At 46.5% G+C, this 72089-nt stretch overlaps 1 pseudogene; it reads right to left on the bottom strand.

The window, feature by feature from the left end:
- Positions 1 to 22567: 22567 nt before the first annotated feature.
- LOC115524733 lies at positions 22568 to 51449 on the bottom strand (annotated as a pseudogene).
- Positions 51450 to 72089: the final 20640 nt, after the last annotated feature.

The following is a 72089-nucleotide window of genomic DNA, read 5'->3' as shown; positions in this document are numbered from 1 at the left end:
TTTTGGTCAATAACGTGACATGATTACTTGAGATTATCAGAATACAGAATTAACTGGAGTGGGCCTAGCCTGGGAGACAGAAACTAAATAAGACGAAAAGGCAATCTTAAGCAAGAGGTAATTAGGACGGTGCCTGGTTCATGACATAAGCTCAAGAAATAGTTGTTGGTCACGGGAATTAGCGGTAGAAAAGGTGAGACAGATCCTAGGGAGACAGTGAATTTGGGGGACCCCCCAAAATAATGCGGCTAGAGCTATTTTGACTTGGGGAGTGGTCAGTCTTTCCAGGCTCCACATCCATCCTGTAGGACCTGGTATTGACAGTGATGTGATGGGTCTTTCATCAAGTAGCCATAGAAAAACTCTTCCAGAATCATTTTCTCTTCCTCAGCCTAAGCTCCAGCCCTCTATTACTGGTGTCACTTAGGAGCGTTTGTTTTCCCTCGGGTTCCCAGAGCCCATTTACAACGCTGTCTAAAAATGTCACCTCATACAAAGGCAGGCAAAAGTTTTTGCCCAAAGCATAACCTGGACATATTCTGGAAGCAGCTGGAATGTAATTACAGTTGAGGAAGCAGAAACCTAATCTGTGGTATAGTGTTCTCTCCTGATAAACCACGTGGGCAGGAGAAAGTATTGTGCAGGCCTCTCACATCATGAGTGTGTCCAGCACCCCTGGTCAAAGCCCACCAGGTTGCTGGTAGGCCCCTCGGTAGTGATGGAAATAAAAACCACCCTATTCCTTTCCAAACACCTCCTACGAGGGCAATAAGTCTCCTATTTGGAGCCAGAAGCACACAAAAGCTAGGACAAAGATCCAGAAGGTAGCTGGGTTGTCCACAGCTTTCCAAGGAAAAGACTCAAAATCCAAGGGAGACATGTTATTGCCACTGGGGAAGTGAGAAATTGGGTGATGCATCATGATTCGTCAAGTCTGTGGTGTGCAGATTTCTAAAATGACCCAGCAATGGCTCACACACGCCCTGTAGAACCCCCTCCTCTTGAGTTGGGAGGGCCCTGTAACTATGGTGGGGCAGTGGCCAAGTGATGAGGTGTGGAAATGGCACCACTAACCTAATCAAGTGAGGCCATTAACATGGATACGGTTCTTCCTAGAGAAGGATGTTCAAAGTTGAAAGGGATTTGATGCAAGAGAAATTCTTCTCTGCTGACTTTGAAGACGGAGAGGTCAAGTACAAAGGAACATGAGCACTGCTTCTGAGTGGATAATCCCCAGCTAACAGCCTGCAAGAGAATGGAGACCTCAGTCCCACAACCACAAAGAACTGGATTCTGCCATCAGTCTGGATGGGCTTGGAAGCAAGTCCCTGCCCACGTGTTGGCATGTGTCGGCGGCTCTTTTTTCCATGAGGACCCAGCTGAGTTTGGGCTTCAGACCTACAGAGCTAGGACATAATATAAATGGGTGTTGTTCTCAAATACTAAGTTTGGTTTGTCATGCAGCAATAGAAAACTAAAACAAAGGTCTTGATGAAATAGTCTTCAAGAGAATTCACCTCATTTTGCTATAATAATAATAAATAATTACTAAAATACTGTTAAATATTAATAATTATTATTAATTTATGATTATGATTATGCTGCTCAACTATGTCAGTCTGGGTCCCCACAAGCAACAGCATGTCAACAAGTACTTGAAGAAAGCTTGGTAGGGAGGCATTTGCAGAGATGTGGGCAGAGGTAAGAAAACCCAACAGGGGAAGACCCGACACCCTGAGCCTGGGAGCACCAGGAGACCCTAACAACTAGACCCAAAGGCAAAGGGCTGGGGTGCTTCCAAAACCCAGAGAGAAGTTAACTGAGGATGCTGAGTGAGACCTCCTAGGTGGGAACCAAAAGACCATCTGCCAGCGCCAGCGGCCAAATCCAGTGGAAAGACGGAGGAGAGCTGGTCTATGTGGGTCCGTCTTCTCCAGCACGCGGCAGGTGGAGAAGGGTGGAGAGAGGAGACAGAAAACCAAGTAACAGCTGCCAGGATAGCAGAGACGCTGATGCCAAAAAGGGGCCTGAACTGAAGTAGTCAGAGCTCGGGAGATGTGTGGCATCTAAAGAGACAGGTGACCCGCTGTAAATGAAGAAACCAGCAGCGCGTGTGATGCACGTCATTCCTCTAGAGCTTGCACAACCTTGGACGAGGGCAGAGTTGAAGGCCAGGCCCTGGCAACCCCAAGGCCAAGGGAATGCAGAGCTGCGGGGTCAGAGTAGACACGTCACGGCAGGACTCCCCTTTTCTGCCTCCAGGGGAGACCGGCAAAATGACTGAGAGTGGAGACAAAGAAGCAAGTCATAGGAAAGAAGGGATACTGGCAAAAAACTGTGAGTTTGCAAGACACAGGAGGAGGGAAAGATAGTCCAGACAGAGGGGACAGTGTGTGCCTCTTCGGGCATCGCGGGGCCCAGTGTGATCGGAGCAGACAGCGCGTGCGTGGCTCTGTGCCGTGTGGACGCCTGGTGGACGGGATGCTGGCGTTAGACCAGGGGGAGGTCAGGATTAACATCCCAAGATTCAATTCCCTTTCGCTCCTAAGTTAAAATCCAGAGAAATGAAAATAAAAAGTTTCTAAGCCAGAGGAATTAAAATCCAAAACCTAACCTCCAAGGAAAATTGTAAAAGCTGAAGAAATACTTTAAAGAAACACTTAAGTTTAAAGAAATTAGAATGGGGGAAAAAATACTCTAGTTTGCTCCATTCTCTCTCAAATGCCAGCAACATCAGGCTCTTTCCAGAAGCTGGGCCTGAATCATTTGCCTTAAAAGTTGTCATGGGTCCTTCAAGACCTCAGAGACTGGGTCCGTTCAACCCCAATGTGCTCACAATCTTCACTCTTTAAAGAATCTGAAGAAGGGTGCGTGGGTGGGTCAGTCGGTTGAGCGTCCGACTTCGGCTCAGGTCATGCTCTCACTGTCTGTGGGTGCGAGCCCCGCGTAGGGCTCTGTGCTGACAGCTCAGAGCCTGGAGCCTGCTTCCGATTCTGTCTCCTTCCTTCTCTGCCCCTCCCCTGCTTGTGCTGTGTTTCTCTCTCTCAAAAATAAATAAACATTTAAAAAAAATTTTTTAAGAATCTAAAGAGTTAATCAAAGCCATACGACCGTCTCAGCACTGGTGGCACACCAGAAAATTCAGAAAAGTCAGAAAACTCTCCCCACCCATGGAGAGTCCATGAGAATTCTGGCCTCGTGGGCTCAGCCAACATTACACATGATGAAGGTGGCTGGGAACGGTGTGCTCGCCGCACAGATTTTCTCCGTTCATATGCATGCTTCACTGTCCCATCAGATTTCACTTACAAAGCCAACCTTCAAATATGAAATGATTAGTAATTCCAAACCGGTGACCACACAGAGCATCAGAACAAGTGTAGGCCCCTTCCGAGCACAGGGCACGTGCAGCCAGCCCTGAATGCCGAGTCTACAGCCTGTGACCTGAGCCCGCATGAGTACAGTCCTCTATCATGCTTGCTTTGGACACCGCATTTACCAAACTTAGGGGGGGACATGTGTCCTGTCTCTTCATCTCAGACAGTCATATTTCAGACACATGCCCCTTCTGCAAAGATTAGAAATTGGCAGCGGTGGGGAACCCATCTCTGGGTCTCATTTGAGAGGCCCCTTCCCTTCCTGCACATACAAATGCTTTCAATCTCCATTTTCCTCCTGACGTCCCTCTCCTTCCCGTCCCTCCTTCCCAGGGTCCCAGCGATGATGGGCTCTGTCTCGTACGTAATGGTTTGTCTTATGAGTTCGGCTGGGTCACAATGATGGCCATCGTCCCTTCCTGCCGTGGAATTGGAAGACTGTGAAACACTCCCCACTGGACATCTTCCCCTCGTCCCCAGCTGTGCTCCTGCTGAAGAACCACCCCCAGTGGACTCATGAACCAGTTATCAGTGCCTCTGGAGTCTGCCCCCTCTAAGCCTAGAGACGCCATGTGCTCTTAGAGACACGTCCTCCGCTCCCCGGTGGCTCTGTTTAGCATGTCTCCATGACATTGGTTCTATTCCTGAAATTGGGGGGGGGGTAGGCCTCTTGTGTTTTATTTCCCTCTTCTTGGGGCGCCTGGGTGGCGCAGTCGGTTAGCGTCCGACTTCAGCCAGGTCACGATCTCGCGGTCCGTGAGTTCGAGCCCCGCGTCGGGCTCTGGGCTGATGGCTCGGAGCCTGGAGCCTGTTTCTGATTCTGTGTCTCCCTCTCTCTGCCCCTCCCCCGTTCATGCCCTGTCTCTCTCTGTCCCAAAAATAAATAAACGTTGAAAAAAAAAAAATTTATTTCCCTCTTCTCTTTGCCACTATTTTCAGGAAAGTTCAGCTGAGTTTCTAACACTTCAACTTGCTTCCTCGGTTATTTTTTGCCTTCCCCATGAAATGGAAAATTAGCACCGTTTTCCAGAAATCCATGTCTTCCTTCCTTTCATCTTCTCTTAGCATTCCACACTCCAACATTTGTTTTTCAAGCACATCCCACTAGATTTTGTCTGGTGAAGTATCCCACCGCGGAAGAGCTGAAATCAGGAAGTTAGGCATCTGCCGCTCACAGTAACAATGCCTACGTGTCCCCGAGTTAGATAATCCTACCCGGGACGGTCCCCGTCAGAGCCAATCCAATCCCTTCCTAATGTCATGTTACACATTCTGGTGCACCTTGAATGGCTCATCTTTATTGTGCCTCCTCTTGAGGTCCTAATTCCTGCCTTGGATAGGCCATCGCGGAGCAAAGACCTCAGAAGAACTGGATCCCGCCGAGACTTTCTCAGACAAACTGTGCATATTATGCAGACCTCCCCAGTCTTGCCCTCTTAAATCCTCACCTTCTGGTTGCCCAGACTGACCCAGTCCTCAGTGACCATCACCCCCAGTGACTCTGCCCAGACCTCCCAGCGGTGGCTCTGAGCCTTGGCCCCAGACCCCGGGCTGTTTTCCCGAGGCCCCCCCTCTCCTGTCCCCTGTTAGATTCCTCTGTCACCCTTCCTGCTTTGACAAAACCAAGGAATCTTATTTTAAATATTCTCCTTAGGAGAAGTTAGATTGAGGGCATCTCCTGCATAGCATGGCTCTGCTTCTGTCCCCTGCTGCTCCCCTCGTGACTCCCAGTCACAGGGACAGGCCCAGCGTCCCTGCGGGTTCTCGTTGGTCCCCGAGACAATGGACTACGGGCATGGCAGCTGTTTCTTAGCCTTTGGTGTTGCCATCACTTAATTCCATTTTTTGTCCCATCTTAACCACATTCTCTTTATTATCAGGACCTTGTAGTTTTATTTGTAGGTGAGTGAAGTTGACCACCTTGTGTGGCTAAAGCAATCGTTTGGGGGCTGGGGTTTCTGAAGGCACAAAAGTCAAGCTCTCCATCTGTACCTTCTCCCACAACGACCCCTTCCAGGCCCAAGGCCTGGAACCCCACCCTCAGACTGGCAAGTCTCAATATTTCACCCGAGCACTACACCCAGGGCTGCCTTCTCAACCCGCCTGCCAGGACTCGTAATCAGCATCACAAATCAACATGCCCAGGACCACAGGCTTAATCCCCTCACTGCAGACTTGCCCCTCCCATGCCTGCCCCCCAGTGAGCTGTCCTCAGTTCCCAGTTGCTCAAGCCGAAAACTTAGATTTCATCCTTGATGTTTTTCCTCCCACGTCATCAGCAAATGCTGCCATCATGTCTCCGGCGTGCCCTCTGCCCATCTCTGTCCCCTGTTCAAATCCCTCCCCTTCTTTCACCTGACTTGTCTCCCTGGGCCCACTGCTGCCTTCCTACAACCCCGGGGCCACAGAGGCTAGAGAGAATTTTTTTTTTTAATTTTTTTTTAACGTTTATTTATTTTTGAGACAGAGAGAGACAGAGCATGAACGGGGAAGGGGCAGAGAGACAGGGAGACACGGAATCGGAAGCAGGCTCCAGGCTCCGAGCCATCAGCCCAGAGCCCGACGCGGGGCTCGAACTCACGGACCGCGAGATCGTGACCTGAGCTGAAGTTGGACGCTTAACCGAATGAGCCACCCAGGCGCCCCTAGAGAGAATTTTTAAAAGCATAGATCAGATCAGGTTATTCCTCGAGGAAGTCTTCGATGGCTTTCTCCTCCCCCTAAAATATAACTCGTCATCCTCCTACGGCCAACCAGTCCACCCGCAATGTCTCCCATCTGATCTCACCTGCTGTCTCCCACCCAGACCACCATTTTTCAGCCACGTGGATTTTCTCTCTGTTCCTATAATGTGCACCCAGTCTCACCTTCTTCTTGGGGGCTGCACACGAGCCAGTCCCTTGTCTGAAATGTTCTTTCCTTGGATAGTTATATGGCTGGCTCTTCCCTGCAGATCTTGGCTCAAATGCCCCTCTTTAACGGGACTTGCAGTGACCTCTCAGTCAAGGTTACCCCTCTCCCATCCTCAGTCCCTTTCCTTCAGATTACTTCACTGTGTGCCCGGCATCACGCTTATTCCACTAGCTAGAATGCTCTGGGCTGTTCATTGGTTCACTTGTTTATTACGTGTCCTAGAATTGCCAGCTTCAGGAGAGCGGTTAGCTGGCCATGACAGTTGCCTCCCGTTGCCTATAACGGTGCCTGGCAGGGCAAGAAAGAAGGTCATCCTTGCAAATCTCAGACACAAAGGGCTACGTGAGCCGTGAGTATCCCAGTTGCAAGAAGTGAGGCAATTCAGGGAAGTTGTGCTAAGAAAGGAGAAGATCCAGAGAACCGAGGAGACAACACAGAAAGAGCCCAGAAGAAGAGCACCGAAAACAGGTGTGGTGACACTGCCACTGGAGGCCGAAAGAGCAAAGCCAAACCCCTTCCCGTGTTTCCTGTCCCAGGAACCAACCACGCGTCCACCCATCATCACAGAAACCTGCTCGTCACATACAGCCACTTCCTCCCCTCCTCCCAGCACCCCCGGGTCCTCCTCCCTTGATGCCGCTGACTTGGCCTCAGCTTCTTCATCTCCAGCCCGATCAGTGCCACAGTCGCACCTTTCCACACCCGTCCATCCTCTGCATAGGGGATCTTTCCAACAGGGATCTTGTCACGTCAGGGGATTTCAGTCATGCCACTCACTGCTTAGAAAGCAAAGTTAGCGAGGGGCAAAGGAAGCACAACGCGACATGAGTCTGGAGCACTTTGTGGTGCCATGAGGTAAGACAGTGCTCAAAAATGAAAGAAGGAAGGAAAGGAAAGGAGAGGGGAGGGGCTGGGAGGGGAGGGGAGAGGAGGGCAGGGCAGGGGAGGGGAGGGGAGGGGAGGGGAGGGGAGGGGAGGGGAGGGAAAGCGATTTTATGAAATACCTGACCAATAGTCTCCAAACACGTCAGGGAGATGAACGAGGTATGAAGGACGGGGGAGCACGAGGACGAAAAGGTCATGAGCCCCTCACGGGATCCCGCTACAGAAAAGGACATACGTGTGAACCTGATGAAATCCGACTCATCTGTAGCTGAGCTAATAATATCAGACCGCGGTTAATGTCTTTGTTGTGTGTGCCAGCCTCACACAGATGTGGACATTAGACGGAGTCAGAGGAGGGGTGTGCGGGAACCGAGTGCTATCTTTGCAACTCTCTCGGAAGTCCAAAATTACGTCACGTGAAAAGCTTTTTACAAAGTTGAAAGGCCATCAACTAGCTTGCCAGGGTCACTAGAATAGAATCTGAATTGTTTGCTGTGGCACTGAATCACCCCCCCCCCCGTGATCCCGCCTCCTGTTGCTGTCTGTCTGCTCCCCACCCGTCGTGATCCCCGATGAAGGGCCCCCCACACACACACACATACGCAAATGCTACCACTGTCCAACCACACTAAGCTATTGACAGGCCCCCTGAAGGCAGCACCTGCTTCACGCCCATGGTCCAGAGCCATCATCGCTCCTTCGTCTTGGGGCCTGGTGTTTCTCAACTCCTTTCTCATAATTCGACCCAAAAGTCACTTCCGGGTAACTTTTCTGAGCCTCCGCTTCCACCAAAGGCAGAACTGACGACTCCCCCCCCACAGCCCCCAACGCTCAGAGCCTGTGCTGACTTGCGCCGTGGGCCCTACTGCCTCAACTGCACAATCTCCCTCCACCGACTAGACCCATGGTGCCTGACGACGGGACTGATGTGTATTTATCTCTCAGTCAGTGCTAACTGTGTACATGGGGCTAGTTGGGCAGGAGGGTCTTCCTGGAGCTGGAAACTTGTCTAGCTAATCAGCATGTGAGACGGCACCTCTGGGGGTTCTGGCAGTGGGTCCTGGGAGCTGGTGCTCATCCATCACCGTCCTCGCCATCCAGAGCATGGGACTGCCAGCGGCCATCTGCAAAGGGCCGGCACAAAAGGTCACTTCCTGGGGACCTGTGAAAAAGCAGTGTCTAAGCTAAAATGTGTAAATTATGAAGAAAAGCTTGCGACTCAAGACAGTCAATTGTTCTCAGACGTATCTGAACAGGCCATTAATGTAAACAGGGTTACCGAAATATGAACACGAATTAGAATTATTCCTCGTTAAGTCAAGCACTTTCTCTGGCCAGCTGGGGCTAATCCATATATTTAAAAGTAGGAAGCCTGAGTTCTTCTATAAAAATCTGAGGTTCACTTTCTTGTCCAAATTTTTACTAGACCTGCTCCTTCATGCTCCCATGAGCCCCAGTGACTGCGGATTCTGGACAAACACCGCTCACGCACAGCACAGGACTCGGAGGTTCAGAAAGGAGGGTGTGGGTCTTGTGGTTCAGATTTGATCGCGGCATTGCCCCCAGTCCACGCGCCAACTGTGGGAACACTTTAAGCCTGGCGTTTTCAGGGGAGTGAAGAGATCTTTTAACGTTGTTCCCGGCGTATATACTTTTCCGTATTGATTTCTCACAATTCCAAAATAGAGTTCACGTAGCAGCGGGGCGATGGGTCTGGGATTTCAAAGCCCGCTCTTGATTCGAGGCACAGAACGTTTCATTTGCAGCTTCAACCTTGGCATCAGTTTCCCCAAGTGCACCTTCAATATTTGATCACAGGCATGAGAACAACTATATCTATTACCCCAGCCTGCAGCGCGAGGCTCACCCTTAATTCTGTTTCCTGTTAGTGCAGGATAAAAAGAGAAAGAAAGAAAACAAAGGAAATAGCGTCTATTTCTCCAAAGAGAGGCCTGCTGCGTTTTGAAAGTGAAGCTTTTATTATTGAGTTTCTTTGTCCCACAAAGCATTGCAGCGTCCGAGACCTATGAACAACTCTGCTGCTGGTTCCTTGTGTCTCCTGCTCAGTCTCAGCAACACCCGACTCGTCCTGCCTGGTTCTCTGTCAAGGAGAAGGGAGACGAGAGAAGCCTGGCATCTACCTGCTCGCAAAATATCTCCCAGTGACCTGTTTCGATGGGCCCTTTCTCCACCCCCCTGAGGTCACCTTGTGAAATCACTGATGTGATCACGGCCATGCTTCTGTTTTAGCTGCAGCTGCCCGCTTGATATTCCCGTCATTGTGGAAGTATCTACCAATTCATCAGATATGTTCAGGGCATACTTAACCAACGATCGGTCCGCCCAAACAGCCTCAAGTCCTTTCTCCTACTTTGCCTACACCCCAATCACCCTCCTCCCACCCCACTGATCACCAAGTCCTGTGGCTGCCCCTCAGAAACACCTCTGTGCTGTGTGTCCCCTTTTCCCGTTTTTAATACACTAATGCAAGATCAGCTTTGCTTTTTCTACCCTGGAACTACAATTAAGAATGGCTTTTATATCCCTTTCCGGAAGGCTACAAGGGAAGGGACGAGGGAGGGGAAACAGATGGGTACCAGCCCCAGAAGTAAAAGGAAGCTCGCGGAGGATTAAAGGCCGGGATGAGTGGGAACAAAACAAACGCAGCTGCTCTCAGTTCCGTCACTCCTAAGATCCAGAGTAAGAGGGAGCCCAAATTCGGCGTAGCTGTGCAACTTTCTCCTTTGCTGAAAACCAAAAACTTTGCTTGGACCTAACAGAAACATTGAGGTGGGGGAAAAATTGATTGGACCATCCCCAAATCTGGAGAGACGGTCACAACCGGAGAGATGGGCAACCAAGATCTGTTTGCCTGGAGGAGGAGCCCTTGGAGCCGTCAGCCGGAAGACACGTTACACGGCGATTTGAACTGCCGGAGGCTAAGTGTGGACTCCCAGAAGAGTAAGAAATCCCTGGAACCCACACTTTGGGGGGTGGGGGGAGCACACTCTCATGGGCTTTACTACCCGGAGCCACGCCAGGTTTTTACGGTGAGGCCCTGAGAAGGATCCCTCGCCAGGGCAGGGAGAAGGGAAGAATAATCATCACGAAATATGCCCAGACCTTCTCCCTGGCAAAGGTGTACTCCCCAGGGGACAACGCATCCCCAAAACTTTATCCCAGATGGGTCGGGAGCTTCTATCCTGCTCCAGACCCCTGAGAGCCTTTCTGCTTCACGAGGGGGAAAAGCAGCCAACAGGGCCAGACTTCCAGAAAACAAAATGAGGGAATCGAGGAAGAACCGGGGGGGTGGGGAAAGGATGCGTCCACGGAGACACAGTGGTGAAAGTCACAGCCCCTAGACCCAGGCCGAGTCACTGAGACCCAAGCAGACCACACAACACGTGAACACTCCCGTCCCCTATGCCTTCCCCCCAACCGCACCGGGACCCCAGCGGAATGGCGGAACAGAGCCAAGACCACTGAGAAACAGACCCCAGGAAGAGTTCCAAGGGACGCTAAAGACAACAGCAGAGACAAAAACACCAAAACTAGAGGAATTTTCAGACCCTGGCACATCCACTTAGAGCAAACATGGAAAAAGAAGCCCAACTCCTAACCCGTTTAACATAAACCTTCACACCCAAGACCTATTTGCCTCCATTCCCGTTACCCAGCCTTCAAAAAACAGGCAAGGTACGCAAAGGAGCGAGAGAAAGTAGTCGAAACAAGGAGAGCAACATCACGATCAGACTCACATGTGACAAAGATGTTGGAATTAGCAGGCAGAGAATTTTAAATAACTGTGATTCGTATGTTGAGTATTAGCACGTTTCAACAACTCTGATTAGGATGTTAAGTGGGTGAAGAGACAACAGGCAGAAGCGGATGATTCTATGGGCTGAATGTTTGCGCTCTCCCAAAAGTCCTATGTGGAGATCTTAACCCTCCGTGTGATGGCGTCTGGAGGTGGGGTCTCTGGAAGGTGATCGGGTCATGAAGGCAGAGCCCTCCCAAGTGGCAGAGCTGCCCCAGTAAGAGAGACTTTACACAGCTCCCTTGCTCCTTCCACTGTATGAAGTCATGACAAAAAGATGCCATCCTGGGGGCAGGCTCTCATCAGACCCCGAATCTGCTGGTGCCTTGATCTCAGACGCCCAGCTTCCACAGCTGTGAGAAACGCATTTCTATTATTTAAAAGCCACACGATACACGGCATCTTGTTACAGCAGCCTGGAAAGACTAAGACAATGGCTAATGTAAGCCGAGAGATGGAAATTCTAAGAACTGAAAGGAAATGCTAGGAATCAGAAACACAGTAACAGAAATGAAAAAACACTTTTGATGGGCTCATCAGTAAACTAGACACAGTCAAGGAAACAATCAGTGAGCTTAAGAATGTGCAAACAGAGGGGCGCCTGGGTGGCTCAGTTAGTTAAGCGACTGACTTCGGCTCAGGTAATGATCTCATGGTCCATGAGTCCGAGACCCTCATCAAGCTCTGTGCTGACAGCTCAGAGCCTGGAGCCTGCTTTGGATTCTGTGTGTGTGTGTGTGTGTGTGTCTCTCTGCCCCTCGTTCGCTCATGCTCTCTCTCTCTCTCTCTCTCTCTCTCTCTCTCCACCTCAAAAATAAACAAACATTTAAAAAATTTTAATAAAAAAATAAAAATAAAGTAAAAAAATAAATAAAAAAGAATATGTCAATAGAAACTTCCCAAACTAAAAGAGGAAAAGAGTTAAAAAAAAAAAATGCAAACCAGAAAAGAACATCCAAAAGTTTTGAAACAATTTCAAAAGTCGTAATAGCAAAAGGAGAAGAAAGAATTGGGCAGAAGAAATATATGAAGTAATAATGGCTCAGACGTTTTCAAAATTAATGTCAATACCAAGCCACACATCGAGAAAACTCTGAAAGTACCACGCAGTACTAATACCAAAATACATGTGTACGCACACACACACAGACACACACACGACACACACCCCTTGACGTGCCACACTGAACCTGTATAGAACCAAAGACAAAGATGGGGCGCCTGGGTGGCTTGGTCGGTTAAGCGTCTGACTTCAGCTCAGGTCATGATCTCACAGTCCGTGAGTTCAAGTCCCGCGTCGGGCTCTGTGCTGACAGCTCAGAGCCTGGAGCCTGTTTCAGATTCTGTGTCTCCCTCTCTCTCTGCTCCTCCCCTGTTCTTGCTCTCTCTCTCACTGTCTCAAAAATAAATAATATTAAAAAAAAAAAAAAGAACCAAAGACAAAGAAAAAAATCTTGAAAGAAGGCAGGGGGAAGTCTTGTCTCTACGAAAACATGGATAAGAACTGCAGTGCTTCTCATCAGAAAACAGAAGTGAGCTATTTCAAGGGTTGGAAGAAAAAAAAACAACCAGCCTAGAAATCTGTCCTTCAAGGAAATTATCCTTCAAAAGAAAAGGGAAAATGAAGACTTTCCTAGACAAACAAAAACTGAGGAAATTCATTGTCAGGAGATCAGCGCTGGAAAAAACGTTACAAGAAGTTCTCTCTCTAGGAAGAAAGAAAACAATATAGACTAGAAACTTGGGTCTATATTGTTTAAAAAGGAAGAGCATCTGAGAAGAAATAAACGACAGTATAATATTTTTATTATTCTGATTTTTGATCGATCTGAAAGGTAATTCTTTGCTTAAGGGAATAAGAGTAATTTGGTATTGTTGTGATTACAGCACTTAAGTGACAGGAGTGTAGCAAGGGGTAGGCGTGAGGAATTACACTACCTATAAAAGTACCTGTCCTACACATAGAAGTATTTCTACTATACATGGTAGGCTATAGTGCTGTTGGAAGATTGATTCAGTTTACTTAAAAATGTATGTTGGAGGGGCACCTGGGGGCTCAGTCAATTAAGCGGCCGACTTCAGCTCAGGTCATGATCTCACAGCTCATGAGTTCAAGCCCCACGTCAGGTTCTGTGCTGATAGCTCAGAGCCTGGAGCCTGCTTCAGATTCTGTCTCCCCCTCTCTCTGCCCCTCCCCTACTTGCTCTCTTTCTCTTTCTATCTCTCTCTCAAAAAAATAATAAATCAATAAAGTAAAACAAAAATTTTTAATGTATGTTGTAAATGCTAAGGCAGCCACTAAAAATTATTAAAAGAAGTAACACGCTGACATGCCCAGAGAGGAAATAAAATGCTCAATTAAAACTAGAGATGGCAGGAAAAGAGAGAAATAAAAGAAATAATAATAATAATAATAATAATAATAATAAATGGTTGAAAACAGTAAAAATTAAACCAAATATATCTATAATCACTTTACAGTGTATGGCCTCAAATTTAAGATACTAAACAGATGAGTATAAGCGAAGGGAAACAAAAGTAATATAAAAACAGGGAGGGGGACAAAACATAAGAGACGCTTAATAGAGAACAAACAGAGGGTTGCTGGACAGGTTGTGGAAGGGGGGATGGGCTAAATGAGTAAAAGAAAAAGAAAACGAAAAAATAAATAAAATAGAAAAAAAAGTGGCTTCTATTCCTTAAATGACAGAGATTCTCATATGGAATTAAAAAAAAACTCAACTCTATATTGTCTACAAAAAAGAAAACCTACATAAAATATAAAGAAAGACTCAAGTTAAAATTGAAGGGATGGAGAAAGTTATATCGTGCTAACACGAACAGGCGGAAAAGCTGGAATAGCTATAATACTTTCAGAGAAAGTAGGTTTCAGAACAAAGAAGATTAACAGAGATAAAGAAGGACATTAAATAGTGAGGAAGGAGCCAATTCTCTAGGAAGACATAATGATAAGCATGAATATGCCACATGACAAAGCATCAAAAGATGTGAGGAAAAAAATGATAGAAATGAAAGAAGAAATAGTCAACTTCACTATTATAGTTGGAGACTTCAATACCCCCTGCCTGTAATTGATATATCAAGTGGGCAGAAAATCAGTAAATATATAGACAGCCTGAACAGCACCATCAATCAATTTGATCTAATTGACATGTTTTAGAATACTTCATTCAGTGATGCTAGAACACACATTCTTTTCAAGTTAATGGGAAACATTCACCAAGATAAGCCACATTTTGGCCATGAAAAATACGTTAACGAACTTAAAAAAATAGAAATCATACAAAGTATATTCTCAGACTACTATTAAATGAAATTAAAAATCAGTAACAGAAAGATAGCTGGAAATTTCCCCCAAACAATTGGAAATTAAACAGCATACTTATTGAAGATACCAGGTTTGCTAATGGGTTAAAATATCATAATTGGATTTGACCTTGGCTACTGAGATAGGGTGTTTGGTTTTTCTTTCTTTTTTTTTTTTTGGATAAACTTTGGAAATTGCTTTTACATTTTTTCAGATTATACCTTATGGTCTTAAAATTAAGACTGGCAGCAAGAAAACATTAGATAATGTAAGATGTGATAATTTTATAACACGTTTGGACAAGATTGGTCTAACAATCTCCCTGACTTTTTAGGTTTTTATTGTAAAAATTCTGGAATGTATAAAAAAAAGAGACTCCCTCAATAAATATTCATCTTGCAGACCTTATGGTTTCAGTTCTGTCTCCCTCCTGACAAATGAATTTAAAAGCATGTGTAAGGCTTATATTTTAAGCTTTGTTTTGTATCATTATTTACAAAAGCATTTTTCTTGAGTTGCAAATATAGTTTCCCAACTTAAAGAATATCAAACTAAATGTATGTCTTTCTAGATGCATCTTTGTTCAGAAAAAAGAATATATGTACATTTAAATTAAAATCTTAATTCTTCTATGAAAAATAAATAAATAAACAAACAAACAGCATACTTATAAAAAGCCCATAGACCAAAAAGAAGTCTCAGAAAAAAAATTTTTTTTAACGTTTATTTATTTTTGGGACAGAGAGAGACACAGCATGAACGGGGGAGGGGCAGAGAGAGAGGGAGACACAGAATCGGAAGCAGGCTCCAGGCTCCGAGCCATCAGCCCAGAGCCTGACGCGGGGCTCGAACTCACGGACCGCAAGATCGTGACCTGAGCTGAAGTTGGACGCTTAACCGACTGCGCCACCCAGGCGCCCCAGAAAATTTTTAAAATATTTTAAATTAAATAAAAACGAGAATTCAGCTCAGCAAAATTTGTGGGATTCAGAGAAAGCATCAATGAACCAAAATGAAAGAATCAAAAAGCTGGTTTTTTGAGAAGATAAATAAAATTGATAAACCTTTAGCCAGGATAAGAGAGAGGAAGAGAGGGAGAAAAGAGAGAATTCAAGTCACCAATATAAGACTGATTCCTTGGGCATTAAAAGGATAATAAAGGAATATTATTAACAACTTTTTGCCCCAAAATTTGATAACTTAGATGAAATGAATGAATTTTTTGAGAGGCACAAAATAACAAAACTCACACAAAGGGAAATAGTCAACATAATTATCCTTATATCTACTAAAGAAATTGAATCAATAACTAATAATCTTTCAAAAAAGAAAGCACTGGTTCCAGATGGTTTCATTGGTAAATTCTACCAAACATTTATGGTAGAAATAATACTAATTCTCCATAATTATCTTCTAGAAAATAAAATCAGAAGGAACACTTCATAACTTGTCTATGAGATCAACATTACTTTAATAACCAAACCAGATAAAAACATTTTAAAAAAGAAAGTTAAGAAAAATATTTCTTATGAATATAGATGCAAAAATGCTCAACAAAATGTTAGCTAATCAAACCCATCAATGTATAAAAAGAACTATATACCAAAACCAAGTGGGATTGATTGTAGGCAATATGAGTCTGGTTCAACATTCAAAAATCTATCAATGAATCAATATAATTCTCATATGAACATGCTAAAGAAGAAAAATCATTTGATCATAATTTAACAAAATCCAATGCCTATTCATGGTAAAATTATCAACAAACTAAGAAGAGAGAAGAACATCCTCCAATTGATCAAGAACCTCTATTAAGAAACTAAAGCTAACATCCTACTTAAGGATGAGAGACCAGACACTCTCCCCCTAGGACCAGGAACAAGGCAAGGATGTCCTCTCTCACCATTCATGTTCAGCATGGCGCTGGAGGTTTCAGCTGGTGCAACAATGAAAGACAAAGAAATATGCATATGCAGATTGGAAACAAATAAGTAAAACTGTATTTACAGACATAACTGTGTATGTAGAAAAGCGCAACAAAAACAGGCCTAGAATTAATACACAAGTTAGGGGCGCCTGGGTGGCTCAGTCGGTTAAGCGGCCGACTTCGGCTCAGGTCACGATCTCACGGTCCGTGGGTTCGAGCCCCACATCGGGCTCTGTGCTGACAGCTCAGAGCCTGGAGCCTGTTTCAGATTCTGTGTCTCCCTCTCTCTCTGCCCCTCCCCTGTTCATGCTCTGTCTCTCTCTGTCTCAAAAACAAATAAATGTTAAAAAAAAATACACAAGTTAAACAAGGTCTCACAGTACATGCTTAAAACACAGAAGTCCATTGCTTTCTTATAAGCTGGCAATAAACAACTAGAGTTTCAAATCTAAAAGCACTCTGATGGTTAACTCCGTGTCCACTTGGCTGAGCCACAGTGTCTATATATTTGATCAAACATTATGCTGGATGTTTCTGTGAAGGTGTTTTGGGGGTGACATTAAGACGTAAGTCATTGCACTTTGAGTCAAAGCAGATTACCCTCCATAAGATGGGCGGGCCTCATCCAATTAGCTGAGGCTTTAATAGAACACGGTTTGGGCTTCTCTGAGGAAGAAGGAACTCTAGCTGTGGACTGCCTTTGGACTCAAACTGCAACTCTTCCCTGGGCTCCCAGCCTGCCAGCCTACCCTTCAGATTCTGGACTTAATAAGCCTCTACAATCATGTGGGCCAACTCCGTAAAATAAACCTCTCTCAATAGATGATAGGAAAATAGGTAGATGATGATGATGATGGATAGATACATAGAAACATAGATAATAGATATAGATAGGTGGTAATGATGAAGACTGATAGAGAGATGATAGAGAAAGAGAAAGAGAGAGATAGGAAGATAGATATAGACACACACATCCTGTTGGTTCTACAAACCCTGATGAATATAAACACCAACTAATACAATACCAACAAAAAATTAAATAATTATGTATAAATTAACAAAAATATATATAGGGCCTACATGCAAAAAGTTATAAAATACTGATGAAGGAAATCAAAAAATATCAAAATAAATGGAGAGATACCCCATGTTCCTGATGGGAGGTCTCAATATCATTAAGATGACAATTCTTTCCAACCCAATCCATAGATTCAAGTTACTTTCAATCAAAATCCCACTAGACTATTTTGGGAATATCAACAAACTAATTGCAAAGTATATAGAAAAAGACAAAAAAACCAGAATAGGCAATACAATACTAAAAAAGAAGAATGAGGTTAGAGGACTCACACTATTTGATTTCAAGATTTACTATAAAACCACATAAGTTAAGACAGCATAGTATTAATAAAAAAATAGACAAGTAAGTCAATGGAACAGAACAGAAAGACAATAAATAGAGCTACAAAAATATAGTTACCTGATTTTTGACAAAAAAAGAAAGGGAAATTCAGTATTAAAAAGATAGTTTTGTTCAAAAATGATGCTAGAACAACTGGATGTCAATATTGAAAAAAATCTAACAGAGATCGTACAACTTTAACAATAATTAACTCATATTAGCTCTAAATGAAAAATGCAAAATCATAAAACTTTTCTAAGAGATTATAGGTGAAAAACCATGAAAACTTGAATTTGATGATGAGGTTTTAGATTCAACAGAAAAAGTATGATCCATGAAAGAGAAAACTGAATTCATAACTTGGACTTTATTAAAATTAAAAACTTCTGCTTTGTAAAAACACACATTAAGTGAATAGAAATATAAACCACAGGCTGGGAGGAAATATTTTCAAAACACTATCTGATAAAGGACTTCTACTGAAAATACACAAAGAAGCTTAAAAGTCAAAAATCAGAAAATAACCCAATTTTTAAAATGGATAAAAGATGGGACACCTGGGTGGCTCAGTCAATTAAGCTTCCAACTTCATCTAGGATGTTAGAATGACCCAGGTCATAACAGTTGAGAGTTGAGACATACACTCATGGTTAGCTTAATATAGATGCAAATGGCTTCACCAAGAAATATTTACAGATATGTGTTTATGCACAAGTTGATATTCTCACATATTTTTCCTTTCTCAAATGTCAGATGACAGAACCCAGGAACACCACCACCATGTAAGAAGAAACACATCCAGCACCACATCCTGGTTTCTAATACTGTTCTGTAATGAGACGACCCAGGGATCCTTGGAGAAATGGTTGATTCTAGGACTGGGGCAAGAAATACACAAGAGGAGCCTTGAGCATCTTGTAGTACAAGAGGCAAGGAAGTGTTAAATAATAATGTAATCAATTAATTAAAACTATGACTGGGGGTGGGGCACCTGGGTGGCTCAGTTGGTTAAGTGTCCGACTTCAGCTCAGGTCATGATCTCACAGTCCATGAGTTTGAGCTGACAGCTCAGAGCCTGGAGCCTGCCTGGGATTCTGTGTCTCCTTCCTTCTCTGACCCTCCCTTGCTCATGCTTTGTCTCTCAATAAATGTTAAAAAAATAAAATAAAAAATATAAAAAACCTATGTCCAGGGGGTATATCAAAAAGTCACTGGAGCCAATTAAAATAGCTCTCAATGGTCAAAGCTGGACCAATTTGAGCAACAAAGTGAGTAAAGTAGTATTAGATAATGACCCAAAGTATAGAATATCCATGAGTCCACACTGATATAAAAAAAATGATCAAATACATAAATTAATGGAGGAGAATAGAAAAGTGTCCCATGCACAAGAATTCCAAACAACTTAAATAGATAACTCTGTTTTCTAAGAGGTAGAGCATAACTCTCCACTCAAGCATGGGCTTCCCTCCCATAGAGTAGAGTACGCAGGGATAGGGGTAACTTTAAAGAAACAAAATTATGACCTCCCCAAGTGCTCAAACTTAACATCAGCAGTCACAAGTCATGTTGACAGTGTGTCCCCTTGATATGATGGGGTACAAATGGTACTTGACATCTGTGGTCTTTCTCCCCCAAACCTATAACCCCAGTCTAATCGTGAGAAAAATATTAAACGAATCCCAGTTCAAAGACATTCTACAAAATACCTGACCAGCATTCCTCAAAACTGTCAGGGTCATCAAAAACAAGGAAAGCCCGAAAAAAAAGCAGAGCCCAAGGAGGTAGGATAGCTAAATGAAATGCGGTATCCTGAATGGGATCCTGGCACAGAAAAGGAACATTTGGTAAAAACTAAGAAATTCTGAAAAAAGCATGAGCTTGCGTTAATGATAACATCAGTATTGGTTTGTTTAAATAAGCTAGAACAATATACAGTCGAGAAATTCCTTAATCTGTCATTTATTTTATCTACTTAATTCTTACTTAACTCAATTGTGTAAGCTCTTTTAAATTGTTCAATTCTGGAACATTATAAAGAAAACCAAATTGACAGAACACAGCTTAATTTACTCAAATCTCTCTTCATTTGAGACTGCGTCCTAAGTCACAATGGGCATAATTAGTTTTAGAATCATTAATACACACTCTGCTTCAGGGTGCCTGGGTGGCTAAGCTGGTTAAGCATCTGACTTCAGCTTAGGTCACCATCTCACGGTTTGTGAGTTCAAGCCCCACGTCGGCTCGGTGCTGACTGCTCAGAGCCTAGAACTTGCTTTGGATTCTGTGTCTCCCTCTCTCTCTGCCCTCTCCTGCTCTCTCTCGTGCTCTCTCTCTCTCTCTCTCAAAAATAAATACACATAAAAATGCACACTCTTTTTCATACGCATGCAAACATTTTCATTTCTTGGTTCTAAGTTTTCAAGTTTTGTTGGACTGGCACCTTCCATGCATGTATCACATGAGCAAAGTCCACTTTTTTAAACAAAAACATTTCAAAACTATTTATACCTAAATATGGATTTGGATTTTGTGTATGCTTTTTGCTACATATCATTAGCAAGCATGAGTTCATACCCCATGACTGTGTAGGATGCAGATTCAACATTTATTTGATTTGTGTGCTAAGGACCATATTAATTGTTAGTTGAGAGTCATTTGTTGTTTTACTTAACTCTTCTAATAAATATTATATCTTGTCAAAATAAAATCTGATTTCTCTACCGGCATCTATTTGGTATTCCCTTCAGGTGTTTGAGAATGATTGAAAGGTCAAATTTGATAAGATATTCCACCTTTGGGAAGATAAAGAAAATAGCATATATAATTATTGCATTAATTGCTACAAATATGTCACTATGGATATAATTGAGTCATGACTCCCAGTAACAAATGGATTTTCAGCTAAAATTCTGGTTTGTAAGTTCTCCTCTTGACTAATATAGTCTTAGTGCCTTTACCATAGTCCCTCAACTATCTTTTAAATCAATGCCTAAAACTCAAAGTATTTATCTTGTCTCTTACCTAAGTCAAAATCTATACATTTTACAACAGATATAAAACCAATGACATAACCACTCCTTTTGAAGTCCCTGTTTTCTTTCGTATGATAGTTAACATCACATACCAAAAACGTTAGTTGTTCGACAGGACATTTGTCCTTGGTACAATCTAGTTTAAGTGAGTAGTGTTTACTTTTTTAAACATTTATGTATGATTTTTTTCTCTCACTGTTTTATCCATTAAAATATGGATCTCACTTGAATTTTCCATCCTTGATCATGTTCATATGCATTCATTTTTTTTTCTATATTCCACATTCAACCATTCTATCATCTAATTTTGAAATCATATGTACAAAACTAAGAAATGTCTATCATTTTCTATAAATATTGTACTAGTGGCATCACACAGAAAAAAACATTATCATTTTTGCTAAATATTGGACAGAATATTCTTTAAGAAACACCACCTCCGTGTATTTCAATGTTCACGTGTCTTTCTTGAAGATTCTTGGTTGTTTGCTGTACAGATTTCTTTTCATGGTAGTAATTACACTTGTGTGATTTTTATGTGCAAGGGATGTTTTGTGTTTTTTTTAAAATTTTTTTTAATGTTTATTTTTGAGAGAGAGACAGAGAGAGAGACAGAGCATAAGTGGGGGAGGGGCAGAGAGCAAGGGACACACAGAATCCGGAGCAGACTCCAGGCTGTTAGCACCGAGCCTGACGCGGGGCTCAAACTCACGGACCGCAAGATCAGGACCTGAGCTGCAGTGGGTCACTTAACCAACTGAGCCACCCAGGAGCCCTGGGATGTTTTCTGTTCTTATAATTAAGAACTCGGATGTTTCCAGCCACAAATAACATGGTGGCGAAAACTAAGTCATAAAAAGTAGAAAAGTTACAAAATACTTTGCCTTTCTTTTTTTTTTTTTTTACTTTTTATTAAATTCAATTTTGTTAACATACAGTATAATATTAGTTTCTGGTGTACAATTTAGTGATTCAACACTGTTTTTTTAACATAGTACTGAAGTCCTAGCCACAGAAATCAGACAACAAAAAGAAATAAAAGGCCTCCAAAATGGCAAGGAAGCAGTAAAAATTTCCCTATTCACAGACAACATGATATTCTATATAGAAAACCCAAAAGACTCCACTAAAAAATTGCTAGAACTGATATACAAATTCAGTAAAGTTGCAGGATACAAAATCAACGTACAGAAATCGGTTGCGTTTCTATACACCAATAGTGAAGAAGCAGAAAGAGAAATCAAGGAACTGATACCATTTACAATTGCACCAAAAACTGTAAGATACCTAGGAATAAACGCAGTCAAAGAAGCAAAAGATCTGTACTCTGAAAACTATAGAACACTTATGAGAGAAACTGAAGACACACAAAAAATGGAAAAACTTTCTATGCTCATGGATTGGAAGATCCAGTATTGTTAAAACGTTGACACTACCCAAAACAAACTACACATTCAACGCAGTCTCTATCAAAATACCACCAGCATTTTTCACAGAGCTAGAACAAACGATCCTAAAATGTGTATGGAACCAAAAACAACCCCCGATAGACAAAGAAGTCTTGAAAAAGAAAACCAAAGCTGGAGGCATGACAATTCCAGACCTAAGCTATATTACAAAGCTGTAATCATCAAGACAGTATGGTACTGGCAAAAAAACCAGACACATAGATCAATCGAACAGAATAGAAACCCCAGAAACGGACCCAGAACTATATGGTCAACTCATCTTCCACAAAGCATGAATGAATATCCAATGGGAAGAAGACAATCTCTTCAACAAATGGTATTGGGAAAACTGGACAGCGACATGCAAAAGAGTTGGGCCACGTTATTTATTCCTTTACTTACTTGTTTGTTTGTTTGTTTCTTTGTTTGTTTGACAGCACTAGGGATTATCAAGCTGTGCCTTAGTGCAGGCGTTGGGGCTTGCCCATGGTGCTCTCGATGTATAAAGCCCGGACGTTCACCAACTCACAGCTAACTGGATGTTGTTCACAAGCCCATCATCTGTCATTTTCACATGGCTAATGGCCAAGGCCAGACACAGCACCCTCTTCATGTGGGATTTGATCATGGACTTCACTTCAGCCCCTTTGGCCATGATGTTCTCATGGGAGGTCAGCAAAGAGGGGAACTTGCCAGCCTTATTCAGTCCCGGACCAGGATTCGTGGGATCTGCTTGAGCACAGATTCTGAAGCCAAAACAGCATCATACTTCTAATCCGGCTTCTTGACTAAGTTTTTATTTCTGCTGAGTTTCGTTGGTGCCCCGATGTCCATGTGGGGAATATCCACAGCCTTGGCCTCATTGCAGTGCTGCTGGCCCCCAAAACACAGACAGAGAACATAGGGCAGGGAGTGGACTTAAGCCTGATGATGCCTGAGAAGCGTTTGTTCTTCTGAGGGTCAGAGGTCTTCAAGCTGACCTACAGCTCCACCATCTCCAAAAACTTCCTGCGCTTGTGCTGGTTGGCGTGGGGGACTCACCATGTCACCTGGTACAGGGTGCCCTGGGGGGACTCTTCTGCTCACAGTGACTGGCTCCACAATAACCGGGGAAGACTGGACCACTTTCTTACACCACACACAAAAATAAAATACTTTGCCTTTAAACCTAAACTATAAAAGTTGGTCTCCGTACTTTCTTTCTCCGCTAGAAATAATTTAATTTTGATGTAAAATACTAAGTGTTCTGTCAGACCTACCGAAGGGAAAATCTGATTCATCAATTTGAATCAGACTGTTTGCTAGAAACATTCACACACTATCACGACGATGTGCGGAGGTCTCCACGTTCTTGCCCAATTTACCAAATGTCGTGAATGTCACCTCATCACAGCAACAGGCAGGGCTCTGTCTGCGGCTTCTGGTTGCAGATTTGATAAGAGTTACTCTTTTCCATTTCCATTGTTTGATCCAAACTTCAATCTTCCCTTACTAACAAATAAAAGAGATTTTTATCTGACCTCTTTTTCTATTTGGTGAGAATAACTTTATGCTCATTTTCATTATTGTGTCATTAATTAAATCTGACTAATTATAAAATTTATAATATCCCGTTTGTAAATTTCATGTGAGTCACACTTGACAAAAGTCTGCTTAATTTCCTTATTTCCAGATTGCTTTTTCAATCTATGCAGGGCACCCTCTGAAAAACTTACTTCTTTTTTTAGCTTTTCATTTCTGAGCCCTGTTTCCATATTCTGTTTCCACAAATACACAAAAATTAATTTACATTTTATTCTCCATGATCTAAAGTAACTTTTTACCTTATAATATGTATTTCAGATTAAAATATACAACAAAATGTTACTTGAATGTATACATTTGAATAAACTTCCACCAAAATATAAATTAAATCATGAAATATGGAAGTCTGTAAATGTTTTGAAATAATGTTAAGAACTTATAATTTGGGGGCACCTGGGTGGATTAGTCTGTTAAGCGTCTGACTTCGGCTCAGGTCACGATCTCGCAGTCCGTGAGTTCGAGCCCTGCGTCGGGCTCTGTGCTGACAGCTCAGAGCCTGGAGCCTGTTTCAGATTCTGTGTTTCTCTCTCTCTCTGCCCTCCCCTATTCGCAAAAATAAATAAACATTAAAACTTTTTTTCTTAAAGAATTTATAATTAAAAAACATGTTTTTAGTGTTTATTTATTTTTGAGAGAGAGAGAGAGAGAGGGAGAGAGAGAGGGGCAGAGGGAGGGGGAGACACAGAATCTGAAACAGGCTCCAGGCTCTGAGCTGTCAGCACAGAGCCCAACGCAGGGCTCGAACTCACGCACCATGAGACCATGACCTGAGTCGACGTCAGACGCTTAACTGACGGAGCCACCCAGGCGCCCCAAGAATTTATAATTTTGAAATACTTGTATTTTCCCAAAGAGTTCTTTTCCTAAAATATTTAAACTAATTTTTCAAAATATTTTTTAATTTTATTTATTTACTTTGAGAGAGAGAGAGAGAGAGAGAGAGAGAGCAAGTAGAGGAAAGGCAGAGAGAGAGAGAGAGGGAGACAGAGAATCCCAAGCAGGCTCCACACTGTTAGCACAGAGCCGGACACAGGGCTCTATCCCACGATCCTGGGATCATGGGCTGAGCCAAAACCAAGAGTTAGACACGTAACCGACTGAGCCACCCAGGTGCCCCTAAATTAATTTTTTAAATTAAAGGTCAAACACACATTATAATTAATAAAGTCAAGAATTTTATATCCAAGTTATACAAATAAAGCTGTAATTATATAAGTTTCTAAACTATAATTTAATCCTATTAAATGGTTTATACATATAAAGCTACTCACAATTCTTGCATTGAAATCCTTCCACAAGCCAATGAGTAGATTTGCCATCATGCTTCCCATCATGTCCCACTACACCTGCACTCCACCAAGCCCCTCTAGCAGCTCCCTCACTGCAAAGCCTGGGGCAACTCACACCCCCTTTCTGGCACTCAGAGCCTTTTCTTTGCTCTTAAAACACAGATCCAATGTGAGGAAGTTTATGTGGGGGCCTGATGGTGTCAGTCACCAGATAAGAGGTCTGGGATTAAGGGTCACGCTGCACACAGGGACAGGTGCTGAATGGGAAAGATGCCGTGTGTGTCCCTAAATAAATGTGTGGTTTGCTGTGGTGATTCTATGCACAGCCCAGCATGGGGCCCTCTTGCCCTGATCCAGGGGCAGCCCTGCCTGGGTGTACCCTCTACAGAGCCACACGCACAGGTGACGAGGGGCCACACAGAGTGACGCTTAGGGAGGGATCTTTGTAAGAGCCAAAGCCCAGATGTCCATTAACAGCAGGACAGCTGAATAATTTGTTGTGCAGTCACACAACAGAATACCAAACAGCCACGAAAGCTAAAGAACCACACACAACGACGCAAGTGACCACCACCCACGTGAGGGGAACAGAAGAAGCCAAACGCAGAGGGAAACATACTGGTTGATTCCGTTCACCGAGAATGGCATGTGGGCTCAGGATGCTGCCTGCCAGGTGTACCCGCAAAGAGGAGCTGACAAAAGTCAGCATGTTGATGGCCTTTTCTTGAAAATTTTTATTTTATTTTTGACAGAGAGAGAGAGAGAGAGAGAGACAGAGCACGAGGGGGCCCCAACTGAACCACCCAGGCGTCCCGCATATTGATGGTCTTTAAGGGGAGGGGAAGGGCAGTGATCTGGAGGAGGAGAGGGGCTTCTGGAGGGCTGCAAACATTCTTGCTATGATCTGCATGTTTGCGTCCCCCCAAAATCCATATGTTGAAAATGAGCAAGGTGATGTAATTAGCGGGTGGGGCTTTGGGGAGGTGATGAGGGTCCTAAGGTGGAGCCCTGACCAATGAGATTAGTGTGCTCACAAAAGAGGCGCAGAGAGCCCCCTCCCCACTTCTTCCAGGTGAGGACAGAGCGATTAAGTCTGCGATCTGGAACGCCTGGTACCAGGGAAATCAGACTTCCACCCTCCAGAACATGGAAAAATACATTTCTGTTGCTTATAAGCCACCTGGCGGGTACTTTTTTATAGCAGCCTGAGTGGACCAACACAGTCTTCTCTCTGAATTAGGCGGCCAGTGACAAGGTGACACGGGGATGTTTCATAGTGTCATCTCCTAAATGCCACATTTATGGTTGTGCACTTCTCTGTGTGTGCATTCTACTTCAAGAGAAAAAAAATTTTTTTTTAAGTGAATGAAGGGTTAAAAAAAGGAGAGACACTCTAGACAATTTATTTATTCATTCAGCAAATATTTGTCGACACTGTATGCCAGGCTCCTTGTAAAATGTTCAGAAGCAAATTCAACATCTGAGGCTCTGCTCTGTCCTATAAGCAGATATCCCTGAACAGTCCCTCACTCCTCTCAGCTGTGGCCAGAAATACTGCAAAGGACAGGACACACAAGTCAGCACCTTGCAACCTAGAGCCTGCCAGAATCAGGGCTCTTTCCAATCTAACCCTGAACAGAAGATACAGGCGTGTGTCACAGTCAAACTGTCAGCATCCTTCCTTAAATAACCTGCGGCCCCATGCCCTCCATTCCCCACAGGGGCAGGGGACGGGAGGAAGGCACAGCCACCCTCCCAAACTGGCCTGGTACAGAACCTTCCAGAACAAGGAACACCAGGTTTCTCAAATCTCCCTTGTTCTTAAAAAAATCTGTCAGTTTTGGGGTGCCTGGGTGGCCCAGTCAGTTAAGCGTCCAACTTCGGCTCAGGTCACAATCTCACAATTTGTGAGTTTGAGCCCCATGTCGGACTCTGTGCTGACATCTTGGAGCCTGGAGCCTGCTTCAGATTCTGTGTGTGTGTGTGTGTGTGTGTGTGTGTGTGTGTGTGTGTGTGTGTCTGCCCCTCCCCAACACGTGCTCTCTCTCTCTCAAAAATAAACATTAAATTTTTTTTTAAATCTGTCAATTTTAGGCAGGGTTTCTACCAACTTAATTTTGAATGTATTATTTCAGCAGGTGATCGTGGTGAAAAAATTTTAAATACAACATAAGAAATCATTTCTCGTATTTCCAGTGGGACAAAATACCACACATCTATTACTCTTCTTAAATCAATACGATGGACAGCATATTTTCTAATGGACCAAGCTTCTTGATAATTCCAAATGGACACCAAAAGCCAGGCTCCAATGAATGTGTTCGTCACAATCCCCACAATCCTATTACATTCAGGAAATACAGAAAGACGGTAGAGTGAGGGTAGCTGAAATTCACAGACCAGAGCCAGTGGAGGTGATCAGCTCGGCCTCTGCCAGAGGAGCAGACAACATGAATTCAAACCCTCTAAAACACCACGAAGGGGTAACTTCCATGAACTAGCTCCATTGTACGCGGCCACCTTGGGACACTAGCGGGGAAACATTATGCGTGCTACTTCTGCTCAGAAAAGTCCAAACAAGCAAACTTCATATACGTGAACCACACTTGAATCTTCGTAGCTTGTCTGCTATTATTGTTTTCCTGTAATTCTCAATGTCTTTCTCCCTCAGAGAGGGAGACAGCTAATTGAATACCTGTGAACACCCCCATGGACGGCATAAAAAGATTGTGCAGTCTAGGGGATGAAGTACATTTTATTACAAAGATACAGGCTCAAATGCCTATAAAAGCCTATTATCTGAAGAATGCTTTCTCTGTTTAAAACTCTGCACCTATAAAGGGTTATTTTACAACAGAACATTATTACGTTAAGGCATGCCACCATCAATAAAGTAATGTTTAGGCACAATTCAAAGATTTAAAAGTCAAGAGAATTAGGAAGAAAGTTCTAATTTCAGCATAATGCTTTCCTGTATGTATAGAAAGCCTCTTTTAATGGAATTATTACTCATGTAATCTTGGATTTCTTTTACACTGTTTCACTAAGATTATCCCGATTAGAAGTACTGTCCTTGTTCTTTTGTAGAAGTTAAAACCACTCCTTAGAGGACCTCAAGGTAAATAAGATTAATTAAGACCAATCTCCACAATCCCCACTGAAGTATAACTGAAGTGGGCCTTCTGCTACATTGTATGTAGGAATGTGTATCCACGACAGGAACCCCACGTGAAGATAAGGACCTGAGCAAGGTGAATATGTCATAATGTGTTCCTGGGTGCTTTCCAGCCACTGGGTTAGTGCTCCTAGGTCACACGATTGCAGCAGTTCATCAGCAAGCATGATTTACCCCCAGGGGCGAATTCACAGCAACAGGTGGTGAGGGTACATACACCCTTGCACAGAGGTCTCATCTCTCAGAAGCCCATGCATCACCTCCCAAAGCCACATGTTAGACCAGCTCTGCTCACTGGGGTCCAGACTGTGGTCAGGAGGAGGGGACAGAAGGGAGAGGGGTAGCGGTGGGAAGGTGGGCAGGAGGGGAGAAGAAGCAGAAAAGGGAGCAGAAGGAGCGAGGAGTGGGGAGGAGAGAGGGGAAGCTCTCATTTCACCCCTGCCCATTTGCAATAGAGTTCCCAATCCCAGAAAACAGACTGCTTAATGGGCAGCCAGCCTGTCTCTCTGGCTCATATACAGCAATTAAAAAAAAACAAAAAACAAAAAACTTTTTATACATTATCAACCTGGCTATCCTTATTACAAATTCTAACCATCTATTTATGTACACAATTACATTATCTGGAAGGAAATTTTTATTTTCCTATTTTCCAATCTTCGTAATTTTAAAATTCTCAAGATGATGACTACTTCTAGTATCAGTGCTATTGAAATTCAGATGCAATCGTGTATCTGGTCTATCTGTGTATAAAATCTCTCATGCGGCGCCATGACCTTGAATAAGAAAAGCACTCACTGATGTTAACTAATGACTCCCCAGTGAGCGGCACGTGCATGTGGCCAGTCCCATTCTCACAGACCAGTCGCTGGTACCATCCCCACGAGCCCAGTGACATTCTCAGTGTTCCAGAGCCAACAGCTGTTCCACCAACACTGGAGGTCACAAAGCAAAAGGTGGTCCCCAGAGGACCAGGGAGGAATTACGAGCACTCACCCCATATGAGATGGTTACCTGGTACTTTATAAGTTGAGAAAGCTCCACCCAAGTTACCATACCTGTCACTCAAAAGAGGCTCCAAGTCATGCCATTGGCAGTATTTGATGTCACAGGATATAGGACAGGATATCTGATGTCACAGTTTATTGGAAAATCGACAAGCAAGGAAGTGATAGAGCACGTGTGATCCTTTGAGCTCAGTACCTGCAGAGGGTGTGCCCTTCCCATGCAGTAGGCAGGGACACCCCCCACCCACCCACCCAGGAAGCTCCATGCGGCTCTCACCAGGGGACATCTATGCCGCTCTAGTGTGGGAAGCAACCTGGTCGGGGAAAGGTGGGCCTCTGGAGCTCTCGGGACACGGTAGCTTGTTCATCTTGCCAGACCCGTGAGAGCACCTCTCTGCCAGCTTCCAAAAAGCATGAGGAAATGAGACTCCAAGTCACCCAGATCTGATGCCAGAGGACAGTAAACACATTGACAGAGGTGTCCTTCAACTAAGCCTTCTTCTAACCAGAGCTTCTCTCTGCATCTCAAGACATAATACCTCCTTATGTTCTGTTTTGAAAAATAAAGAACCCCTAGAAGCACCGACGTGGTAGCCAGGAGCCAAAGCTGCCTTTGGAAACACTTTGAAATGACCCTTTCGGGGGGGATCCTTTCCCAAGAAAACAGTCAAAAACACAGACACACATTTATGTACAAAGATGATCACAATGGGATTGCTTCTGAAAGGGAAAATTAGACAAACTTTGAATGCATGACCCTGGGTTGGAAGCATCACAATTTATCCTCAAGATGAATCCCACGCAGCCGTGGTATTTCCAAACGGTACTGAAGGACACAGTGCGCTCATGACACATTGTTAAGGAGGAGAGAGGGTGAAAAATAAACTTACATGAAATGACTCTGTGTCTACTTTGCAAAGGTATAATATGATGTTTGGAAGAAAATTAAGTATTTCAAGCGTAATAATGATTTTTCTCTGTTGGGAGAATAGTTGGTGTTTATAGTCTTTTTGTACCCTTCCATGTTTTCCAAATTTTCAGTAACGAGCATTTATAATTTTATCGCCGAGGAAATGTGATTTCTAAGAGGCCCTGTGGATTAATGAAATGCTCTGTGTGGAAGGAGAAAGCAACTACCTTGGATCCAGTCTCTGTGGACCTGGGTTCAAATCCCGGCCCCACCCTCACCAGGAGTGTCCTGACCACCGGCTTGTCCCATGCGCTGCCGACTGCAAAGCAAGGACAAAAGTCATTCCATGTCACAGAGTTCTGAGGAGGGCACACGACAATGTCCACAAAAGTATTAGGGAGAGGGTGGTCACTCAGCTATTCTCTGAATGGGACTCAATTATTCTAACAAAGATGAATTAAGTCATGTTTTCAGCAAGAGCTTGACAATGGAATCAAAGCAATAATCCTAGACATGTCTCACTGGACTTGACCAGGACCATTTAGGTTTCCTGAAGGTGTGAAGAGGAGTAGGAGAGCCAAGTTCTGGGGCTTGGGCCCTTCATGGAAAGGAGAGAGAAGGGGGGAGACGAGAGGGACAAACCCAAACTCAGTTTGCCCCAAGCCAGACCCACACTGGGCTCTGAGCCTTTCAGGGGCGTCAAGGGTGTCCTGTGGCTGGTGAGTGGTGTTTCTCCTGCCCCCAGGCTCCCCTCTCTGAGTGGCTTAATCAACAGAAATCTATTTTCCAACAGTTCTGGAAACCAGGCGTCTGAAACCAAGGCGCTGACAAGGTGGGTTCCTTTTGGAGGGTCCGAGGGGGACTCTGCTCCATGCCGTCCTGTAGCTTCCGGTGTCACTGGGAGCCCTTGGGGCCCCTTGGCTTCCAGACGTGTCCCTCCAGTTTCTGCCTCTGTCTTCACATGGCTTCCCCCTCTCTGTCTATGTCTCTTGCTCTTTACTCTCAGGACACCTCCATTGGATTCAGGGTCCACTCTAATCCAGGGTGATTTCATCTTGAGATCTTAGCTACATCTGCAAAGACTTTTATTCCACATAAGATCACATTCTGGGGTTCTAGTTGGCCATGCATTTTGGGGGGGGGGGGGGGGGGGGGCATGAAGGGACACCATTCAACCCACTACACCTGAGAAGCATCAATGCTTCAAGGGGAAGCAGAGAAGCACCACGCACGCCAGCTGCCCAGCCCTGACCTCAGCCCCATCCTAGACAGCTTCCCTCTTCTCCTGGGCTCAGTGGTTCCGTGAGAACATTCCGCCAATCCCTTCCCTTTTGGATCCAGCCTTCTGGAAGCCTCTTATATATAGTTTGTTCACCCAGGGCAGCCTCCGGGCCCTAAATTCGCCCCAGACTCTGTGAATCAGGGACAAGGAAGAGAGTGGAAGCCAGTCAGGTAAGAAGAGAAAGAATGGAGACAGGAAATACCTGGTCTCCCACACAACACTGTGTGTTCTCCCTTCGTCTCTCCTTCCTCTGCCACACGGGCTGAATACGTTTGCCTCCAGCCTATGCCGGCTTGAATCGTCAAGCTGCATTTAGTGGGAATGCAATGCCACAGTCGATTTCACACCAAGTGAAAATTCACCATAACTCTATCTACTGTGCTGCCGAGCTGGGAATTACACAGCCTCCCTAATTAAAGAAATGAACCCCATAAAAGCCTTATTTATAACTTTTCTAGAGTCCTCTGGCATTGATCCCAAGCCCAACGTTAGAATCCAATTCTTCAATGTCAAAATATTAGAGTAATAATGAAGTTTGGAAACCTCAGTTGACCCAAAGGTATATTCCCTCAGAGTCATAAGAGTCATTATTTTTCTTGGACACACTTCTGCAAGGTGGGGGATGGTTCCAAGGTGTCAAAATGAGCGATTTTCATGCTGGAGCCTCAAGAACATCCCTTGGCTTCAGGAGCTAACATCACCCAAACAGATCGATAGGGCTCAGCGCCAGTGCCCTGAATCCTCGCTGTTCCTGCAGAAGCAAATCCAGTCTCCAACAATAACTCTGACATGTGAGCCTCAGAACTAAATCACAGGAAAGTTTCCAGGCAGCCCGTCCAGCTGCCACTTCATGGAGGGAAGTCCATCCTCCATGGCTGCTTCAGGCTGGCTTCTCAGCCAGCACGCATTTAAACCTTTCCATTTTCCCAACTTTGTCTTGAGAAGGATTTTTTTTTTTTTTTTTGGATGGGATTCTTTTCTACCATTGCTTTTCATTCATGAAGTGCAATTCAAAATGCGTGATGGTAATTAGAGATGAGAGATGATGCAGTGTGGATAACTGAACTACCCAGATAGGGAAAGATGTTTCTGGAATCTTCTTTAAAGAGGCCACTGAGTTTCTGAGATGCAAGGGACTCTGGGCCATATGTTGAAAGCGAAAGTGAAATAGAATAGTTCTTGCAGACAAAAAGGGAGAATGTGCCTTAGAAGAAGGCAGCTCAAGCTCTTCCCTGAGTGTTTCAAAGTAATTGTAGTTGAGTAAAACTTATTTGAGTAGCCTGCACCAGACTTCTCTTAGGAAGGAGAAAGCAATTGTTCAGGAAAAAATTTTGATAAGCTGCTTGGAAGAAACGTAAGACTTTGAGGGCCAAAGTCTTGAAGAGATTCAGCAGAAATGAAGAGGGATTTGGGGCGCAGGGTGAGAGAAAGAGAGCAGGAAAGGTGAAGGTTGGAGATAATGTGGCAGAACAGAGGGGGCTGAGTTGAAAAAGTGCAGAAATCTGTGAATACAACGATGGAAAATTCAGTTTGTGTTAGTACAATAATAGCTCTCATGCTCCCCAAAGTTTCTATAAAGTCATCTACATATGGAAATGCTTGGGTGAGTGATGAATTTCATGTCAAGATCAAAGCTACCCAGATGGAGGACCACATATGCTAACCGATTAAGATAATCGCTACACGCGACTAAGTCAGTAGAAGCAGGTTCCTGCTGGACCAAAGGCAGCCCTGAGGAGGTATACCTCCAGAGAACTTCTCAAAATGTTGGTGAAAGCACTGTACCGGCCACAGCAGTGAAATAAGGATTTAAGCAACTAGATCGGCTTTTTAGGGGTGGGGGAGACGTAAGGGTAATATGGGTAAAGTGATGATGCTGATGATAGTTAATATCTTTAAATGTGTATTATGTGTTAGATCCACGGCATCCAATATGGTTATTGGATTTAACCCTCGCAATATACAAGGTTGATTTATTGCTATTGCCATTTTGTAGATGAGAACTACAATAGGCCTAGTTACCTAGCTAGGAAGAGACAGAGAGGGTATTTAGACCCAGATTAGCCTTGAGTCTGGAGAATTTGCAGTCTCCCATGAACAGAGAGGTCGTTCACGTGGGCACATGCCTTGGAATCACAGGTGAGCCCTGAGCCTCTGACATGGGGCCAGTTACCTGCAGAGAGAATGGAGCAGAAACCCCTACGACTGTTCAGGCAGTACTCAGTGTAAGCACTGTGTAGGTACACACTACTTAACTCTCTCAAGGAGGACTATTACCTTAGAGGAAGCAAGGAAGAGGCAGAAAGAGAGGAAACAGGATGAAGGAGAGGGGGAGGTGGTGAGTGAGAAGCTTCTCTAGAGCTGTTTATACCTAAATAGGAGGAGCTGGACACAGAAGAAATTGGCCCCAGCAGATCCGTCTGGAGCTCTGCCCTTCTCACCTCTCCTCACTCAGAGTCCCCATTCTCCTACCTCTTACTCTGATCTCCAGAGGAATCTCTTGTAATTTTCAAAAATCTAGTGCACCGCCAAGATGCCAACCACAGCCAGGGTTGCCAGACTAACCACAAGGTGCCCAGTTCAGCTTGGATTTCAGATAAATAAGACATCTTTTTGGTGTAACTGTGTCCTATGCAATATTTGGGAAATTCACATTTAACTGTGCATCCTACATTTTTATCTGCTAAATCTGCCAAACCTATACTTGACCAAGGCCAAACTCTTTCTATTTATTGTTCTACATCTCTCCACTATTCACTAATCCAGGAGGGAGGAGAGCAGAGCTAATTCACCGTGGTTTCCCTCAAGCTCACATTCTCTAACAATGAAAGGCAGGACAGATAGGATGAGGCCTGATTCTTGTGTGGTTGGAGCTGTCTCAAGACACCTGTGAGTAGTTGTTGTTTCAAGGTTGCCGCAAGTGCATGAGGGCAGTGGGGGTGATCTCAGGTAATCAGCTTTCATTCATTCATTCTTTCTCTCTTTTATTCATACATTCGGCTATAGCTGTTAGGCACTCCCTCTAGGCCAGACAGCATGCTAGGTTTGGGGGCTCCCCTGAAAATAACAACAAACAAGTTCCCTGCCTTCATGGAGGCAACATACTGCTATCGGCTGGCTCATGTCCCCCAAAAGTTCGTATGTTGACATCCTAACCACCAGTACCTCAGCATGTGATCTTACCTGGAAATAGGATCTCTACAAGGTCAACAACTTAAAATAAGTCCATTAGGTTTGAGCCCAAATTCACTACGACTGGTGACCTTATAAAAGGGGAGATTTGGACACAGAGAAGTGCCGTGTGAAGCATGTGTGACAACAGAGGGTGGGATGATGCGTCTCCAAGCCAGGGAGCAGGCCTCCCTGAGGCCACAGGGAGTCAGAAGAAATGCCTGGAACAGACGCCTCCCTCATGCCTCCAGAGGGAGCACAGCCTCGCTGATACCTTGATTTCAGACTTCTGGCCTCCGTGACCGTGAGACAATAAATTTCTGTTGTACCAAGCCGCCCAGTTTGTGGTACTTTGTTACAACCGCCCTAGGACATTCATACACACATTAACCAAAAAAACCCAAAATGTGGGTAAAATTATGGTGGCTGGGCACTATGGTGGGGGCGACAGTGCTGTGTGGGTCAATATCAGAGGGTCTTTCCTGGTCAGAAGACTCAGGGACCACCTCTCTGAGGAAGTCACACTTGCATTGGGAGCTGATGGGCAGAGGGGCAGGGGTGGTGTCCGTGAACCCAAGGGGAACAAACAGACCACCTGTCCCCATCCCGGTTGGGAATGTGGGTCAGCAGGGTCTCACTTCCCATCGGGAAATCCGGGACCTGACACTGGAGGTCAGATTCACTCATCAGCAAAAATCTTCCAAAAGCAATCCGTTGGATGACAAGATCTGTGAATGCATCGTTGATACAATGAAGGCTCCTCAAGATGTCATGCCAAGGGGATGGATGAAGTGCGATCCTGAACCTGTAATGCACGCGCTGTGACTGCCGCAGCCTGGGGTGAGCGGCAGAATATTGTATAAGGAGGCAGGGGAAGGAGGTGTGTGTTCACGCTCTCCTGGCCCCATCAGGGAGGGCGGATGCCCCAATTTTAGATGCCCCCTCTCAGTTCGTCTTCTGCAAATAGCCCCAGAGTTGGAAAGGGCACTGTATCTTGCTACCACAGCACATCGGAGACATCCCGTAAAATATCCGGCTCTCTCGGCTCCAATTTTATGCTCGCTAAGCAGCCATGTGAGTTCTGTTGAGGTTCTGACTCGGTGATTTTTTCCAGGCCCTGAGCCAGGACTATTCTCAGAACCAGCGTTCAGGCTGCAAAGGAACAGAGAGGATGGGAAGCCCACACTCTGACAGCGGACGGGCCAGCCAGAAAAGGGGAAGAAGGAAGAACTGAGTCAAGTATGAAGAGCAGGGGAGCCCAGGCTACCCCCGAGGTCACAGAGGGCCAGCAGCCCAGCTGGCAGCCATGGGGAGGCTTGGCTGACCTTCCCGGGCACGTGAACAGGACCCATGTGGTCGGAAGAAGCAACTGGAACAGCCCTGGGAGGGGGAGGCTGACGGGAGGCAAGGCCACTGTCTCCAATCAAGAAGTATGGCGCCTGTGCTTGGTGGGACCCAGAAGGCAAAGCGAGTGTCTGTCAAGCCCTACAGCCCTGCTTCCAGAAGACTCGTGGACGTCCCCCACTCTCCACAGCCAAAGCCCCTCATCCCTATGGTACCCGAGACCTCTGGCTCTAACACTGCACACAGTGTGTTTCTTACAGTTCGGTTCGTGCTGTACAGCCACCGAGAACCAGCTTCAGATACTTCCCTCGGCCTACGTTTGCTTTTCCATAAGCCGAGCACCACTGATGTCCACAGTGGGTGTTCTTGATGTAAAATATACCATATATCAAGCTAACTGAGAATTTCCTGCCAGACCCAGAAGACTGTAGGATTGACTGAAAGTCTCGTCCAATGGCAGGTAAGGTAGTTGTGTGCCAACTAGTAATGTGGCAAGGTCGAAATTTGTGGTCACAAACTTGGAAGCTCAAAACTGGGTGGTTCTAGCTCCATCATGGACCCCGCGGCCTTGACACTTTGTCCTGAGCACCTGTGGAGCCGGCCCCACCCACACCTCCTTCCTCCCTATGTGCGTGACACCTGGGCTCCTGTGAACTTCTGTAATGACGTCGTGATGCCAAGAAGAGGGACAACTTGATCTGTGGCTATTTCGTGTCCTGGCTGGCATCCACGGCAGAGTGCCTTCTACACCATGGTGGGAGCACACAGTGGTGCCCCCATGGCCTCTGCTCTGCTCCCTCTCCAGTACTCCTACATTAGCGGGTGCTCCCATAGTGGGTGCTCCCATGGCCTCTGGTCCTGAGCCCACATGCCTGATACTGGCCATTCTCCATCAGCACCTGTCTCTCCTGGGGCAACGGATGTTTGTGGGGAACCTTCAGACCCTGCTCTGTGCCCAGTGTGAGGGCTTAAGAGTTGGGTCGGGGATAGGGCTTGTGACGTCATTCATCTCTGCTTAGATCTGCCTCGTACAGTGGTGGTTGTGCCCCACGGATGCCCCTCTCCAACAGGAACCTCCCCTTCAGGAGGGAGGGTCAGGTGCCCACAGCACCTGTGGCCTGAGGGTCTGTGCCCCCTCCATGCAGGGGAATTGCGCAAGCACCCCCACTCCCACTGTCTGTGTGGCGGACGGCAGAGCCTTGATACTCTGAGGCTTCTGGACGTCACTCCTAATACTGAAGGCCAAGCTTTGGCATTCAAAACCCAAAACCCAATAAATAAATAATCACGTAAAATCCATCCTTGTCCTCAAAACCTCTTGCACTCTACAGCTAGAGCTCCCCGAAGACAACTCTTGAACGCAAAGCCATGATTGTAAATCTGCGTGTCCTCCCTTCCTGAGGCCACGAGCCTTGGCCTCACTCACTGTCCAGGTCAACGGCAGAAGAATTAGAGTGAAAGGGAATCACAAGGACAAACACGTGTCAGGTATGATTTCCAAGTAGTGTCCTGCTCCTGTCACCTGCCGGGGGCTGGGCGTGAATGTTCGTGTTGAGAGAGAATGAGGAGCACGGGCCAGTGGGTGTGGGTTTTATTCCACCGGGCAGGGCTGCGGGGACACCCAGAGCTCTGAGCCTGAGCCAGACTGCATCTAGGGCAGCTGGCGTCGTCCCCGTCCTCTCCCTCTTTGCTCCGCCCCCAGGATGGGCAAGGTGGAGACCCTGAAGAGAGGGCCCTGGGAAGGCTGGCTGTCATGCCTCCCTCCACCCAGAAATAGACCCCGGCTTCAGAAGACACAGCTGACAACTCCTCATCCCACACTTGCCCTCGATTGTTCCACGTCCCAGGATTTGCCATCCACTCCAGCAGCAGCAAGAAGGGGGACCCAGATCCTCGCACCCCGTGCTTTAAACCCGGATTCCCAACCAGGGTGCTTCCCTGACAGACAGCTCATTACCTGCCTCTCCCTCCCACTGCCCACTGCTTTGCGTGCTGTTTCAAACACAAAGCAAAACAAAACAGAAACAAACGGACCCGCTGTGCAGTTAAAAAGAAAACGAAAACCTTATGAAGACACAGGGGACAGTTCAATGTGAAGTGATGAGCCACCCAGAGCACTCTGGCTGATCAGAACTAATAGGACCTGAACGCCCAGGGAGGGTGACGCTTGGTCACATGGCACGGAGGTGGCTTAACGTCACCACCGCATGCTGGGGCTCTCAGCAGTCACCTTAGGGGCTCACCCAGCCTCTGCCACTGGGCAGCCACTGTCTTCAATTAAAAGGTGACCACTCTGTGGAGAGTCACTCGGCAAGTCTGTCGAACTCAAGCCTGTCTCTCTTGGATTCTACTCCCTTCTGACCGTGACCCAAATACAGAAACTCAGGGTGGAACTCGAGGAAACGCCAGGCTCGCACTTTTGACACTTACATGTGGATCTTCCCTGGGAGCTTGAAGAAAACTTCCTGTCCCCTGAGCAGACAGCCCCGTGCCCCTGACCGGAGAGCCTGCCACCTGCAACCTCGCCTCCCCCATCGTCAGCCACGTCTCTGGGAGCCCCGAAAATGACGGTGTCGGCTGTGGCGAGGTCGTGGCTGTACTATTACTGTTCCAAACTTACGACCCCCTGATTTATTCCTCCCGTTTTCAGAGAAAGAATAAAGCAATTTCAGTGTTGCTGCACATTATTTTGCTTGCACAGAGGGGCTCTAATCTAGCCGCTTCCACCTGCTTTCTCCCAAGACGCTAACAAAATAATTTTCTGCCTGAAAGAAAGAACTTCAGAGAAAAAGAAAGCCTTGCGTACATTCAAAAGTCATCTGAATTATGTTGCATTTTACCAGAAAGCTCTCAGAGTTGTATTTCACTGGTGTGAGGGATTGTGAGCAGTTCTTAATTCCAACGTCCCGAGCAGGGGTGGGGGGCGGATGTCTGCCGAGGACCTGTGTCTCTTGATTCCTGGCCAAGCTCAGGATTTCACGCTGGATTTCATAACTCCTCCTAACGAGAGGGCAGTGCCTGTCAAAGTACTTTCGGGAGCTCTGGGAGAGAGCTGACACAAGAGAGACAAGGCCCAATGGAGCACGGAAAAGTGAACCTCTCACCTCTGGATCTCTCCGCACGCAGGCCAAGGAGGGGTTCTGAGCAAGAGGGATGTGTGAGGGGAACTTTGTATGGCACCTTCACACGTCACCCTCCCTGCCTCATCACGGCCAGCAGCACCCAGTCGCTCAGATGCAGGAAGGAGGAGGCAGGTCTTGGTAACCGTGTTTCAGGTGAAATTGCATGGCCGGCCCAGACTCTAGTGAGACTCCGCGTGCGTGCGTGCATGCGTGTGTGTTTGTATGTGTGTGTGTGTGTGTGTGATTGGATTAAAGCTGTTTCTTTCCAGGCTTCTCTATTCTATTCAGCAGATAACGAGCATTCCCTTTTGTCCAAGAATATCCTCACTTCCCTTTGCCCCTAAACATTATTTAGCATCTAAAATGATATTTGTGCAGCCAGTGGACGCCAGTCGTGAAATGGGTGTTGAGCAATTGCGTCTGTGCTGAAATGCTGGGTCATGCCACGAACACGCCATGCGCATGGGCAGAGAATGACAAAGGCCAAGGCCTACCATCAGGAGGGAAGGTCCCGGGAGCAAGCTGAGTCTTCCCCCTCTCCTTGTGTTTCCTGGGCCCAGTGGCATCACGTGTAGACAGCAGCTGTGGCACTGGGAAGGAACAGAAGTGGGGAAGAGGCATTGGGAAGGAACAGAAGTGGGGAAGAGATGGTGGCTTGTCGCAGGGGTGGAAGGGAGCGTTCTCTGTCTTTATTCACAATTTCAGAATGTTGTTTTTTGAGCCAAACCAGAGACGACGACTTTCCAAGCTCCTATGGAGTCCCAGTAGACAAAAAGAAAATATTCTAAAGCCGGTATGTATTATCCTTTAGGTACCCAGAACCCAAGTGGCAGACAGTGGCACCGGTCCAGGGTGGCATTTACCGGGATGGGTGAGGGCGGTAGGAGGGACAGGTTTACAAGGAGCCACAGGGCACTGATGGCAGAGAGGTCGGGAAGCTTACTGTACTGTTGTCACTCCATTCGTGCAGGAGACGGAAGTGCACTCGGGTGACAGGGACGGTTTGTGCTGGCCTGGACACCTGGTGCCCTCCTGGTGGGGACCCCATGGGAGGCCCAGTCCTGGCTAGAGGATCCCGGTCACATGGCCACTCATTTCTTCTAAAGCATTGTGGGGAAATGTGTGCCCCCCTGTCACTTCATGACACAGAGAGATGACCTAAGCAAGCACCCACGTCTGTCTCTTCAAGGTAGAGAGCAGCTCACACACGCGGGTGAGCAGACTGGAGCCTGACACCCACCCCGGTTCCTGGGATCTGCCGACCAAGTTAGCTGCCTTTGGAACGGATCAATTCCAGCAGACACACACGTGCCTTTGCTGATGGAGATGTTTTTCCTCACCAACACGTCCTTGAAAAATGTCCCAAGTGGGAGAAAGAGAGTTACACCACCATAGCCCCTATTAGAACAAGCAGGGGAGACGCGTGAATGGTCTGAGAACTCAGTTTCCAAGAATGTTTCTTCAGTGTCTGGGGGTCTCTTCCCCCGCTTCTTTTACTTTTCTTTTTTTCCTTTTTTCTTGTTTGTTTGTTTGTTTGTTTTTAGCACAACAGTGTTTTACAGGTTCTCTGTTGCTTAGGGAGAAAAACCACAGCCTATTTAACAAGTTGATTTCTTCCATGGCTGTGCAATTTCTTTGTAGTTTATGAACAAATTCTGTCCACAGGGACAGCAGCAAATATTGGTTACAATGTAATCAGATGGATAGAGCCCGAGTAGGAAAACAAATCCTTTGAATTATTGCCACAGCTTCATCGCAGACCTTGTGATTCTGAGCAATTTGTGAGCCTGTGATGGCCAAAGGCCAGACGCATCGGCAGGAGAGAAACATAAATAGGAAATTCAGAAACTGTGTTTCAACACTACTGTTACTCCCAAAATCTAATGGTGGGAATAAATGGCCTCCACCCACATGCATGGCGTCCTCACTTGTTGAATGAACGTTGAATGATTTACCAGCCGTGGTGTATCAGTCAGCTCAGGCAGCCGTAACAAACACCACAGACTGCAACAACAGAAATTTACTGCTCACAGTTCTGAAGGTGGGGAGTCTGACATCAGCTTGCTGGTGTGACCAGGGCTCTCTTCTTGGCTCATAGATGGCCACCTCCTCGTGTGTCCTCCCATGGTCCTTCCTTGGAGCATGGGTGTGGGGAGAGAAAAAGAGATCTCTTTCTCCTCCTCTTCTTATAAGGCCATCAATTTTATTGGATTAGGACACCCACCTTGATGACCTATTGAAACTTAATTACCTCCTAAAAGCTCTATCTCCAAATACAGTGACAATGGTGGTTGATGTTCCAACATATGAATTTGGGGAGGACACAATTCAGCCCATAGCATATAACCACTCTAGGTAAAGTAACGTCCAAAGATTTGAGCTCAAAAACTGAGAATTTACTCTATTCATATACTATACTACATACATACAATAGATAGGTAGATAGACAGATACATAAATAAGATAGACAAATAGACAAGTAGATACAGATATGGATATATGGCTTGGGATTCTGTCTCTCCTTCTATCTAACCCTCCCCAGCGTGTGACCTCTTTCTCTCTCTCAAAATAAAAAAAATAAACTTAAAAAAATAATAAAAAGAAATAAAAAGCAGCACAGAGGTGCCCACATCCCTGGAGAAGTGAAACACACACCGTATCACCTCTGCTATGGATGACAGGTGCTACAGATGTGAAACAACCCATCAGATATGTTGTAATTAACAGTAATGAGGGCCAAGGGTGTCAGTTGGGGCCACCCTCTAGAAATATCCCTGGTGGTACTGAAAGTCACACCTCCCTTACAGCAGGGTAAACCAATTTCCTTTGCACAACAGACAATTCAGAAGGGGGGGAAAACATGTGTGAACCACTCTTTTAAACTGAAAATGAAATGAGTTCTATGAAGGCATCCAATGAGGGTAGAAATATATCCCCTTAAAGTCAGATGACCTCAGCGACTGAATGATAGCATATCAAAGAAAACAATTAAAATGGGTTTTTAATCACGGCAAGCAAACACCTGAGCACATCTGAGAAGTTCCAACACATAGTCAGCTTTCTCCAGGCTAATCCTGTCACACTGGTTCACCTGCTTGCCACCCCCGGGACCCTCCCTCATTCATCACCAGCCTCAGCCAGGACGGGGCGGGGACAAGAACCTGGAGCTGCCTCCTGCGAGGCCTCAACCTCTTCACTGTGAACACTGGCGTTCTTTTCCTCGGCAGCCCCTGTGCCCTCCAGCCCTCTGACACATGAGGGCATCCATGTGTGCTGGCGATGAGCGTGATTATTTTCAGATAGCACCACAAGGGAGGCCTGGAAATCACCAGGGAAAGGAAATTTGTCAGTGAAGAACCAACATACGCACCATGGCATTCCAATGGAGCGACCATTTTGCTGTTCACATTTCCTTACCTCCTCGCCCCCGGGACTGGTTCACACGTCCCCCCAATAACTGAGATACTGGAAGGCCCACGAGGTCTTACCCTGAAGTCTGTAATGTCTGCAACGAATAGAGCAGAGAGATGGGAATCACCTTGAAGAGCAGAAGCTCTCGGGCCACGGGCCTCCTGGAGCCAACTCAGCAGAAGGGAGCAGATGTGAGAAGAAACACGGGACGCCAACCAGAAGGCAGGTAGGGAAGAGACCCAGAGAGAAGCTGGCCACTAGAAGGTTGTTTGGCCTCCCTCCCAGTGGTGAGAGGGTACCCACTGCAAAATGGATGCTAAGCCTGGCACCTTTGAACCACTCAGCCAACCAGCTTTGGATTCCACCGCCTGTGGATATATAGTGTGCAAACATCCACTTCAAACCACCCACGCTGTGCACCTGCTGTGCCAGAATTTTCACTGTCAATTAAACAAATCAGGCTGCCAGTTCTACGCATCAGTCTTGCTAGCTTGGCTCCTATGAGTCTACCCCTGAAAGACGGAGCCACTCTCTGCACGGCTGACCAAAGCCACCTGCGAGATCCTAGAAGGTTCCTTGGAACACTGCGTACCATGACAGACCAGGAGGGAGAACAGTCAGCTACATCCCCACGTGGCTGCAGGGACAAGAGCAGGGTGGTTTCCTCTTGACATGGCTACCACAGTTCTGATCTCAGACTTCAGAAGAAGAGAAGGTACATAATGAACGGGCCCGCCATCCTCCGGATGGTGAATAGGCCGAGGACACTTCTCCCTACTCAGCTCCATCTGACCCACCCCCTGAGATGTCCCCCACCATAACTTCACTAGAAAACCCAAGGCTCTGAAGATGCTCTGGAGGAGTTTTCAAAGAAACTGGAGGTGTCTCAAAGACAGAACAAAACTCCAACTCATCCTTGCAGGAACGGGCTTCTACTTCACGGCCAAATCCACAGCCTTGCAGGTAACGAGAGAAGAGACAGATCTGAAAGGATCACACATATGGGTCATTGGTTCCTCAGAAGCTACGGGCCCCGAATTTTCTCTACCTGGGTGAATTAGATGCTTTAGTGTTAAGGTTGGTATGGAAGCCTGAATCGTGAGAAAAATGGATAAAAATAAAGCTACAATATTTTCATTTAATAAAACACACCATGCGTCACCCAGAGAATGGAGAATTAAGCAAACAGGTGGCAGTCTCAGTGTTTTGCAAGCTGTATCAACGATCACATGAGGATATAAAACAACGCCTAGCAGAGTAGGTATGAGGTGAGAGCTTGCTATGTTCCATTATTACTGTTAGAACAAATTAACAGAAGAACAACCACATCTTTTAAATGTTTATTTATTTATTTTGAGAGAGAGAGCAAGCACAAGTGGTGGGGGAAGGACACAGAGAGAGAGGGAGAGAGCATCCCAAGCAGGCTCCATGCCGTCAGTGCAAAGGCTGATGTGGGACTCGAACTCATGAACCACGAGATCACAACCTGGGCCGAAATCAAGAGCCAGAGGCTCAATGGACTGAGCCAGCTGGGGGCCCCTCAGTCCCGAGGTTTGGCACCCTTCTGACACAGTGTGTCTCTGCCTGAAGCTGCTGTTCCCCTCCACACAACACTTGTGCAACATGGTGGCCACAGATACTCTGTCACTGGGACAAGAATACAGCAGAACACCCCTCTGGCTGGAACAGCACTCTCTCTCCCATGTGCTCTTTGCCTCCTCCTCATGAGAATCGAACTCCCCACTTTGGGTCCAGAAGGACTGGTCCCAGGGCACCCCTGGCAGGCGGCTGGTAGACAGGAGACAGAGGCAGGAAGGGCTAACTCAGCATGCTCAGTGAATTCTGGCCCTGCCCCATTCCCCACCTGACGGTTGTTACCATCACAACGTTTTAGTGTTCTTATGTTGTTTTTTAAAAATAAGATTCTAGGGGCGCCTGGGTGGCTCAGTCGGTTGGGCAGCCGACTTCGGCTCAGGTCATGATCTCGTGGTCCGTGAGTTCGAGCCCCACGTCGGGCTCTGTGCTGACAGCTCGGAGCCTGGAGCCTGTTTCAGATTCTGTGTCTCCCTCTCTCTGACCCTCCCCTGTTCATGTTCTGTCTCTCCCTGTCTCAAAATAAATAAATAAATAAATAAATAAATAAATAAATAAATAAATAAATAAAATAAAAATAAGATTCTAGGGGTGCCTGAGTGGCTCAGTCGGTTAAGCATCTGACTTCGGTTCAGGTCATGATCTTGTGGTTTGTGAGTTCGAGCTCCGCGTCGGGTTCTGTGCTGACAGCTCGGAGCCTGGGGCCCGCTTCAGATTCTGTGTCTCCCTCTCTCTCTGCCCCTCCCCTGATCACGTGCTGTCTCTCCCTCTCTCTCAAAAAGATAAACATTTAAAAATTAAGTAAAAATAAGATTCTAGTTAGGGATCGATTTTGCTTTAATTAGCAAAGTTACAATATGAGCCTTGGTTATTTAAATCAAATCCTGAAATATGAGAACCTCCCTGAGGAAGACAAGCGATTCGGAGCCTCCAAAAGGAAGTGTCCCTCTACCTGCTGCAGGACATTACAATCCCTGACTTGGGTTTCAGCTGAAGACTGCAAGCCAAGAACGATTCCAGACTCAGAAGCAGGAGGGACGGTGGAAGTGTCATTTCACAGACTTCCAAGATGGTATCCGAACGGGTAAGGGAACAAGCCCCTGTTGCTTTTGTCTAAACCACACTACTGAGTTGGACAGGCTGTTTCTCTGACCCGGGAAATGGAGACCAGATATCCACCTGCTCGTCCCTTTCCACACTGGCCCCTGCAGAGCTCTGAGCCCAGGGCTTTTTTTTTTTTTTTTAGTTTTATTAAGATATAATCAACATACAGTGCTGTATAAGTTTAAGATGGATAGTATAGTGAGTTGCATATATTATGAAATGATCACCACAGTGTTTAGCTAACACCCATTATCTCACATAGATACAAAAAAAAAAGTTAAAGAAAATGGAAAAATGTGTTTTTTTTTCCCTTGAGAACTCACCATCTCCTCTCGTAGCAGCTTTCAAATACACCATCCAGCAGTGTTAGCTCTATGTGTCATCAAGACGTACACTGCCTCCCCAGAACTTATCTTATAACTGGAAGGTACCACTTTTGGCCATCTGCCTCCAATCCTCCCCATCTCTCGCCTTTGGTAACCACGAAACTCATCTCTTTTGCTGTGAACTTCGCTTTTTTTTTTTTTTTTAAATCCACCTATAAGTGAGATCATACAGTATTTGTCTTTCCCTGTCTGACTTATCTCACTTAGCATAATACCCTCAAGGTCCATCCACGTTGTCACAAATGGCAGGATCTTGATTTTTTTTTTAATTTTTTTTTTGTTGTTGTTTAACGTTTATTCATTTTTGAGAGACAGAGCATGAGTGGGGGAGGGGCAGAGAGAAAGGGAGACACAGAATCTGAAGCAGGCTCCAGGCTCTGAGCTGTCAGCACAGAGCCCGACATGGGGTTCAAACTCACGAATCGTGAGATCATGGCCTGAGCCGAAGTTGGACACTTAACCGACTGAGCCACCCAGGTGCTCTGGATCTCAATTTTTTTAATGGCTGAATAGTATTCCATTGTGTGTGTGTGTGAGCACGCGCATGGCACATTTCCTTTATCGATTCAACCATCGGCGGGCACTTAGGCTGTTTCCATGTCTTAGTTATTGTGAATAATGCTGCTACGGCGGTGCAGAGACCTCTTCGAGATAATGGTTTTGTTTCCTTTGAATGTAGTTCCAAAAGTGGGATTGCTGGGTCCCTTAGTATTTCTATTTTTCGTTTTTTGAGGGCTCTCCATAGTTAAGCCCAGCTCACTGTTCAGTGGCAGCAAGTCTGTGGACACTACACCCTATAGGTCTCTATTTTGGTTTTCCCACTGACCGTGGCCACTGAGTCTAATGTGCATTTTGCTTGACCATTATATATAACCTCTGTTTCTATTTTACTTTTTAAAATCTGTCCATGCTCTATGCAAACTGTTTCTGATATTGATTCTAGTCATGCATTTCCTGCTTACTCCCTAAAGATTGTCTGCCCCCCCCCCCACCCTCCACGTCTCCACGGGTCTGGCCCACTTCCCAGCCTGCTCAGGTGCCTCAGTGCACTGCCCTGTGAGTGTGGCCAATCTTACCAGCCCTTGGAGGCTCTCGCTACACACTGAAAAATGAGTGTTCCTCCTTGTCCCCTCTTGGATCATGAGAAATGTGACTCTCAGGAAGAACAGTGCCTGACACATAGGAGCCCCTCACTATTAATGGGATAAGGAAGGAGGGCATGAGGGAATGAACAAAGAAAGCAGGCTACCAGCTTGCTCTGAGGCACAAGTGTCTGTTTCACCTCCTCATGGAGGCATCAGTGAAATTGCTCAGGAATCCATTCCCTTCTATGGATGAATTCTCCTGGGCCCCGAGGCTACACCCAGAGACAGCTGCGAGAAATTCTGCCATAGGAAAGCTTCCCGTTCACCAACTGCCCCTCTGATCTCTGCCTGTCAAGCAAACAAGCCATGTGGAAAATTTGTGCAATCTTAAACTTCATAGTAGCAGTGGCAGTAACAATAGTAATGAGAGAGATAAAAATAATAATAATAACAATAATCACAGGCATCTAAATTTGAGTAGCACTTGAGAGCTTTCAGAGTGCTTTCAGATGCATTTGCTGCTGCCTTCCGCACCTCCACTGACCCTGCAGGATACAGGTAATCAGTACCGTGGCCACATCTTTAAAAGTTCCTGTGATTTAAAATCAAGATTCATGAGTGCAGGGAAAAGGAAACTTTTTTTATCACCATATTGAAGGGGATTTATATAGTCTACTCACTGGATCATCCCAGAAAGGATAGGCACCTTCCTTCACAGCCAGAGACCCTGGACACAGGGACAGAGGTCAGGACTGCCACCCCCACTGTCCAAGGGACGAAGGTCAGGATGCCACCCCGACTGTCCACGGCTGCTAAGGGTGCTCAGTAATGGTAACAACGAACAAGGGAGACTTTATAGGCGCAGAACTACCAGGGAGCAAGTGACCTTCTAAGGCTGTGTCACAATCTCATTTCTTTTCCTTCTCACTGGAATTTTAATCAGTCTGAGCATCAGTTAATGACTCTTTCTTATCCATTTGATTAAAACACAAAGTCATTGAGGCAGTAGCAAATTGGATTTTTTTTTCCCTGGCCCTCAATGCACTGCAGTAATGAAATCCATGACTTCCAACCTCCACGAATGAAGAGCAAACATGTATAGTATGAAAAGCAGGAAGGCTCATTTGTCTCCTTGCTGATGTCCCTCCCCGAAGAAGGCCCTCTGGGAGCCATGCATCTCTCCAACAGAGCACCTGTGTGGGTAGGGCTGAAGATTGAACGCCATGTGCAATACAATTTCATTTCTTTAAAAGCAGCTGCAGCTTTTATTATGTGGATGAAATCATATCCCACATACTAATTTAATAAGCTCTTTTAAGCTTACACAGAGTCGTTTCTTGGGAAAGGATGCATTCATATCCCACTGGCCTGTGCACTGAAAGATTTCCATCGATGACCCAAGGGAGAAAGAGTAATGAAGATAGAAAACAAGGCAAAGCCACTCCAATTCATATTCTGATTAAACCTTACAGATGCTGATTATCACAAATTTGGGTTGTAAAAATTAAATAGCAAGGTGAGCATCCAAACATTTGTCACCCTAATATATAAAGTGGTTCCCCATTGCCCTTGGTTAGGACTTTCCAATGACCCCCCCCCCCCCTTGTGTCCTTGTATCTCATTGCCTCCGGTTCCAAGCTCACCACCTACAGGCGAAGACTGTCTGGTTGGAGTTCAGCAGTAGTCCTGCTGGTAGGAATGATTTAGAGTAGTTGCTCTGGGTGAGCACAAGAACCTGTGGCCCATCTTTCCCACCCCTTTTCCTCTTCAGGAAGAAAAAAAATCAAGTGACAAAGAACTAGAGACAAACAAACTGCTGAAGCAGACTTCTTGGCAACACACAGAAAAGCCTTATTATTTGCTTTATAAGAGGATAATGTGAGCTCACACATCTGATTTTATGTTTACTCATTCAATAAAAATGTATTGTTTTCTTTATGTATCAGGCACAGGAGATACATACATAAACAAAACTTTTTTTAAAACCCTATGTCCTCACGGAGCTTTCCATTATATTATAAAACTATGCCTTATAATCTTAAAAGTAACCAGGTAGTTTTATTATACCTGTGTGGTATTGATCCTCTGGCCCAGGAAACTTCAGCACCACGGTTCTGGACAGCTCTACATCTCGTTACTAGTGCTCCCAGGCTAAGAGCACTAGTATCTCAGCATCTGGTTTCTCTGCATCCCAAAGCTGCAAGAGGTGCTGGGTAAGTTACCTGCAGACGGACATAGTTTGGAAGTGGGAAAATCCGTGTCCCAGGGCAATCCTTGGGAGATGCAAATCCATGGGAAAATGTCCTCATGCCACTTGTCCTCCACTGAAAGAAATGTGAATCATGGTTCCTCAAGCCTCCAGTGGGTTGACATTCAGCCTTTCTCAGTGGTAATCCATACAGTAAGAAAACCTTTGTTGATGTTTCTCCTTTCCCTGAAGTACATTCTCACTCTCTCACTTCTATTTCCCTAGATGGTCCCTCTTATTAGTCAGGGTTCTCCAGAGGAACTGAGCCAACAAAAGGAGATATAGACATAGATGATATTGATACAGATATTTGCTCGTAATAGAGTAATATGAGACAGAGATAGAGGAAATGAGCAAGAGAGAGAAAGACTGATTTATGATAAAGAAATGGCTCATACAATTATGGAAGCTGAGAAGTCCCATCATCTGTAGTCAACGAGCTGGAGCCACAGGAGACCCAGTGTTGTAGTTCTAGTTCAAGTGTGAAGGCCTGAGAACAAGGAGAGCCAATGGTGTAAATTTCAATACCCGAGCAGGAGAAAACCAATGTCCAGCTCAGTCAGAAAGGTGAAAGAAATTCCTTCTTATGCAGTCGTTTTGTGCCATTCAGACCCTCAGTTGATTGGATAAGGGCCACCCACATTAGAGATGGCAACCTGTTTTACTTAGTCTACCTATTCAAATGTTCATCGTATCCAAAAACACCCTCACAGGCATATTCAGAAAAATGTCTGACCAAATGTCTTGGCACCCCATGATCAAGGGAAGAGTAGGGAATATTATTTAAACTGTAGTGTGTGTGTCCTTAAGTTTCCATATTGGGTTTTAAGAAAAGAAAATATATAACTAAATTAAATGACAACACCACATGCTGACAGGTTAACAAAAAAAAAAAAAAAAAGGTATGGAATAAAACCTATATTAATAAAGACAAATCTGAATAAATAGTATTTTATCATCAAAGTCAAGAAGAGCAGCCAGTAAAAACATCGAGCAACTCGAGAGACATCAAGCAACTCAACGCACCATCCGTCTTGACCACCTCACCTGCAGAGGGAGATTGGTCGTGGTGCCCAGTTGGTGGACCAGCCAGGTTTCTCAGGAGAAGCTATCTTAGTCCTCAGTAGACTAGGTAGAAGCCTCAGCATTTGGCCAGAATCTACTATTTAGCTCATGTTTGGCCTCTAGAAGGAAATTAGCCAAATGCCTATTACAGTATCATTGTTAGATCCCTACACTCGTGACAGCTTGACAGTCACATGAGTCACAGGTTACCATCACATCCAGTCAGCACAAAAATGCCAGCAATGTTGACAAATCACATTATTTATATGTATTGTCAGTATCCGAAGATCAACTTTCAAAATCAAGTATAACAGATAAAGCTGGGAGTTAAAATCCCCCAATGGTTTCCTCATTGTTAAAAGTCTGTCACTCAGTTGAAGTGTAAATTTATATTTCGAATCATAAAACACAGGGCAGGCGGCACCACCCTCAGCACCAGGGCCACCAAACCACCTTCATGGCAGTGGCTATGGTCAGCAACACCTCACACTGGTCACACTTGCACTATACCATTGTCAGCAGAAAGCAATTGAACACTTCACATCACAAATGTACACAGCAGGATGACCACAAAAGCAATCTATCAAGCTTAAAACCTGACCACCAAAAAATAACAATGATCGTATTTTGAACAAAATTCAGACTTATTCTTATATCCTAGACATTTACTCTCTGATGGTAATACTCAGCAGATGGTCGAGTTTCAACACTTGGCGTGTTGTCATTCGATGCCTCTCTGATTGAAACACCAGATTTTATTGGCCCTTAATAACTTAGTAGGGTACTAATAAGTAGGCCTTAATCACACGTAAAAATAGAAGTCTACCGAATTCCTTTCCGTTCATCCGTAAGAGCAAAGAAATGTCTTGCATTCAGGATGGGTATACAGCTCATAACTGTGTCTTACAGTCCACCCCTGGGCCACAGACCAGATGCTGACGATCACTGCCATCCAGTCCCATCCAGGTAACGTGACATTCACCTGCCTGTTGTTGAGAGACAGTTCTTTATGGGTCTCTCAGGTTCCTACTTGCTTTGTGATCAGAGACACCGACTTCCCTTTGTTCTAAGAATGCCCATTCTTCTCAAGGATATTTAAATAGTGAGAACATGTTTTACATGCTACAGAGCAGCGATTCCCAATCAGGGGCAACGTTGCCCCTCGGCGGACACTCGGCAATGTCTGGAGGTATGTTTGCTTGTCACAACTGGGATAAGGATGCTAATGGCATCTGGCATGTAGATGCCAGAAATGCTGCCAAGCAAACATCTTCTAGTGCACAAGGAAGTCCTCACCAACAGAGAATTGTCCAGCCCACAATGTTCATGAAGCCTAGGTTGAGAAACTCTCTATGGAAGTAGTCTCTCCCTCCATACCAAAGAGCGGGCATGCTTACTGCCACTACTAAAAGATTCTGGTCCCCTAAGCTCAAGTTCTTCGGGTATAAAACACCTACTGTGTGAACAGGCATCCATCACCCATCCAGACTTACTTGCCTCGTGCCCATGGCACTTGCAGTCAAGGGGAACTTCTCCGCCATGTTTAATAAACTCCTTTGTCTCTAGGCCAGGAGTGTTGCATCTTATTCCAGCCTCCAGGAAACTGTGCCAGGCTAACTTGTGCTCTTGCCAGCAGGATTAAAAACTCAGACCCTTCACAGTCCTGACACCCTTCCGGGGACAACGTTGTGCTTCAGATCCAATCTGTTGATGTCCACCAGCTGGGATGCTTAGATGTGCTAGAAGAGCAACTTCAGAACAAACAAGGTCCATGAAGTGTCAGCAGGGGCAACAAAAGAGCTTTGTGCCCAGTATGCCTCCACCCCGCTTCACATGTAACATGTGCTAGGGATGCAGAGGGTGACAGGCTCTCAGAGCCAAGAAGCAGTCCCTGGAGCAAGAAGGGATTCTGTTATAGCTCACTCCAAAGCTAATCAGCAGCCGGACAAAGCGGAGGCTGTGGCTGCCAGGTGTGACTGCATCAGGCTTTGGAGTCCATCAAAATAACTCAATAACTCAATATTATATTCCCAGCTTCAATTCATTTTTCTAACAGGCATCTGTTTCTATTTGATCTGGGCAGAGGGAATTAAGTAAGGCAAGTCAGCACTGGGCAAGGGAAGCCACAGTGGCCACACACCCAGCTGCAGCCTAGGGAGGGGTCCACTCAGGAGGACGTAGGGGTGGGGAGGAGAGAAGCCAGGCTTTGAATCCGCATCAGAAGGTCAGGTGCTGGAATTGCCTTCGAGGCCATCAAAACCCACCTCTGATTTCCAGAACAAAGTAACGTGAAAGCATTGCTGGGTGTTCCCACCCTCCATGTCAGGGTACTGACCCCTCAACTCACGGTCTCTCAAATGAGCTTCCACTGACGGACAGTCCTAAGGGTTAGTCAGAATACTGCACTCAAATCTCCTCCCTGTCTAATTCCACTCACGGGCCCTCAACAGCCAGCCAGGAATCAAGGCCCTATGCCTTGGGGTTCGAGTTCGGGCACAGGCTCCAATCCTTGGGTGAAATAAAATGGAAATCAAGTTCTATAGCTTGTTATCCAGGCGCTCCAAGGGCACCCATGATATATTCTAGAGCAAGGATTGGCAAACTATGGCACTCAGGCCACATGTGGCCACACCCTCTCATTTCCCTACTGCCTGCCTGTTGTCACTCCACACTGTGGTAGCAGCTGACTAGTTACAACAGAAACCAGATGGCCAGCAAAGCTGAAAATATTGACTATCTGGCCCTTTACAGAAGAAGACTCCTAAACTCCCAAGTGCTTGGGTCCAAGGAGAGAAAAGCTGAAGCCTCTGGTTGCAGATCTTCAGTGGGTCCACGTGGGTAGGCCCCATGAACACCAGAGCAGGCACAGAGACATCAAAGTCCCCCCAGCACAATGGTGACGGACATCTTTGAAGTCTTAGGGAGAAATCGGCAGGCAGAGCCAGGCTCTGAGACAATGAGACACTAGGGGAAAATGTTCGATGAAGAGGCTGGTGGAGGGACAGGTCAGTAGGATCAGGGTCCTTCTAGCAGAGAAGAAACCCTAAGCCAGTAGGAAGCAGAGTCCAGGCCTGGGTAGCATGGAAAGTGAGGAGCAGGAACCCCCAGAGACCATTTATAGGAGAGCCACGAAGAGGGACAAAGAAGATAAATATAAACCTGTCCTTCTCTGTAATTTTTTTAATTTAATAACATCCTCTGACCCTGGAGATTAGGGCTTCCCAACTGATACCCATGAGGCCCCCAGTCTTTCACATCAGACTCAGACATAGATCATGGATGTCTGGGACAACATGAACATCACAGGCCACTGTATTTTAAAGGCTCTAAAAAGTCCCGCAGCCAAAGGACAGGGCCTGTCCACCTGAGAACTTCTGTCTATACTCTGGCACTGGTATTCCTGAGATTATCCTTTGGGGAACGATGTATTCCAGCCCAGCTCCAACCTTTACAGATCAGACACCTCCCTCCACACCTTGTATGACCCCCAGTGTTCACACCACAAAGCCATTCATGGACCAGCAGATGCCCATCAGTGGGATGGGGGAGAGTTAGAAGCCAGCACTGATGCACACTGATGAGTCCCTCCCACAGAAGAAAGGACTGCAATGCACTTGGTGCTCAAAATGTCCTCTCTAGAAGCCGGTGAACCAGAAGGTTTAGGAAATATTAACCGTCCAAGCTACGATAATGGCAGAAAGCTACTCCTGCCACCTAGGACCCCATCCTGTTCTAATAGAAGCCGGTGAACCAGAAGGTTTAGGAAATATTAACCGTCCAAGCTACGATAATGGCAGAAAGCTACTCCTGCCACCTAGGACCCCATCCTGTTCTAAAACACTGACCCAGCGTTCACCTTGGCACTGACTGACACAGAAGGAGAGAGCGAGCTGAGAGTGGATGGTCACTAAGGTCTTTATCTGCTTTCTGCAGAAGAAGGAGCTAAGTGGCCCCTCCGGTCAGGAGGCTGGCTCCAAGAAGCTTCCACGGGCGTCTGACTCCGGGTGTGTCTGCCCCACCCACCACAGGTGAGGTTTGGGCCACAGGCTGACAGGGACAAGCATGCTCCCAGTTCAGACCATGCACAGCCAGGCACGGAATGAGCTCCACAGAGGCCCTGGGAGGTGGGGGGAGGGGGGGAACACTGCGCATTTCCCACCTCAGAGCCAGTGTTCCTGTTTATGAAGCCCCTCCCTTCAACAAGCAAATGTGGAAAAACAAACAACCTGAGACCTACGTTTGGCCATGGGACCTGCCCTTCTTGGAAATTCACTTAGCTTCGGAAAATGGGTTTTTTATTTGACCTTTGGACCACTTCTCCAAAAATATTTTTATTCCTGTATCTTCTTGTTGAAAGGTGGTTTGTGCAAATTGTTTAAAGAAAAAAGTCCAAACTACAAAAGACTGTAGTTCTCTGCCACCCCTGAATCTGAGCACTCCCTTCCTCTCTGAGACAACGACTCTCACTCACCAAGTTACCTGTCTAAGTCAGTTCTGAAAACAAGCCAAAAAATTAACCACCGATCCCCTAGGGGTGGGGAATGGGGTTGGAGGAAAACAAGGAGCCACCCTTTGTCGAGGAGTGCTCTCTGTCAAGGGCACTGCCACTCTGCATATGGAAACCCATGCTCCCCATATAAGCACCAGATGGAACCTGTTCTCTCTACAGGTAAGGAGCCTGACGTTCAAGCCACAGTTCTAGACTATTACATACAGTCCATTCCATAGCATAAAATCTATTCATAAATCAGATTTAGTGATTTCTTGATGCAGAACGAATTACGCCGAGGCCTAGTGTCTTAAAACAACACCTATTTCTTTTGTTCACTCTTTTGCTGAGCAGGGGCTCAGCCGGGAAGCTTGGCTGTGCTCCACATGGCATCAGTTGGAACAATTCATCTGTACCTGCTTCTAAGGTGGTGCATCACAGAACTGGCAAGTCGGGGCTGGCTGCTGGACCCTCTCCCGGTGGGCGTCTCCACAAGGTGGCTTGAGCTGCCTCACAGAAAGGCAGCTGGGGTCCCACACTCTGTGTCCCAAGAGGTGGAAAGCAGAAGTTACCAGTTTCTTGAAGCCTGAGAAATGAGACAGCCATCATCCCCACTGCTTGGCCAAGCAGAACAGACCCAGATTCAAGAGGCGGGGACAGCAACTCCATCCCTCTGTTGAAAGCGTGTCAAGGAATTTTGGAAACGTGTTTCCAAGCCTCCACAATTGTTTATTTGTTGTATCATTTATGCGTTCGTTTATTTATTCTTTAAAAGCTACTTTGAACATAATTAAAACTGTCATTCAGCTCAGGTACCCCATTTCATTAGACCATGCTTAAATGTTAACCAGAGCAGCCCCGAGTTTGTATCGGGAGACAGATGCAAATCCTCCCAAAAGCCTGTCCCCGTGGCTTGGTGGTGGTGACAAAGAGGAGACCACAGCTGGAGAAAGTAGCTTCTTTTTCTGAAAACTGAGGAGAGAGTGCCCTGTGTAGTGTCCGTGTCAGTGGTGGTGGTGGTGGAGCTCACAGCTGAGACACATTCCTCATAACAGGTTCCTCCTCGTTTCTGCTCACCTGATTGGTTGCAGCCCGAACCTCCATTTCATCACTCTCTGTGCTGTTTTCTCCGCTTTCTCTATCCTCTTCAGGCTCAGGGGAGTTTCAGCCTCCCAGTGTACTCAACCTCCCATCTGATGTTTCATTAACAGTCCTTCCCCGTTTCCTTGGTACTCTGACACCAGCTTGGCCTTTCTACCTCTTCTTAAAATAGGTATCTATTAACACACACTAAGTGAGCTGGAATTCTGTGAACTGCGGGAAGAGCAGGCACCCCCTGAGAGGGGCCGTAGAACCCCCCTCCCACACCCATCCACTCAAAAGGCTAACTGCCCTGAATGGGCAAACATTCAATACTACTGTTGAGAATTACAGGCCTTTCCATCCAGCTGTCACTTTACAACGATAACATTTACAAACAAGCAGGTGTGATTATCACAGGAACACAGGGTAATTATGTACATGTGGGCTAGAGGGAGCCCAGGGAACCCTCTAGGCTGAACCTTGGAGTCAGTCCTGAGCATTTTCCATAGCGCTTCCCCCACCCCCGCCCCAAGGGAGTTCTTCACGGTCTCCCAGTCTGAGCCTCAAGTGTTCCAGTGCTGCTGCAGCCCCGTCATGGAGGAGTCTGTGCACGTGTGTGCCCACGCGCACTAGGGTCCCATCGCCTGGGGACACAGCGACTGGGGGCCACGGGTGCCCCTGTCCTTACCCTCTTGTCAGGTTGGGACTCTGCGAAATGCAGGGAGGCTGGGAGCTGTAGGGACAACTCAAGAGGACAGAGCTGAGAAGCTAAGGAGGCATCTGGAAACTCCCTCCTTAATGCCTCCTGACACCAGGCCTTTCTGCTTGGCCGCACATGCGCAGCACAGCCTGTGAGCACAGTTTGGCACCGCGTTCACGTGCACATGCTCATGAGTGTCTCTGGAGGGGGCTGATCTTAAAGCTTTTTGGATGCCTCATGCCACGGCATCTGGGCACCATGGCCGCAAGGGGTTCAGTACCTCCCACGCTGAGCACTTCGGACACCTAGCAGGGACTTGACCGGTGTTCGCTGAGTGAAAAACCGGGCAGCCACTGTGCCATCTCCAGGGACAGGGCCGCGCCATTCAGACCCTCCTCTGTCTCAGCCCTCGTCTCCGGGGGCACTTGACATGTTAGCTCAGCTCCGCACGGCAGGCAGCCCCCTCTTTTGTCAGCCCCATCCGCGTCCTAGAGCGCCCCCGCCCTCCAACCTTCCAGTCTTCCCCTCCTGCAGCAGAAACCTGCCCTCCCAGCCTTTCCCTTACCCTGTCTTCACACTTTATCTCCCACCAATTGGCTTTTTTGCCACACACACACGTGCATGCACACACCAGCTCCTCCTTTAAACCTACATATTCCTCTGTATATGAAATGCCCTCCCCTCCTACCATGAAACAGATCAACCTCCACAAAGGCGAGACCCCCACCTCCCTCGGGACGGCCTCCTCCCACATTGGGATGCAACCCTTCCTCCTCTCTTACTCCTAGGTCCCCTTTTACAGAACAATTTGGATCACTACTGTGATGTTCATCTCTGCCTTCTGCACAGAAGTTGTGCGTGCTCTCTCGCTCTCTCTCTCTCTCTCTCTCTCCTGCTCTCTGTGCAGCTGCCCTCCATAGCGTCCGGTCCCTGGGGAGAAGCCACAGTGCATTTTCCAGCTTGGCTCTCTCTCTCAGGGTCCCCAGCAGAAAGCACTGCAGTAGGGATGTGCTCAAAGTCTACCGAACTGGGAAGGGTAAGGAGCGCTTGGACCAGAGAAGAGGGCAAGCCCAGCTGCCTGCTGAGCCCCAGTGCTGCCACCGCAGAGTCCTGGCATGGGCAGAGGGCAGCCCTGCCTCCTCTCCACCAAGGCTTCCTGCCCTTCTGTCCAACAGTGCTCCCTCCAGCAGCCTGGTGAAGCTATTAACCCTGTGCAGAACGTTGTTCTAAAAGGCATAAAACAAAACACTCAGATTACAAAGGACCCAGTGATACTGAAAATCAGATAGCTGTGTGCACTTGAGCAGGGGAGCCTCACCCCAGCACTGTGCGTCCACGGGCTCTGCCCTGGAGCCTATCCCCCCCATACCTCTTCCCCTGCCCCCCACTGTGGGAAGCACCCTCGAGGTGGTGGGATGCAGAGGGGGTGCCACGAGGGAGGGAGAAAATGTAGGACAAGGGAGTCTGAAACAAAAGGCACGCTCACCAGGGATTCCTGAGAGGCTGCGGCTGCTGTTCATACAGAAAGATCTGAATCATGATTTATGGTTTGCAGAGCTTGGGTGCACATGGAGAGAGAGGGGGAGAGAGAAAGAGAGAGGGAACTGTTCTCATGGACACAGCACAAGAAATAGCTGCCCTTAATTATAGCTGGTAAATAATTGTTCCTACTGCAGCGACAATGTTTTCAAATGAAATCTGTGGACTCTGGAGGTTTTTTTCTTTGCTTTCATCATTGTCTCCATTAGGCACTTAGACATACTGAGCATTAAAACCACCCGCAACCTAAGTAATATGAATTCAAGGACCACACTACCTGGAAATAGGAAAAAGAGCTTGTGGTTTTGTTTTTTTTTTTTTTCCTTCTAAACCAGCTGCAAAGCAGAGGAAATCGAGTAATTTTTATATTATGAGATTTCAGGGGTTTTTTCATACTGTGTCTATTTCCTTTTAATGACAGTTGTCAGAAGTCACTCTTAAGAAAGTACTTGGAAACTGAACAGAAAATGTCTCACACATGTACTTTCCCGGTTTTTGTGAAATTCAAATACGATGTGAGCGACAGGCACTGAGTGCTTGTCCCCCACGCGCAGCAAATGGAAGTTTGCTTCAAACCTTTTGTTCGCAGAGGTAGGAGGGGAGACCAGGAGTCCGTCAGGAGGCACCCTGCCTGGGATTCAGCCCGGATAGGCCAGGACTAAATGCACCAGGTGAGCTCCTGTTTCGTGGGGTGGGGTTGGATGGGGGGGGTGCTGGCAACCTTGAGCACCCCCATTTCAGGAGTTAGAATGGAAGCAGATCAGCCCGGATAGGCCAGGACTAAATGCACCAGGTGAGCTCCTGTTTCGTGGGGTGGGGTTGGATGGGGGGGGGGGGGTGCTGGCAACCTTGAGCACCCCCATTTCAGGAGTTAGAATGGAAGCAGACTCAGCCCCTCGTGAGAAGACAGATCCCAGGCTCCGGCCCCAACAGGAGGCAGGGTCACGCTGGGCTCTGCGTTGAAACCTTGTGTCTGTCACTGGGAAGCAGGCTTGGCAGGAGGCAATCCAGCCAGCGTGGTGGTGTCCCCACGCTCAGTTCCCAGGGGCCCAGGAGCTGGGGGTGTCGGGGACTGGGACCCAGCTTCGGCTGGTCCCTCAGACCACTTCTGCACAAGGCCAGGGGACAATGCTCCTGTTTGGGGCCCTGCAACCCCGTTCGTGGATTCTGCTAATGACCGAAGACCCATTCTGGCTAAAACTAGTCAGGAAGAAACGTTCTCTTCTTTATACCAAGATCCTGATGAATGCACACACCTTCCACGTGGAGGCAAAAATCCCGAGTTCAGATCGTGGCTGGGCTAGCCATCAGCTCTAGAATTCTGGCTACACAGCGTAAGCACTATGGGTCTCTGTTTCTCAACAGCGATATGTGAAGGCTCAGGCCCGCGTGCGTGGTGTTTTGCACTGGGTTGTTGAGGACTTCCCATGTTCACAGAAACATCAAGTAAGTGGACAAGGACCAAATCTGCTGTGTTAGCTGGCGCTCTGGGCCTCCGCATGGGGCTGTGTGCGAACCCAAGTTCAGCGGTGACCCTGCCTGTGTCAGAAGTCCTGTGAAGGTTTAGAACAAAGCCCAGGGGGGCAGGGGACCACCTCAGGAGAGGGGGCGCTAGGAGTGGAGACAGAGAGGAGAAAAGACACATGTCGTTCCCGGTGGGGAAGCCCACCCCTCACCCAGCCCCTTACCACCTTCCCAGCCCCCACCTCTGCCAGCCAAGCCTTCTCCTTCCTCCGCCCCTAAGTAGAGCCTTATGCATCTAGGCCAGGAAAGACGCCGGGCATGAAGTCGTGTCTGATGGAGCCATCTGCACATCCTTGGGAGATGCCCCTATCTGTAGAGCAGGGCTCAAGCAGGGGAAAGCAATTAACGTTCTGCCCTGAGGTGTCACCTTCTAGAATAAATCCTGTGGCCCCAGCAAAGGACAAAGGGTCCAGGACCCTGATACCAGAAGGAGGGGACAGCCAGGTGTATGTGGCAATTCCATACCGACCCCCACCCCCGCCCAGGTCCTCACGGACACAGCAGCCTCACTGAGGCAAGAAGGCAGGACTGCTGACCCCATTTCACAGACCGGGGAGGGAGGCCCAGAGAGGGCCCCTCACGCGCACACGCACAGAGCTCAGGAGAAGTGGCCCCAGGATGGGGGGCCCAGCCAGCTGGCCCCTGGACTCCAGGTGCCCCTCTGCTCCTCCTCTAGCGCCCTGGAAACAGCCTTCCCGCGCTGGTGGGTGAGCGCTGTTGGGCAACCCAGGCGTCCTCGTCCCGCCTCTCCGACTCAGTACCCACCAACAATGCGCCAGAGTGGTGGGCAGAAGGTACCCCCCAAATGCTGACTCGCGTCCTAATCTCTGGGGGCTGTGAGTATGGCGGGCTGTCCAGCAAAGGAGAACTGAGGTCACAGATGGAATTAATGCTGCTGATAAGCTGGCCTTGAGTTAGCGAGGACATCTTGGACCACCTGGGAGGCCTCAGTGTAACACCAGGGTCCCCCAAGGTGTGGCAGGCAGAAGCGGAGCCGGGGGGCAGGGGAGTGACCGTGGAAAAAGGCACAGCGGACCACGGAGCTGGCAGCGAAGCCGGAGGAAGAACCCAGGAGCTCTAGACAGACTGCAGACGGGGAAAAGGCAAGAGACCGATTCTGCCCTGGAGCCTGCAGAAGGGTATGGCCCTGCTGGCCTCGAGGGCGGTGAGATAATCGAACTGTGGCAGTTGGTGAGAGCGGCCACAGGACACGAACAGGTGGCTGGCACGTCATTGTGGGGGTCAGACACACTGCAGTCTGAGGTCCGGAGACCTGCACTTACAGCCCCTTGGAAGCTGTGTCCCCTGAGCAGCCATGGCAACCTCTCTGGGTCTGGCTTCCCATTTCTAAAATGTGCGATCAGGCCTCAGGATTGCTGTTAGTGCTGCCAGAAGTCAGGCTAATTAACTGTCAACAAGAAAAGTAGGGGTGCTTTCATCGATCTGCCAGGGGCCCGAGGCGGGCGGGGAATTAAGATTTTTTTGAACCCGAGACAGAGGTCGCTAATTGTTGCCCACAGAAATTGCTTGAATATCTGTAAACATTTACTTTGCTTTTCAATAATCACGTATATGGCTTTAAATCAATATAATGAGCCCCCTTGCGAAGGACTTCTGCAAGCCAGGAAGAATCCCAGCGTGGGGCAGCACCAAGTCAGGACCCCGACTCATCCGTGCTCCAGGACTGGAACACAGATCACAGGACAGGAACTGCCCCACCGGCCCGGCTCACACGGAGCACAGGGCCACCCGGTAAGTGACAGGGTGGGAAACATATGCTCTGCACTCACCGGCCACGCAGCAACTGAAAGCTGCTTTCGAGCTTTCTGCTATTGGGGTCACATTATAATGGGAGAGGTGGTGTTCCCGTTAGATTCCCGGGGGTGAATTCCTCTATGGAGAAGCATTTTTATAATTCCATAAATCACCTGGCTTTCACTTATCGTAGTCGCATCTTAGAATTGTAATGCATCACGTGTTTATACAGGCACCACACAGCAGAACCCGGAATTGTTTACGTAGGGAGCCAGCATTTACTGAACATCTCTGTTGGGCTAAACACCACACCAGTTCTGTATAATCCCTCACACTCAACTCCTTCCCTTATGAAATATTCGTATATATACATTAATAGATGTATATATTTATATATATATATATAAAGCTTATTTATCTATATGTATAGTTACGTATATATAACTTTATAGAACCTTATATTAATAATTGTACAAATATAAAATTATATAAATATACTACATATTATATATTAATTGCATATTGTATTAATTATATTGTTATTAATATAATACATAATTATATCATTGTAAATATATACACATATATAAAATACCTACTTCTGAAGGATATCAAGGATTAAGCTAAATAGAATAACATAGCCAGGGACACACATCTGGGAAGAAATAGGACTGGAGTCACCCCCACTCTCCCTGGTTGTCACCCCATGCACTTTGTTGGCCCTACCACATTGCATGGCCCCTCCTTATGGAAGGTGCTAGGTCTTTCCTCCCTGTGAGTTTATTCCTCATCCTACCATTGGACCTGGCTTTTGATTTCACAGTGTGGCAAACTCCCCACTCCCACATTCACCTACAACAGCACACTTTAAAAAAAAAAAAAAAAAAGTACATTAACGGTTAGAGAAAATATTGTGTCATGGATCCCATTAGGAAACTTTAAAATTCATTGAGAATATTCACCAAGTCCTGGTAGTTTGCGGGAACTCTTTTGGGAACCTGGGATGCCAAAGGCTCGGCGTTCTCCATTCCCCGGCAAAGAATGGAAAGCACAGGAAATAGACAATGAGCAACCAAGAAGGGAAAAAGAGGGGCTATCAAGCTGTGGGTGAGCGCCACCCAGAGAATGCCCTAGACCAATGTCCAATAAAACCTTCTCTATACAGGTGAGACCAACAGGAATATGCTCCTGGCAGAGGAAACAGCTGGTGTGAGGCCCCTAAGGCAAGACTGAGTATGCTTACTGGGGAGCGTAAGAGAGGAGAGCCGCCCAAGACGATGTCAGGAGAGGGGCAGAACCAGATCTCATCGAGCTTTATAGTCAAGGAGCAGGAATTTTTGTGAGAAGCCAAGGGTGGCATTGAGCAAGGGAGTATCATAGCCTGTTTTGCATTTTGTTGGGTTGTTTTTAGATCACTCCAGCTGCCGTATGCAGAATGGACTGTGGGAGGTCCGGTGAACAGTGGAAGCAGAGAGAGAGAGAGAGAGAGACAGTATGGTAGCTTCTCTGGAGGGTAGTGGTGGAAGGGGAGACAAGAGAGAGGTGGGGGCTATGCTCTGGACAGACAGGCAACAGGACTTGAACCGAACCATGGCTGTGGTCAAGTGAACCATTTGTCTATAGGGAATCTATCCCCGCAGAGCATGGCAGCCCTGTGGGCAGAGTACAAGTCTCTCCTCATTTATTTTGGACTTGGCTACATGACTTCCTTTGGCCAATAAGATCTACACGGGAGAGCCAGTGTATCAGATATAACAGAGTGTAGAAGGCACCACTTATTTCTGCCGTCCTTCCTGAGTTTGTCCTCTACACTGTAAACCAGGCACATCCCAGGAAGTAACTGCTCTGCCAGCCTGGGACCTGTAGACCCCACCTAGGCCCAGTTGAGGCCATCTAACACCAACAGACCCGTGAGTGAGGAGTAAATGTTTATCACTGTGAGCTACAGAGATTCCAAGGTTATTTGTTACTATGACAGAAGCCACCCTCTACAAGACTATCACCTAGATCTTTGGCTTAACCCACAGTGTACATAGTGGTTCTGTTTACCAATTTGGGGTTGACAAGTGGGATAGAAGGTGGGAATTGAGATTTCATTTTAGGACACATTTAACAAACAGGAATACCAGCTATTTTAAGGAAGACACACTCCTTGCATCTGTACGAGGATCACATTGTTTCCGTTTGGAATTTAACATCCCAAATAAATTTCTAGATCCCTTTATATGCGATCTGTTCACTGTCAAACATTTTACTCCCCGGAACTGTTTATTTGACTTCTTTCCAAAAAGAAAGTGCATTTCAAGTTAAATCTAGTTTCCCCCAAGAGGTTCTAACGAGATGAAAGATAGAAACAGGGTCACAAAAGGAGGAAACCCACTGCCCATCACACTGTCATTCAGCTGGGTGACATTTCCAGGGAGCGAGCCTGATGAGATCAAGGTGGGGAAGGGACTGCCTTTAAAAATCACATCCGGGTCGTTGTAAGTAATAAAATGCACATGGATAGCCTATTGTGAAGACAGCCAAGGGAATCTTTCCCAGCAAAGCAATTTCAAGACAAATCCATCTTAAACAAGACGAGGAACGTATTTTGTTTGGATATTTGGTTTGTGAATAATTGTATTCGTGTTTCATTTATTGACAATTGTATCTCCATGTCATCATATAATCTTGCCAATTCAGGATTAAAATTTTTAATTCCATCATAGTTAACATACAGTGTTATATTAGTTTCAGGTGTACAACATAGTGATCCAATAATTCTATACGTTACCCAGTGTTCACTAAGGTAAGTGTGCTCTTAATCCCCATCACCTGTTTCATCCATGCCCCACCTTCATCCCCTCTGGTAACCATCAGTGTGTTCTCTACAGTGAACATTCTGGTTTCTTATTTCTTTTTTTCCTTTGTTCATTTGTTTTGCTTCCTAAATTCCACATTTGAGTGAAATCATACGGTATATGTCTTTCTCCGACTGACTTATTTCATGTAGCATAATACCCTCTAGCTCCATCCAACCATGTTGTTGCAAATGCCAAAAATTCATGCTTTTTTTATGTCTAAGTAATATGCCATTGCGTGTGTGTGTGTAATATATCTTCTTTATCCATTTATTGATGGACACATGAACTGCTTCCATAATTTGAGTATTGTAAATAATGCTGCAATAAACATAGGGGTGCATGTATCTTTTCAAATTACTATTTTCATGTTCTTTGGGTAAATACCCACCAGTGAAATGACTTGATCATACGCTAATTCTATTTTTAATTTTTCGAGGAACCTCCATACTGTTTTCCAGAGTAGCTGCACCAGTTTGCATTCCCACCAACAGAGCAGGAGGGTTCCTTTTTCTCCACATTCTCATACTTGGTGGTTCTTCTGTTGATTTTAGTCATTCTCACGGCATGAGGTGATATCTCATTGTTTTGATTCTCATCTCCCTGAAGATGAGTGACGTTGAGCATCTTTTCACGTGTCTGTTGGCCATCTGGATGTCTTCTTTGGAAAAGTGTCTATTCATGTCTTCTGCTCATTCCTTCACTGGATTATTTGTTTTTCGGGTGTTGAGTCTGTTAAGTTCTTTATAGATTTCAGATACTAACCCTTTATCCGATATGTCATTTGCAAATATCTTCTCCCATTCTGTCGGTTGCCTTTTATATTGATTGTTTCCTTTGCTGTACAAAAGCTTTTTTATCTTGATGGGGTCCCAATAGTTAATTTTTGCCTTTATTTCCTTTGCCTTCGGAGACATGTGGAGCAAGAAATTGCTGCGGCTGAGGTCAAACAGGTTGTTGCCTGTCTTCTCCTCTAGGGTTTTGATGGTTTCCTGTGTCACATTTAGGTCTTTTATCCATTTTGAGTTTATTTTTGTGTCTGGTGTGAGAAAGTGGTCTAGTTTCATTCTTCTGCATGTTGCTGTCCAGCTCTCCCAGAACCATTTGTTGAAGAGACTGTCTTTTCCATTGGATACTCTTTCCTGCTTTGTCAAAGGTTAGTTGGCCGTACATTTGTGGGTCCAATTCTGGGTTCTCTATTCTATTCCATTGGTCTATGTGGGACAATTCACATTTTAATGGTTTCCCAAGAAATATCACAACGTATTTTTAGCTAATCTTTTATAATAATATTTCTCTATAAAAAATAATATACATTCACAGAAAGTTGTTAAATACGTACTATTAAGTAAAAAAAGACAGAGCTATAATATCCTCAGTATGATACAATTAAAATTAAAGTCAATAACAAATAGTATATACATGTATAAAAATAGTGTGTATACTATATACATAAAGATATCTGGACAGATTACTGTTAAATTACAAACAAGAAGCAAACCTCTGGAAATTTCTATTTGTTATTATTCATTTCTTTTTTTTTTTTCTTTTCAAATATGGAAGGCGTCACGAGTTGGTGCATCGTCTTTGTGTCGAGGCCATGCTCATCCACCCTGTATCGTTCCAGTTTTAGTGCTGCGCCTACAACTCGTTTCTGTATCACTTAAATCCTTAAAGATAAACACACGGACTTTTCATAACGAAAAACAACAGCAATAAAGATATTTTATCGAGAAGAACCAGAAGAGGAAATCATTCACACGGGAAAGCCTGGGGAAAACATCTTGACGCCAAAGCAAAGGCCTCGAAGAGAATACATTACCTCCTTAGCGAGGCTCCTGGTCCACGGGATAATGAAGAATCCAGCCCCAGCTTACGCTGTTCAATCCAGCATGCCTCCTGACAGCTTAACACATGCTTACTGCTGCTTATTATACTTTAATACAGATTCAGAATTAATATTTGATGCTCTTCTGTTGCTTCCCTGTTGATGCGTATCTACAGCCTGAAGAAGCAAGCTGCGGACTAGAAACAGAAAAGCACGCAGCAAAATTCACATTTCCCCTTAATGTCAGAAACCACAGATACGTTAAAAAGGATCATCGGGGACGCAGGTACACTCTGACGTTTTGATCTAACCCATTTTCACATTCAAAAGTGTTATTCAAAGTATATAATTGTGCTCAGAGCAGAAAGCACTTAGTGTCAGCTTAGCACTAGCTCCAAATCTCAACGGGAGATTTACGGGAACGTGGCGGCAGACACGGGCTCGGGGCTCCTTCGGGGCTCTGTGGAGCTCTGGGTGGGTTTGACGGGGTCTGCGTGTGCCTCCTGGCTTCTCCCTGACCCTTGTCTGTGGGCCTCTGTTCCCCGCCTCCACCGTCACCCCTCCGTTATGAGAAAGGAAGATGCAGAGGCAAAGGAGACGCCGTTCAGTTCTGCGGTGGATGGACTGATCTCAGAATCTCCGTTGTGGAATCTCCACTCAGGAGTTTGCAGATCCACCCCCTCTCCCTTGGCCTTTGGTGTCTCAGCTTGAATGAAGCCAAAGGTCACTGAAAGCTTCAGGGGAAACCGCTGAATTTCACTGATGGCCGTGTCAAAATCTCCAAATCAAGCCTGGATCCATCTTCCAACAGGGATTCACCAGACTGACGCATGATGTTTCCAAGGCTGGCTGGCCGGCCGGGGGAAGTTCGAACAGAATCTCCAACCTTGCAAGTTTTTGCCTGTTTGAAGCCCTGCCCACCCCTGGGGCTTCTGATTAATAGCCAAATGGAAGTGCTAGTATTGGACGAGCGCCAATGCCATATTTTGATAGCATCTCTGAGAGCAGTTCACGCCTAAAATAGCCCATGTGGGTGCACTGACACTCTGTACTTTTCTTCCAACTTTCCAGTCTCTCACAGGACTGTGCTCATCTTGTGAACTGCTGCTTTAAAAAAAGGAATCTTTTTAAAGGTTGATTCAAAAAAATCAATATTCTATTTTTGGCCATAACACTTAAAGTCAGTATATGCTGGAGCTTTATTATAAATCTCTCCTTTAGAGCATGGACCAACTCAAAGAGGTGTCTTATTAAGTACAGGAAGACCTGATCACCATACTGCTTCCTTTGTGGCCATGGCCAAGGTCCCTGGGCCTGGAGGAAGATATTGTGATGAGTCAACTTCATCGTTGTCAATGACGAGCTATCACTGCCTTGGTAAGATGAAAAGCCAGGTGTCCACAGCCCACGGCAGAGGTGTATTTGTAACCACTGCAAAGGCTCAGGACCCCCACTGAATCACCTGAGGCTCTCCATGAAATACTGCTTCTGGGGCCAAACTCAGATCCACTATATCAGAGGCTCTGCAGAAGGAGATGGGCTTAATAGACTTTGTAACCTCATCACAGAGACAAAACTCCTAAGAATCCATTAGAGTAAACAGGGTATACGACGAATGCCCAAGTGTCGGGCGCAGAGGATTAGGGACTAAGACGGACATTTAACAGGAGGAGACGATGTAACTCAGACCAGCTGTGCTAATCGCTGGGTCCAGCTCTGTCACAGAGGAAAACCAGAGCCCAGAGAAGCTACTTGGGTTTCCCAGGACCTGACGATGAGTTCGCCTCCGAGCTGAGTCCCACACACAAAGACTCAGGCTCCCTCTGACCCACTCAAAGTGAAACAGAACACTCAGCCCATTGTGTGGGTAATTACACATTTTTTAACTCACATCTGATAAATCCACATAATTAAGCCCCCCTCCTTCCCCCCAAAATATCTTTTTTTTTCTTTTTGAATTATCTATATAATTGCCTTCATTTTCCACTTCATTTTGCTCATGTAACTATGCCTTCACCCCTCCTCTGGCAGAGTCAGCAGGAAGCAAGCTTTTCCCCCAGACAATCCACGCATACTGAACTATTCCCATGTACAGAGCACTGTGATTGGTAGACTGAGGAATTGTGAACACAAATTATAAATGACCATATCCACGCGCCCTGCCTTTCTAAGCTCACAACCTGTTCGATACGTGGTCTTAGGAGAAGGTAGCTCACAAGACGAGGTAAGGGGTCATGCCCAGAGGGGCTGGGGGCATGGCACAGTGCTGCATGGGGGAGAGGCAGGGAGAAGAGAGGGCATGAGAATGACAGGGGCAGAGCTCCAGAGATGGAAAATGCCAGCTGGGCTGGGGCGTCCTCTGGGAAGAAAGGGAGCCATCGAAGGGCATCAGATGCCTGGTGGTTTGAAAGCAGGTTGGACTGGGCTCTATCACTTACCAGCTGGGTAGTTTGGGTAAGTTACTTAGCCTCTCTGGGCCTCAATCTCCTGTTTGTAAAAATGGGTATCACAGTGACTTTCCTGGTTACATTCTCGTCTCAGTCTGGTCTGGTGGAACAAACTACCATAGACTGGGGGGCTTAAACAGCAAGCTTTATTTGTCACACTTCTGAAGGCTCGGTCCAAGGTCAAGAAGCCTGTAGATATGGTGTCTGCTGAGCACCTACTTCCTGGCCTGCAGAAGGCTGCCTCTGGCTGTATCCTGGCTGAGAAAGAAAGCTCTGATCCCTCAGCTCCTTATGGGTGCTCTAATCCCATCATGGGGGCTCCACCCTCATGACCCAATCTGATTGTTACTTCCTCCCCAAATCCTCACTTCCAAAAACCATCACACTGGGGATAGGGTCCCAACTTACGAATTTCGGGAGGATGCAAACACTCACTCCACAGTGAGTTTAATCTGAGGATTAAAGGAGTTGAAATCTGCAAATCATTTTCAAAGGCCCCAAGAGCATCATGCTCAGATCCTAGAGGCTAGAAGGTGACCGTGGTTCCAGGCGCTGAGTAGGAGAAGGCTGTGATGATACCACATCTACTCCACTGTCCATGAAATAGACACAAAGAGCCACACTGTCCAGGGGTAGAACCTGGCACCAGAGCCTAGGAACATCAACAAGTCACAAACAAGAAAGACATGGCAAGAATGAAGAGACCGGACGCCCTGACTGGCATGCTACCCGAGAGGGAGGCAGGGCACACAGATGGCCTTACAGTCCCTACAGCTGGTTCTGACAGAGGAATAAGAATGCCCTGGGATCTGCTGAGCACAGGGCCTCACATGGCCCACCAGTAGGAGCCCCAGAGGCCAATGGAGGAGAGTGACCGGATGTGGCTTGGGGAGTTGGAAGGAAGACACTTATAGGAAATGGATGCCCTTGAGGGAATTGAGAAAGAGGAGAGGGGGTGCTAAGGCCTGGGGAGCCAGGAGAGAGGCTTTGTCACCTTCCAGAGACTGGTTCTGGGGATGGCAGATGTGGCAACTGAAGGAGAACCCCAGGTTCTATATGAAACCCATCTGTCTGCCAGCATCTGTCACCCATGCAAAATACTGAAACCAGGATGGATGGGACAATGGCTGAATGGATAGGTAGATGGATGGAAGGATGGATGGATGGATGGATGGATGGATGGGACAATGGCTGAATGGATAGGTGGATGGATGGAAAGATGGATGGATGGATGGATGGATGGATCGATGGATGGATGGATGGATGGATGGGACAATGGCTGAATGGATAGGTGGATGGATGGAAAGATGGATGGATGGATGGATGGATGGATGGATGGATGGATGGAACAATGGCTGAATGGACAGGTGGATGGATGGAAAGATGGATGGATGGATGGATGGATGGATGAGTAGGCAGGATGGTAGATGGAAGGATGGATGGATGGATGGATGGATGGATGGATAGATGGATAGGAAGGTGAGTATATGGATGGGTAGATGGAGAGATACTCCATAATAAACCTTCCAACTAAACAGAACCTAAAACTAACAATAACCTCACTTTCCCATCTGTGAAATGGAACTGTTGTTTCCTATAGCCTTTATCTTCGCATTGTACAATTCGGTTTCAATAAATTGGGTGGCAGTTCTGATGTCATACCACAAAATGCTGCACAAAACTCTTCTAACCTTCTTTTCCTCCACCACTCTGTGTCCTCCTGCCTTTGTGTTCCCACCGAACTCTTGGAGAGCGGGGCTTGTGCCTGGCCAGAATCCAGGGTCACTCACCTCACCATACCCATCGGCACCCAGCAAGAGGCTCTGTCCCCACTGGACACCAGCTTTTGGTTTGACCCCCCCAACTTGTAGTGACATCAGGACCCGTGCACCATGGCTGAAGAAGAACTGTTTCTGAATGTGTCTCTTAGCTTCTGATTATGCTGAGCAATTCCAGTGGTGGAACCAGGTCCTTGCTCGCAGCTGGCCGCGCATCGCCACCGTGTTTATTATCATCGCTTGCCAAATGAGTGAACGTGTGAACACGTGAACCAATTCTCGGGCTTCTCCTACGCCGTCAGAAGACAGGCCCCCCAGCTCACAATGCTAACTCTGTTCAGACTCTGGAAAAATAGGTTCCAGAAAATACAGAAATTAGACCGAGAATAACAGCCCCTAACATCTGGGGAATATAATCTGCTCACTTCCCTACATCTAGTACGCGCACCCCCCACCCCCCGCCCTGTGAGCTAGAGAAGTCCTCTCAGAACGCATGCTGAGTGGTTTGTCTTCCCAGAATATGAACCCCTGCACTGTAACTGAGATAACGCAGAATAGATGTTACTTCATTTTCAGTGGCTTTCATTGCAACTGGTCTGTTTCTAATGGAGATCTGACTACTACAATGAAGTTTATTTCTTTGCATTCCTAAGCTTCTCAACTTGACTTTCAATACCATTTCAATGGGCTTTTTAGTTAGTGACGAGATGCTGGGGGGACTGCCCTTAGCAGTTTTTAGTAAAAGCTTCTCTCATAAGCACAAATGTGTAACACCAATTTATTTCTCCCTGAACTTATAACCGTCATTCAAAAAAAAAAAAAAAAAAGTCTTAAACATAAAGGTCACTGATTTACTTTTATGAAACTCATCAAAAATACAGCTTCCCAAGATGAGCAAAGCTCATGCAGACTGAACCTTCCCCCCAGTTCTCCCGGCCTGCGGTCACGGAGCATGGCTAACCAGACGCCTAGCACAAAGGTTCACTGAGAGCCTTGGGCCCTGGAGGCCACCTGGGGGCCGCTCCAGGAGCAGTGCCCCCGTGACCGGGGTTCAGACACCTCTGCCGAGGGCAGATGGGTGGGGACAGCAGGACTCAGCTCCCTCTGCTGTCAGGGTGGAGGCAGGAACTCTGCCAAGGGCAAGAAGGCAGCTGCGGGCGTCCCAGTTCCGGCAGGTGTGTGCAAGCTGCTTGCGACATGGAACCGGAGTGGCCCTGCAGACTGGGTGGCGCGGGAGATCTGGGACACGGGGACACGGGGGCGCTGGGGTGACAGAGCAGGCTCACAACCCGCACTCGTCCCTGGGGCTGGGCGGCTGGAGGCCAGGGTCCTCAGGGTGGTGGCAGGACCTTGCTCCCTCTGCGGGCCCTCCTCGCGGCCCTGGTGCTTGCCCAGGTTCCCGGTGTTCCGGTCCCTGCCTCTGCGGCCACGTGGCAGTCTCCCTGCGTGACGTCACATGGCCTTCCCTCCCTGCTTGCCCACCCTGGGATTCCTCTTCTTATGGGGACACCACCTGTGGGGTGAGCACCAGCCTAGTCTCCTACCTCCTCACCGTAACTTGATGACGTCGGCAAAGACCTTCTTTCCAAATAAGGTCACATTCGCCAGGCTCTAGGACTTCCACACCACTTTTGGGGGACAGATTCAACCCCTAACAGACCGGCTGCTTGGCAGGCCGCAGGAGGCAGAGGCAGAAGAGGGCTGCGCCTGGCGGCGGGGCTGTGGTCCCAGAGAGGGGCCCCCAGAGCAGGAGCCCAGCTTCACATGGCTTCGGGGCTTCCAGCCGCCAGCGGGGCGCAGGCCCCCTCTGTGTCCTCACAGGACAGGTAACGTTCCACCTGCTGCTACTTCCTTAGGGTCATGGAAACCGCCACTGCCCCCCCACCCCGAACCCGACGACAGGGTCATGGGAATCACCACTGCCCACCCCCTGAACCCAATGACAGGGTCGTGGAAATGCCCCACTGCCCCCCACCCCGAACCCGACGACAGGAGCCTGGGGGTGGCTGTTTGACCCTGACTGAGGAGCCAGATTCTGTCTCCCACGGAAGAGGCCGACCCACAGGGGTGGTAGGAAGCCAGCCGGGGACCCCAAGGCCCGGATTCCAGGCCCCACTCTGTGCCTCCCGAGCCAGCCTTCTGATCTGCGAAAGGAGGGCTTTGGGGGAGAAATCTCAAGTGATTTCCACTTCCAC

This window comes from Lynx canadensis, chromosome A1, assembly GCF_007474595.2.
Source record: "Lynx canadensis isolate LIC74 chromosome A1, mLynCan4.pri.v2, whole genome shotgun sequence".
NCBI classification, from domain to species: domain Eukaryota; kingdom Metazoa; phylum Chordata; class Mammalia; order Carnivora; family Felidae; genus Lynx; species Lynx canadensis.
This window is presented reverse-complemented; position numbering and strand designations above follow the sequence as displayed.